This window comes from Triticum urartu, chromosome 5A (assembly GCF_056163025.1).
Source record: "Triticum urartu cultivar PI428250 chromosome 5A, HENAU_Tu73, whole genome shotgun sequence".
Classification (NCBI taxonomy): Eukaryota; Viridiplantae; Streptophyta; class Magnoliopsida; order Poales; family Poaceae; genus Triticum; species Triticum urartu.
Window position 1 is genome coordinate 259,878,846 of NC_141877.1, and position 72,089 is coordinate 259,950,934.

The 72,089-nt window shown below is 44.6% G+C and overlaps 1 protein-coding gene across 1 annotated transcript; it reads right to left on the reverse strand.

The window, feature by feature from the left end:
* Positions 1 to 33,469: 33,469 nt before the first annotated feature.
* On the reverse strand, positions 33,470 to 39,969 carry LOC125528745 (long chain acyl-CoA synthetase 9, chloroplastic). The gene is made up of 12 exons (XM_048693184.2): positions 39,817 to 39,969; positions 38,520 to 39,051; positions 37,509 to 37,589; positions 36,994 to 37,266; positions 36,504 to 36,635; positions 36,249 to 36,422; positions 35,939 to 36,168; positions 35,688 to 35,805; positions 34,980 to 35,111; positions 34,727 to 34,861; positions 34,450 to 34,656; positions 33,470 to 33,947 (listed from the first exon to the last, which is right to left on the reverse strand). The coding sequence occupies exons 2-12, from the start codon at positions 38,967 to 38,969 to the stop codon at positions 33,783 to 33,785; spliced, it is 2,097 nt and encodes a 698-aa protein (XP_048549141.1). The 5' UTR covers positions 38,970 to 39,051; positions 39,817 to 39,969; the 3' UTR covers positions 33,470 to 33,782.
* Positions 39,970 to 72,089: the final 32,120 nt, after the last annotated feature.

Sequence of the window (72,089 nt, forward strand, 5' to 3'; positions counted from 1 at the left end):
TACGAGAGAGAGAGAGAGAGAGAGAGAGAGGGAGCAATGGAGATTTTTTTTCTGGAGGTAGGTGATGATGTGGTATGAAGAGATAAGTGAGGTGGCCCACGTGAGGACCACAACCCACCAGGGCGCTCCTGGGGGTCCTGGCATGCCTAGGTGGGTTGTGCCCACCTGGTGCACCTCCCTCTGATGTTATTTGCACCAGAAATTCTTAAATATTCAGAAAAAATCCTATTAAATTTCCAGGGCATTCTGAGAACTTTTATTTTTGGGTCAATTTTTTATTGCACGGAAAATTCAGAAAACAGATAAAACATGGCATTTTATTTTATTCAACTAATAAAAACAGAAAATAAAAGGTAGGGACAGAAGATAGTGCTCACTAAATTCATCAACCTCATACCTTTCAAAAAATGATCCATTAATATAGTTGATCAAGTCTTATTAACAACCATTTTCGATTAGCATGAAACCAAAGAACTTTCGTAAATCACTAAGTTACCTCAACGGGGATATGAATCTCCCCAACAATAAGCATTTCATATTTCTTTTTAACAGTAGGTAGAGGTAGTTGACAACTTCCAGTAGTGATTGTCGGAGATTTTTCAATGACATTAATACCATTCACTTGGAATTGTTTTTTCAGAAAGTGCATCATATGCTCATTACCATTGATACGAAAAGTGACCTTGCTTTTATTGCAATCAATAACAGCCCCTGCAGTATTCAAGAAGGGTCTACCAAGGATAATCGACATGTCATCCTCGGGCATCTCAAGTATAACAAAGTCAGTCAAAATAGTAACATTGGCAACAACAACGGGCACATCCTCACAAATACCGATAGGTATGGTAGTAGACTTGTCAGCCATTTGCAAAGATATTTCAGTATGTGTGAGTTTATTCAAATCAAGTCTTTTATATAAAGAGAATGGCATAACACTAACACCAGCTCCCAAATCACATAAAGCAGTTTTCACATAATTACTTTTGATGGAGCAAGGTATAGTTGGTATTCCTGGATCTCCAAGTTTCTTAGGTACTCCATCCTTAAAAGTATAATTAGCAAGCATAGTGGAGATTTTAGCTTCCAATATTTTTCTCTTATTGGTGATGATGTCTTTCATATACTTTGCATAAGGAGGCATTTTAAGGATATCAGTCAAGCGAGCACGCAAAAAGACTGGCCTTAGCATTTCAGCAAATCGTTCAAATTCTTCATCATCTTTCTTTTTAGTTGACTTAGGTGAAAAGGGCATAAGTTTTTGAACCCATGGTTCTCTTTCCTTACCGTGTTTTCTAGCAACAATGTCTCTTTTATCATATCTTTTATTTCTAGGTTGTGGGTTATCAAGATCAACTGCAGGTTCTATCTCAACATCATTGTCTGGTTCTTCATTATTGGCTTGACTATCTTCATGAACCTCATTATTAACTTTTTCATTATCAGAAGGTGAGTGTTCACTACCAGGTTGAGTTTCAGCATCAGAGATAGAGACTTCATTATCAGGAGGTTTTTCTACTTCAGGTTCACTAGGGGCATGCAAAGTCCTATCATTTTTCTTCTTCCTTTTCTTTTTAGAAGGACTATGTGCATCAGTGTTAGCTCTTTGAGATTCTTGTTCAATTCTTTTTGGGTGCCCCTCAGGATAAAGTGGTTCCTAGGTCATTTTACCTCCTCTAGTTACTACTCTAATAGCAAAATCATGTATGTTATTCATTTCATCTAGCAACTCTCTTTGAGATTTAGCAACTTGTTCTAACTGGGTTTGAACCATAGAAGCATGTTTTCCCACACCTCTAACATCATTTGAGATTCTAAATAACAAGTCACTCGAGCGAGCAATCATATCAGAATTGTATTTCAATTGTTTCATAACATTTGCATTGAAGTGATCTTGCTTCCTAATTTAATTTTCAAACTCATAAAGTCATTGGCTAGGGTGCATATTGTGATGATTATCATTATCATTCAATTTCATTAGAGAATTTACCTCTACCACCTTAGGAGGTGGCGGTGTATCAAGCCCGTGTATTTCTTCAATATGAGGTAAATTTTTGACATCCTCAGCTTTAATACCTTTTACCTTCATAGATTTCTTTGCCTCTTGCATATCCTCGGGACTAAGATATAAGATAACCCTCTTCTTCGGAGTGGGTTTAGGCGGTGGTTCAGGAAGAGTCCAATCATCATAATTTTTCAATATGTTATTCAATAATTCTTCATCTTGCCCAATAGTTCGTTCCCTGAAAACACAACCAGCACAACTATCTAGGAAATCCCTAGAAGCATTGGTTAGTCCATTATAGAAGATATCAAATATTTCATTTTTCTTAAGAGGATGATCAGGCAAAGCATTAAGCAATTGGAGAAGCCTCCCCCAAGCTTGTGGGAGACTCTCTTCTTCAATTTGCACAAAGCTAAATATTTCCTGCAAGGCAGCTTGTTTCTTATGAGCGGGGAAATATTTTTCAGAGAAGTAATAAATCATATCTTGGGGACTACACACACAACCAGGAGCAAGAGTATTGTACCAAGCTTTAGCATCACCCTTTAATGAGAACGAAAATAATTTGAGAATATAGTAATAGTGAGTTTTCTCATCATGAGTAAAAAGGGTGGCTATGTCATTCAACTTAGTAAGATGTGCCACAATAGTTTAAGTTTCATAACCATGGAAAGGATCAGATTCAACCAAAGTAATTAACGCTGGGTCGACAGAGAATTCATAATCCTTATCATCAATAAAGATAGGTGAAGTATCAAACTTAGGATCATATTGCATTCTAGCATTCAAGGATTTTTCTTTATACTTGCATAATAATTTCTCTAGATCATCTCTATCTTTACAAGCAAGAATGTCTCTAGTTGTCTCTTCATTCATAACATAACCTTCCAGTACCTTTTGCAATTCATATCTGGGAGGGCTAGTTCTAGTAGGTGTTTCAAGATTTTTAGTTTCAAGATCATCATCAGTTTCAACAATATCATGATGTCTTACTTTAGCAATTTGTTCATCAAGAAATTCACCTAATGGCACATCATCATCAAGCAAGGTACTAGCATCATCATAAGTATCATTCATAGCAGAAGTAGCATCATCAATAATTTGCGACATGTCAGGATTAATAGCATGTGGTGGTGTTGCAAGTTTACTTATAATAGAAGGTGAATCTAAAGCAGAGCTAGATGGCAGTTCCTTACCTCCCCTCGTCTTAGAGGAAAATATCTTGGTCTTAGCATCCTTCAGATTCTTCATAGTGATAAATTGATAATAATCCCAAGTGACAAAAAAATATAGCTATGCTCCCTGGCAACGGCGCCAGAAAAAGGTCTTGATAACCCACAAGTATAGGGGATCGCAACAGTTTTCGAGGGTAGAGTATTCAACCCAAATTTATAGATTTGACACAAGGGGAGCCAAAGAATATTTGCAAGTATTACCAACTGAGTTGTCAATTCAGTCACACCATGGGATTAATTATCTGTAGCAAAGTGATCAGTAGCACAGTAATATGATAGTTTTGATAGTAGTGACAATGGCAATAGCAATGGTAACAATGATAGCAGAAATTTTGTAGCAAGTGCAATAGTAATGATAGCAGTAGTAACTTAGCAGAAACAATATGATCGAAATTTGTAGGTATTGGATCGGCAATTTGTTGGATGATATTCATCATGTGACAGTCATAACCTATGACGACATGGCACTAGCTCCAGTTCATAAATATAATGCAGGCATGTATTCCGTAAATAGTCATACGTGCTTATGGAAAGAACTTGCATGACATCTTTTGTCCTACCCTCCCATGGCAGCGGGGTCCAATTGGAAACTAAGGGATATTAAGGCCTCCTTTTAATAGAGAACCGGAACAAAGCATTAACACATGATGAATACATGAACTCCTCAAACTACGGTTATCACCGAGAGTGGTCCAGACTATTGTCGCTCCGAGGTTGCCGGATCATAACACGTAGTACGTGACTATAACTTGCAAGATCGGATCTATATCATGGATATAATGGTGATAACATAAATGGTTCAGATCTGAAATCATGGCACCCGGGCCCAAAGTGACAAGCATTAAGCATGGCAAAGTCATAGCAACATCAATCTCAGAATATAGTGGATACTAGGGATCAAGCCCTAACAAAACTAACTAGATTACATGATGAATCTCATCCAACTCCTCACCGACCATCGAGCCTACGAAGGAATTACTCACTCCCGGTGAGGAGCATCATGGAATTGGCGATGGAGAAGGGTTGGTGATGATGAAAAATGAAGATCCCCCTCTCCGGAGCCCCGAATGGACTCTGTATCTGGCCTCCCAATGAAGAACAGGAGGTGACAGCGGCCCCGTCTCGTGGAACGCGATAATTATTTATTCCTGATTTTTTTCTGGAAATATGGGATTTTATAGTGTCGGTTTCAGGGTCTGCGGGGCCACCAGGTGGGGACAACCCACCTGGGCATGCTTGGGGGGCCAGGCGCGCCCTGGTGGGTTGTGCCCAGCCAGGTGTCCCCTCTGGTGGTTCTTGGCTCCAGAAATTCTCTTTTATTGTATAAAAAATCCTCGCAAAGTTTCGCTCCATTCCGAGAACTTTTATTTCCGCACAAAAACAACACCATGGTAGTTCTGCTGAAAACAGCGTCAGTCTGGGGTTACTTTCATTCAAATCATGCAAATTAAAGTCCAAAAGAAGAGGAAAAGCATTAGGAAAAGTAGATACGTTGGAGATGTATCACCTTACATAAAACTATTATTATTTTTGTATCCCACAACAATCAATATGACGAGACACTTTTAGTACATGCAGTGTGATATTAGTTGCATCTTGCATATGATTTATAGCATGTGCTGCTTCTAATTTGTTGAAACGCCATTTATGATGGGATGCTTTTAACTTGGCAGAGTCATATTGGTTGCATCTTTCATGTGGTGTCTAGCTTGCATTTCTTCTTATTTGTTGAAATGGTTTCTGCTTAGTTTACACAAATAGTTGTGAATATGCCATGTCGTCCTGTTTTTCGTACATATTCCATCCTGGTATCATGTATTTGCCTTACATCAAAGTAGTGATTGTCAGTATCATGCACAAATGAGTTTTGACGAGTGAATTTTATTGCTTTTTGTTGTCAGATTTACTTGACAATTCAAAATCAATCAAGCGGAAGAAAATTAGCAAGGAAGTGGATAAAGGTGCTCCTTCCAAACGGAGGGCCTCTACAGATTCTACTCCGCCACCCCCCCTCCAAGAAGATTTGCAAGACAACACATGCATAGACACTCAACGTAGCTGTGTTGATGATGAGCATGTCTTCCCTAGTGCACCATCACAGGTGCTCCCTCTAACTTGGCACTGTTATATGTGGTTGCATGTTATGTATGATGTCTAGCTTGTATTGCTTCTAATTTTGTTGAATTCCATCTGCTTACTTTACACATTATACTTGTGAGTAAGACACGTGTTCCTATTTCTAGAACATACAATATCTGTCTATCACACCATGTTCTTACATCAAAGTACTACTGTTGTGTAACCTGCAACAATCACTTATCATAAGACACGTTTGACTTGGGAGTGTGATATAGGTTACATCTCGCATTCTTCTCTAGCTTGTACTACTTCTAATTTGTTGAAATGGCACTTATGACGAGACATTTTTAACTTGGTAGAGTGATATTCATTGCATCTTTCATATGGTGTCTAGCTTTCATTGCTTCTAATTTTTTTGAAATGCATTCTGCTTAGTTTACACATCATAGCTGTGAATATGCAATGCTGTCCTTTTTTCTTACACATTCAATTGTCCTATCATACGGTCGTCTTACATTAAAGTAGTGCTCGTCAGCACCTACATCAATGAGTTCTGAAAAGCGAATTTTTATTCATTTTTATTATGGGTTTGACTTGACAAGGCAATACAATTAATAAATGGGAAAATAAGGCAGGGACTGATGGCGGTCTTCCGGCGAAACCGGCATCCCAGGTGCTTTCTCTAGCTTGGCAGTGTGATATTGTCTTGCATGTTGCATACATTGTCTCACTTGTATTGCTTGTAATTTGATTAAATTACTTCTATTTAGTTTACACAAATAGTTGTGAATATGTCATGCCTCCTTTTTTTCGTATATATTTCATCCTCGTATCATGTGTTTGCCTTACATCAAGGTAGTGATTGTCAGTATCATGCATGCATGAGTTTTGAAGAGTGAATTTTATTGCTTTTTCTTGTCAATTTTACTTGACAATGTAAAATCAGTAAAGCAGAAGGAAATTAGCAAGGCAGTGGATAAAGGTGCTTCTTCCAAATCGAGGCCCTCTCCACATTCTACTCGGCCACCGCCCCCCCCCCCCCAACAAGATTTGGAAGACAACACATGCATAGACACTCAAAGTAGTCGTGTTGATGATGAGCATGTCCACCCTTGTCCACCATCACAGGTGCTCCCTCTAAAATGGCACTGTTATATGTGGTTGCATGTTATGTATGATGTCTAGCTTGTATTGCTTCTAATTTTATTGAATTACATCGCTTACTTTACACATTATACTTGTGAATAAGACACGTGTTCCTGTTTCTAGAACATACAATATCTGTCTATCACACCATGTTCTTACATCAAAGTACTACTGTTGTGTAACCTGCAACAATCACTTTTCACAAGACACGTTTAACTTGGGAGTCTAATATAGTTTACATCTCGCATTATTTTCTAGCTTGTACTACTAATTTGTTGAAATGGCACTAATGACGAGACAGTTTTAACTTGGTAGAGTGATATTCGTTGCGTCTTACATATGGTGTCTAGCTTTCATTGCTTCTAATTTGTTGAAATGCCTTCTGCTTAGTTACACATCATAAGTTTTGAATATGCAATGTTGTGAATATGCAATGGCACTAATGACGAGAGACCTTTAACTTGGTAGTGTGATGTTGTTTGCATCTTGCATATGATTTATTTCTTGTACTGCATCACATTTGTTTAAACGTCGGTTTATAATGAGACACTGTTAACTTGGCACAGAGATATTTGTAGCATCTTTCATATGTTTTCTACCTTCCATTGTATTGCTTCTAATTTATTGAAATGCATTCTGCATAGTTTACACATCATAGTTCTGATTATCTCATGACGTCATGTTTTTCATACATATTACATCCTCCTATCATGTGGTTGTCTAACATTAAAGTTCAGTTCATCTGTATCACGCATCAATTTGTTCTGAAGAACTAATTTTTTATTCCTTTTTCTTGTCGGCTTGACTTAACATGGCACAGAGAAAGAGGAAGGAACACAGAATGACAGGGGATGGTGTTAGTACTAAGGACACACGGAAACCGAAGGGGAAGAATTATGCAAATTCTGCTGGTACTAATGGTGACATAGAAGGTCAAAGTCCAGCGGAAAATTGTACAAACGTGGTATCCCGTGCTACATGAGCTGCAAAACAAGCCAAACAGAAACAAATAGTAGCCACCAAACAAGCAGAGACAGCCCTAGTTGTTGCAACACCTTCCACAGTACCACCCCAGCTGCACGAGTTACTCATTTGTCAACTCATCTAGCAGCATGTTCCGAAGCTCCCTTGCCACCTGACACTACTTCCGAAGCACTCTTGACACAAGACAAGTTGGCAAGATCGGATGAACCTTGTGAGCTTCAACAGCAAGAAGGTAGTTGCTAGAGTCAAGTTACAGTTGCATGCTTCTTTATATGTAGTCTCACAGTTTGATGTACACTAACACTTCCTATGTTCGTTGTTGGACTAGCACCTAGGCGCAAGAGGAAACAAACATCAGGGATAATGCTCGATAGGTTAACTAAATCTAGAGGAGGAAGAACGGCGATCCGTTTTGAGGTAGGTTTAAAAAGGCCACGTGATGCTACAGAGTCGGCCAAGTTAGTATCCGAGGCAACGGTTGCCGTTAGGTGTCATGCATGTATCCTCCCAGCATGGATTCAGTACCGAAATGACAAAGACGAAACCGAGTTCAACACCTTCCTCGACCATTTATCTGTAAGTATGGTTATGTATGGAAACTAGTAATATCGTCTTGCTCTGTCCCATACTTTCTAGGTTCCTGATAATGAGACTCCCATAATTTTCAACAGATGGGGTTCAAGTTGGATAGCCAAGATGATGCAACCAGACAAGCTTGCACCCATGTTTTCAAGTCTGCTTTGCGACAGTATTGGTATAACTTGAGGAAAACTCACTTTTAAGGCAAGGCTAACAGTGAACTTGCCCAAACATCTCCAGTGGAAAATATATCGGATGAAGACTAGAAAGGCCTCGTTAAACACTGGTCTAATCCAAAGTATTAGGTACGTTATTGTAGGTGAATTCCTATTTACGCATGTTGAACTCATGTTGAACTCCTATTTACGCATGTCCTCACAAATCTATCTTCTTGTAGGTGAATTGTTCAAAAAACAAAGCCAACCATACGAAAGTGAAATTCCAATAGACGACAGGATCTCATAGCTATATTGCACACTGTGAGGCTCTTGTAATTAGATGTTGTTTCACTCTTTTCGTTGTGCCATATTATCATATCTATATTGACTTGTTCCAAATGCAGAGGAAAGCCCGCAAGGACCAAAAAGTACCTGAACCAAATGTTGTGGAAATCTTCAAGGACTGTCACACCAGCAAGACGAAGGGCATGACTGTTGGGGAACGTAGCAGAATTTTAAAATTTTCTACGCATCACCAAGATCAATCTATGGAGTCATCTAGCAAAGAGGGAGAGAGGAGTGCATCTACATACCCTTGTAGATCGCGCGCGGAAGCTTTCAAGAGAACGGGGTTGATGGAGTCGTACTCGACGTGATCCAAATCACCGATGACCAAGTGCCGAACAGACGGCACCTCCGCGTTCAACACACGTACGGTTGGGAAGACGTCTCCTCCAACTTGATCCAGCAAGGGGGAAGGAGAGGTTGATGAAGATCCAGTAGCATGACGACGTGGTGGTGGAAGCAACGGTGATCTCGGCAGGGCTTCGCCAAGCGCAGGGAGACGGAGGAGTGTCACGGGAGGGAGAGGAAGAGGCCAGGGGCTTAGGTGCGGCTGCCCTCCCTCCCCCCCCACTATATATAGGGTGCCTAGGGGGGCTCCGGCCCTAGGAGATCCAATCTCCTAGGGGGGGTGGCGGCCAAGGGGGTGCCTTGCCCCCCAAGGCAAGGGTGGCGCCCCCCACCCCTAGGGTTTCCAACCCTAGGCGCAGGGGGAGGCCCAAGGGGGGTGCACCAGCCCACTAGGGGCTGGTTCCCCTCCCACTTCAGCCCATGGGGCCCTCCGGGATAGGTGGCCCCACCCAGTGGACCCCCGGGACCCTTCCGGTGGTCCCGGTACAATACCGATTACCCCTGAAACTTTCCCGATGGCCGAAACTTGACTTCCTATATATAAATCTTCACCTCCGGACCATTCCGGAACTCCTCGTGACGTCCGGGATCTCATCCGGGACTCCGAACAACTTTCGGGTTACCGTATGCTAATATATCTACAACCCTAGCGTCACCGAACCTTAAGTGTGTAGACCCTACGGGTTCGGGAGACATGCAGACATGACCAAGACGCCTCTCTGGTCAATAGCCAACAGCAGGATCTGGATACCCATGTTGGCTCCCACATGCTCCACGATGATCTCATCAGATGAACCACGATGTCAAGGATTCAATCAATCCGTATACAATTCCCTTTGTCAATCGGTACGTTACTTGCCCGAGATTCGATCGTCAGTATCCCAATACCTAGTTCAATCTCGTTACCGGCAAGTCACTTTACTCGTGCCGTAATGCATGATCCCATGATCAACCACTTGGTCACATTGAGCTCATTATGATGATGCATTACCGAGTGGGCCCAGAGATACCTCTCCATCATACGGAGTGACAAATCCCAATCTCGATTCGTGCCAACCTAACAGACACTTTCGGAGATACCTGTAATGTACCTTTATAGTCACCCAGTTACGTTGTGACGTTTGGCACACCCAAGGCACTCCTACGGTATCCGGGAGTTGCACAATCTCATGGTCTAAGGAAATGATACTTGACATTCAGAAAAGCTACAGCAAACGAACTACATGATCTTTGAGCTAAGCTTAGGATTGGGTCTTGTCCATCACATCATTCTCCTAATGATGTGATCCCGTTATCAATGACATCCAATGTCCATAGTCAGGAAACCATGACTATCCTTTGATCAATGAGCTAATCAACTAGAGGCTCACTAGGGACGTGTTGTGATCTATGTATTCACACATGTATTACGATTTCCGGATAACACAATTATAGCATGAACAATAGACAATTATCATGAACAAAGAAATATAATAAGAACCATTTTATTATTGCCTCTAGGGCATATTTCCAACAGTCTCCCACTTGCACTAGAGTCAATAGTCTAGTTACATTGTGATGAATCAAACACCCATGCAGTTCTGGTGTTGATAATGTTTTGCTCTAGGGAGAGGTTTAGTCAATGGATCTGCCACATTCAGGTCCGTATGTACTTTACAAATCTCTATGTCTCCATTTTGAACACTTTCACGAATGGAGTTGAAGCGACGCTTGATATGCCTGGTCTTCCTGTGAAACCTGGGCTCCTTGGTAAGGGCAATAGCTCCAGTGTTGTCACAGAAGAGAGTCATCGGGCCCGATGCATTGGGTATGACTCCTAGGTCGGTAATGAACTCCTTCACCCAGACCGCTTCTTGTGCTACCTCCGAGGCTGCCATGTACTCCGCTTCACATGTAGATCCCGCCACAACGCTTTGCTTGCAACTGCACCAGCTTACTGCCCCACCATTCAAAATATACACATATCCGGTTTGTGACTTAGAGTCATCCAGATCTGTGTCGAAGCTAGCATCGACGTAACCCTTTACGACGAGCTCTTCGTCACCTCCATATACGAGAAACATGTCCTTAGTCCTTTTCAGGTACTTCAGGATATTCTTGACCGCTGTCCAGTGTTCCATGCCGGGATTACTTTGGTACCTTCCTACCAAACTTACGGCAAGGTTTACATCAGGTCTGGTACACAGCATAGCATACATGATAGACCCTATGGCCGAGGCATAAGGGACGACACTCATCTTTTCTCTATCTTCTGCCGTGGTCGGGCATTGAGCCGTGCTCAATCTCGTACCTTGCAATACAGGCAAGAACCCCTTCTTTGACTGATCCATTTTGAACTTCTTCAATATCTTGTCAAGGTACGTACTCTGTGAAAGACCAATGAGGCGTCTCGATCTATCTCTATAGATCTTGATGCCTAATATATAAGCAGCTTCTCCAAGGTCCTTCATTGAAAAACACTTGTTCAAGTAGGCCTTTATGCTTTCCAAGAATTCTATATCATTTCCCATCAACAGTATGTCATCCACATACAATATGAGAAATGCTACAGTGCTCCCACTCACTTTCTTGTAAATGCAGGCTTCTCCATAAGTCTGCGTAAACCCAAACGCTTTGATCATCTCATCAAAACGAATGTTCCAACTCCGAGATGCTTGCACCAGCCCATAAATCGAGCGTTGGAGCTTGCACACCTTGTCAGCATTCTTAGGATCGACAAAACCTTCCGGCTGCATCATATACAATTCTTCCTTAAGGAAACCATTAAGGAAAGCCGTTTTGATGTCCATTTGCCATATCTCATAATCATAGAATGCGGCAACTGCTAACATGATTCGGACAGACTTCAGCTTCGCTACGGGTGAGAAAGTCTCATCGTAGTCAACCCCTTGAACTTGTCGATAACCCTTAGCGACAAGCCGAGCTTTATAGATGGTCACATTACCATCCGCATCTGTCTTCTTCTTAAAGATCCATTTATTTTCTATGGCTCGCCGATCATCGGGCAAGTCAGTCAAAGTCCATACTTCATTTTCATACATGGATCCTATCTCGGATTTCATGGCTTCTAGCCATTTGTCGGAATCCGGGCCCGCCATCGCTTCTTCATAGTTCGAAGGTTCGCCGTTGTCTAACAACATGATTTCCAAGACATGGTTGCCGTACCACTCTGGTGCGGAACGTGTCCTCGTGGACCTAGAAGTTCGGTAGTAACTTGATCTGAAGTTTCATGATCATCATCATTAACTTCCTCTCTAGTCGGTGCAGGCACCTCAGGAACATTTTCTTGAGCTGCGCCACTTGCCGGTTCAAGAGGTAATACTTCATCAAGTTCTACTTTCCTCCCACTTATTTCTTTCGAGAGAAACTCTTTCTCTAGAAAGGACCCATTCTTGGCAACAAAGATCTTGCCTTCGGATCTGAGGTAGAAGGTATACCGAACAGTTTCTTTAGGGTATCCTATGAAGACGCATTTTTCCGACTTGGGTTCGAGCTTTTCAGGTTGAAGTTTCTTGACATAAGCATCGCATCCCCAAACTTTTAGAAACGACAGCTTAGGTTTCTTCCCAAACCATAATTCATACAGTGTCGTCTCAACGGATTTCGACGGAGCCCTATTTAAAGTGAATGCGGCAGTCTCTAAAGCATAGCCCCAAAATGACAGTGGTAAATCGGTAAGAGACATCATAGATCGCACCATATCCAATAGAGTGCGATTACGATGTTCGGACACAGAGGTGTTCCAAGCGACGTGAGTTGTGAAACTATTCCACATTTTCTTAAGTGTGTGCCAAATTCATGACTCAAGTATTCTCCCCCACGATCTAATCGCAAGAACTTGATTTTCTTGTCACGTTGATTCTCAACCTCACTCTGAAATTCCTTGAACTTTTCAAAGGTCTCAGACTTGTGTTTCATTAAGTAGACATACCCATATCTACTCAAGTCATCAGTGAGGGTGAGAACATAATGATAGCCACCGCGAGCCTCAACACTCTTTGGACCGCACACATCAGTATGTATGATTTCCAATAAGTTGGTTGCTCGCTCCATTGTTCCTGAGAACGGAGTCTTGGTCATTTTACCCATGAGGCATGGTTCGCACGTGTCAAATGATTCATAATCAAGAGACTCCAAAAGTCCATCTGCATGGAGCTTCTTCATGCGTTTGACACCTATGTGACCAAGGCGGCAGTGCCACAATTATGTGGGACTATCATTATCAACTTTACATCTTTTGGTATTCACACTATGAATATGTGTAACATTACGCTCGAGATTCATTAAGAATGAACCATTCACCATTGGAGCATGACCATAAAACATATCTCTCCTATAAATAGAACAACCATTATTCTCGGATTTAAATGAGTAGCCATCTCGAATTAAACGAGATCCTGATACAATGTTCATGCTCAAAGCTGGCACTAAATAACAATTATTGAGGTTTAAAACTAATCCCGTAGGTAAATGTAGAGGCAGCATGCCGACGGCGATCACATCGACCTTGGAACCATTCCTGACGTGCATCGTCACCTCGTCCTTCGCCAGTCTCTGCTTATTCCGTAGCTCCTGCTTTGAGTTACAAATGTGAGCAACCGCACCGGTATCAAATACCCAGGAGCTGCTACGAGTACTGGTAAGGTACACATCAATTACATGTATATCACATATACCTTTAGTGTTGCCGGCCTTCTTGTCCGCTAAGTATTTGGGGCAGTTCCGCTTCTAGTGACCACTTCCCTTGCAATAAAAACACTCAGTCTCAGGCTTGGGTCCATTCTTTGGCTTCTTCCCGGCAGCTTGCTTACCGGGCGCGGCAACTCCCTTGCCGTCCTTCTTGAAGTTCTTTTTACCCTTGCCTTTCTTGAACTTAGTGGTTTTATTCACCATCAACACTTGATGTTCCTTTTTGATTTCTACCTCCGCTGATTTCAACATTGAATATACCTCAGGAATGGTCTTTTCCATCCCCTGCATATTGAAGTTCATCACAAAGCTCTTGTAGCTGGGTGGAAGCGACTGAAGGATTCTGTCAATGACCGCGTCATCCGGGAGATTAACTCCCAGCTGAGTCAAGCGGTTATGCAACCCAGACATTTTGAGTATGTGCTTACTGACAGAACTATTTTCCTCCATCTTACAGCTGAAGAACTTGTCGGAGACTTCATATCTCTCGACTCGGGCATGAGCTTGGAAAACCATTTTCAGCTCTTCGAACATCTCATATGCTCCGTGTCTCTCAAAACGCTTTTGGAGCCCCGGTTCTAAGCTGTAAAGCATGCCACACTGAACGAGAGAGTAATCATCGGCACGTGACTGCCAAGCATTCATAACGTCTTGGTTCTCTGGGACAGGTGCGTTACCTAGCGGTGCTTCTAGGACATAATATTTCTTGTCAGCTATGAGGATGATCCTCAGGTTCCGGACCCAGTCCGTATAGTTGCTGCCATCATCTTTCAGGTTGGTTTTCTCTAGGAACGCGTTGAGGTTGAGGACAACATGGGCCATTTGATCTACAAGACATATTGTAAAGATTTTAGACTAAGTTCATGATAATTAAGTTCATCTAATCAAATTACTCAATGAACTCCCACTCAGATAGACATCCCTCCAGTCATCTAAGTGAAACATGATCCGAGTTAACTAGGCCGTGTCCGATCATCACGTGAGACAGACTAGCCAACATCGGTGAACATCTTCATGTTGATCGTATCTTCTATACGACTCATGCTCGACCTTTCGGTCTTCCGTGTTCTGAGGCCATGTCTGTACATGCTAGGCTTGTCAAGTCAACCTAAGTGTATTGCGTGTGTAAATCTGGATTACACCCGTTGTATTCGAACGTTAGAATCTATCACACTCGATCATCACGTGGTGCTTCAAAACAACGAACCTTCGCAACGGTGCACAGTTAGGGGGAACACTTTCTTGAAATTATTACGAGGGATCATCTTATTTAAGCTATCGTCGTTCTAAGCAAATAAGATGTAAAACATGATAAACATCACATGCAATCAAATAGTGACATGATATGGCCAATATCATTTGCTCCTTTTGATCTCCATCTTCGGGGCTCCATGATCATCGTTGTCACCGGCATGACACCATGATCTCCATCATCGTGTCTTCTTGAAGTTGTCTCGTCATCTATTACTTCTACTACTATGGCTAACGCTTTAGCAATAAAGTAAAGTAATTACATGACGTTTATGTTGACACGCAGGTCATAAATAAATAAAGACAACTCCTATGGCTCCTTCCGGTTGTCATACTCATCGACATGCAAGTCGTGATTCCTATTACAAGAACATGATCATCTCATACATCACATATATCATTCATCACATCCTTTGGCCATATCACATCACAAAACACTTGCTGCAAAAACAAGTTAGACGAACTCTAATTGTTGTTGCAAGTTTTTACGTGGCTGCTATAGGTTTCTAGCAAGAACGTTTATTACCTACGCCAAAACCACAACGTGAATTGCCAATTTCTATTTATCCTTCATAAGGACCCTATTCATCGAATCCGGTCCGACTAAACTGGGAGAGACAGACACCCGCCAGCCACCTTATGCAACTAGTGCATGTCAGTCGGTGGAACCAGTCTCACGTAAGCGTACGTGTAAGGTCGGTCCGGGCCGCTTCATCCCACGATGCCGCCGAATCAAGATAAGACTAGTAACGGCAAGCAAATTGACAATATCGACGCCCACAACTGCTTTGTGTTCTACTCGTGCATAGTAACTACGCATAGACCTAGCTCATGATGCCACTGTTGGGGAACGTAGCAGAATTTTAAAATTTTCTACGCATCACCAAGATCAATCTATGGAGTCATCTAGCAACGAGGGAGAGAGGAGTGCATACATACCTTGTAGATCGCGCGCGGAAGCGTTCAAGAGAACGGGGTTGATGGAGTCGTACTCGACGTGATCCAAATCACCGATGACCAAGTGCCGAACGGACGGCACCTCCGCGTTCAACACACGTACGGTTGGGAAGACGTCTCCTCCAACTTGATCCAGCAAGGAGAAGATCCAGCAGCACGACGGCGTGGTGGTGGAAGCAACGGTGATCTCGGCAGGGCTTCGCCAAGCGCAGGGAGACGGAGGAGTGTCACGGGAGGGAGAGGGAGAGGCCAGGGGCTTGGGTGCGGCTGCCCTCCCTCCCCCCCACTATATATAGGGTGCCTAGGGGGGCACCGGCCCTAGGAGATCCAATCTCCTAGGGGGGCGGCGGCCAAGGGGGTGCCTTGCCCCCAAAGGCAAGGGTGGCGCCCCCCACCCCTAGGGTTTCCAACCCTAGGCGCAGGGGGAGGCCCAAGGGGGTGCACCAGCCCACTAGGGGCTGGTTCCCTTCCTACTTCAGCCCATGGGGCCCTCCAGGATAGGTGGCCCCACCCGATGGACCCCCGGGACCCTTCCGGTGGTCCTGATACAATACCGATTACCCCCGAAACATTCCCGATGGCCGAAACTTGACTTCCTATATATAAATCTTCACCTACGGACCATTCCAGAACTCCTCGTGACGTACGGGATCTCATCCGGGACTCCGAACAACTTTCGGGTTACCGTATGCTAATATCTCTACAACCCTAGTGTCACCGAACCTTAAGTGTGTAGACCCTACGGGTTCGGGAGACATGCAGACATGACCGAGATGCCTCTCTGGTCAATAACCAACAGTGGGATCTGGATACCCATGTTGGCTCCCACATGCTCCACGATGATCTCATTGGATGAACCACGATGTCAAGGATTCAATCAATCCGTATACAATTCCCTTTGTCAATCAGTACGTTACTTGCCCGAGACTCGATCGTCGGTATCCCAATACCTAGTTCAATCTCGTTACCGTCAAGTCACTTTACTCGTGCCGTAATGCATGATCCCGTGATCAACCACTTGGTCACATTGAGCTCATTATGATGATGCATTACCGAGTGGGCCCAGAGATACCTCTCCATCATACAGAGTGACAAATCCCAGTCTCGATTCATGCCAACCCAACAGACACTTTCGGAGATACCTGTAATGCACCTTTATAGTCACCCAGTTACGTTGTGACGTTTGGCACACCCAAGGCACTCCTACGGTATCCGGGAGTTGCACAATCTCATGGTCTAAGGAAATGATACTTGACATTCAGAAAAGCTACAGCAAACGAACTACACGATCTTTGAGCTAAGCTTAGGATTGGGTCTTGTCCATCACATCATTCTCCTAATGATTTGATCTCGTTATCAATGACATCCAATGTCCATAGTCAGGAAACCATGACTATCCTTTGATCAACGAGCTAGTCAACTAGAGGCTCACTAGGGACGTGTTGTGGTCTATGTATTCACACATGTATTACGATTTCCGGATAACACAATTATAGCATGAACAATAGACAATTATCATGAACAAAGAAATATAATAAGAACCATTTTATTATTGCCTCTAGGGCATATTTCCAACAATGACTACACCAGTCAAAGCCGTTGTTGTACGTCCTTAATCCTCATGCCTTTTAACTACTACTTACTCTGACTCGTGCATTGAACTGCATGGTTTGCAGCCAATGTCTATTACTCTTTTCATTTTATACACAATTCTCTTAGCATATCATTGCATCTTACAAGGTTTAAAAGAGAGGATGATGTTCCTTTGATCTTGATCTGTAATCTAGTTCCATGCTGTACTTGTCCAAACAAAGTTACAATTGCATGTTTGTCTGTTCTCAGTTGATTTATGATATGAATGATGTCATACTATGCTTACTGTATTATAAACTTTGTCTATATATCCTTAGCTATCAATACAATATGAAGAAATAGACAATACATTATCCATGATACATGGTCATATGTTTGGAGCCTAGTTTTATTATGTACTTTGCAGTAAAATACAACTAATATTTTACACGGGTTCACCAGAATAAGTTTTGTATATAGATCAAAGCTATTTTGTTTGGTTTTGTTGCCTCCTTAATATCTTATGTTCTGGTACTACTAATGTAAAAAACTCAACTTTTCAGCAAGCTATGGAAAAAATGGTGGAACCGCCACCTTCTGAAGGTGACGAGGCAACTATAACCGCAATGTCACCTTTTGCTGCAGTGGCTCAGTACCTGTCCACTAACGGTGCCAAAAGCACGTTCCTGCGTAATACTAGATTGGTTGTTAAGGCAATCTTGTCCAAACTGCCTCATGATCAAGATATGTAAGCTCAAAACAATGTTATATCTGCGCTCCAGACACAAGTCCATTCCCTAACAGAGACCCTTTGTGAAACAAGGGCAGTCATTGTTTGATGTCTTCAAGATATGCATGGTTTTGAAACCAGACTATCAGACATCTGCTATATTGTTCAGGAGCCTAGGAGAAATGAAGGCGGAGGTTATGGTGCTCCATCGAACAATACATGAAAACATAACAGTCAGGTCAAATGAACTAAGCTTGTGAACTTCTGGTGGTACATTTATCTGCCAGACTGTTAACTTTTATGCCAACCTTCCTTTTGTTTTATGGTTGTAATTTGTTTTGTCGCGATACAAAATTTGTTCTTCACGTGCAGCCATCGGCTGAAGAAAACAGCAAGCCATTTTTGTATAGTGTAGGGTGTTCCCTATATTTGCACTGGTGACGAACTTTGATGCCCTGTGGATGTAATCTCTGCAATCGCCTTAATAGCCTAGCGTTAGTTTTGGGCTTATTTATTTCCTAGTCTTCTTTTTCCCTGGTTTGCTAGTGGCCGCAACAACCATGGGCCATATACGGACCGTGGTAACCTTGACCCTGCTACAGGTCGTACGATCCATGGGCCTCCTACGGGCCGTTCGACAAATGAGCCTCCTATGGGCCATTAGACAAATGGGCCTCCAACAGGCCATAGAATCGGTGGGCCTCAGGCCGTCGGACAAATGGGTTGACATGGGACATAAACGGGCGTAATTGGTATCGTGCCAGCACGGGAACGGGCCGTTAACAGGCCGGAAGACAGCAAAGGCTTAATTTTGTCACAGGCATGACGGGTCATTAATGGGCCAGAATATAGGATGGGCTGGAAACGGCGCAACGAGTTAACAGGCCACAAACGGGCCGATTCTAACCACGGGCCAAATTTGGCCCATTAGGGGAACAGGTCAGTATGGGCCAGAAGTAATCGGGGGCCGGGAAGGAGCCCAAGAACGTATGGGCCGTCAGTAGGCCGAAAGCTAACACGGGCTGGAAACGGCCCATGTGAATCATGGGTCGTTAATGGGTACAAAGAAATTTACTGTTCATTATGGGCTAGAGTCACCGTGGGCCACTAAAGGGCCTAAAGATACGAAAGGCCTCATATGGGCCGAAAGACGTCGTGGGCTATACATGGACCGAAAATGAAATGGGCTGGTGTTATATTCGACGGCTCACATGACGCTGTTGGGCCGATTTTGGGAAGGCCCTAACGGGTCGTGAGTTACCGGGTCGTAAAATGGGTTATATGCAAACAGACCGTTAATAGGCTTTTCATGGGCCAGCCCGCTAACTTTTGACCAAGTCAAACGGGTTGGCCTTTGTAAGCTAAATGGGCCAGTGTTGGGCCGTCACATGTGTCGACATATCATAGGCACCTATCTGACCCAATGATGAGCTGACACGTGTTTCCTTCGGCCAATGAGAATTTTACACGTGGAAAATCCCCATTGGTCCAGGCTGTTAATGGGTTATCGGATCCAAAACCAGACCCGATAGCTTAACGGTGACCCGTTATGGTGGATGTCATGTGTCGGTTACCCTTGACGAAAGCACTCCCATGACGCGTCATTTATCGTCATGGAAGTGAACACTTCCGTGATGATAATTTTGGTATTGTCATGGAACACTTCTACGATAGCACAGGTATGACTATCTTGATTCTGTCATAAAATCGTCATGGATATACATACATGACAGAAAACGTGACCTACTATGACAAACACGTATCATCACGAAAGTGTATTTTTTTCTATGAGAGACCGATGCAATAGATAGTGTGGAAAAAAAAACATGAAATAGTTCACATATATATTGTTTAACTAAAAAGTATAGCATGACATAATTTCACGTATATAATGTCTAGAGATTCATTGGGGACGTGACGCTTGCACGGGGTATCGTGGCGGCGGTGCAGTCGGCGGGCCTAATAGTGTAGGCGGGCGCTAGAGTTGCGGCGGGTACAGGTGTGTGTCAGGCTCGTGGTGATGGGGTGGGTCCTTGGCCAATCTGGCGTGGTCACGGCACCACTGCTCGGGCATCTCCGGGTAGCGGCGGGTGATAATCCTAAAGTGCAAGGACTAGTTGCATAGCCTTTCAAAATGAATTGGAAGTATTGAGTGTTGTACCCATGGGAGCTAAAGGCGGGTTTCCTATTCTTTTAAATAATGTGTGTCACTCACAAAACTATCTTCGTCCTTTTAGTGTCTACCTTACTAAGTAATAATGATTGATTGGTGTAGGTTGCAGCATAGTAACACAGAGTAGCAAATACGTAGCAGTTACCAAGTATCAAATATTCTTAAAGAGAGCAAGCAGTGATGAAAAGTGTAGGCATAGGAGTGGATATTGCCCGGATGGAATAAATCATTACATTGTGTGTTGATGTAACATGACTTCTGAATTATGTCAAAAAATGTGCATGCATTCCTTATGATGAGAGACGTGCTTAAAAGAACTTGACTCTCATCTACAGTTCTATCCTCCAATATCAGGGGTCCTAAAGAAAACTAAGGATAATTAAGGTGAAATTAGAACAATGCATTAACACTCCATCAATACATGTATATCCTCAAGATCATAGCTATTCCCTTCAATGTCCCAATTTTGTCACTTTCGGTCTCCAGTTCAAAACTACAATCAGTGTACATGACTTGCAGGTACGATCATGAACAAATTGGCATGAATGACATAAAAGTTCAGATTTGAAATCATATTAGTCGGGCCCTAGTAATAAGTATTAGACACAACATGGTCATGGCAACAATAATCCTGAACACCACAGGTCAATACTACATCAATCTAAACACTATTACATAATTTTCCATCGCCCAGTTCGGATCCACCCCATGTGCCTACAAGGAGTTACTCACACATGCAGGAGAGGATCATGACGGTGATGATGAAGGGGATGTTGATGGCCATGGTAATGATGGAGGTGTTAATGGAGATGATGATGGTGATGACGGTTCCCCCGGTGGCACTCCCGCACCACCGAAAGAGAGGGGGAGATAGACCCCCTCCTTCTTCCTTGGCCTTCCCCCCTAGGTGGGAGAAGGGATTCCCCTCTAGTATTTGGTGGCCATGGATGTGGAGGATGAGAGCCTCCCCTCAGATGGGATCTGACTTTTTGAGGGGAGTTGTTTTTGGATGTTGAAACCTAAGTCCCCTCACCAATTTTAACATTCTCGGAGATTCGAAACACCGAAAAATTTGGAACTTTTAGGGAAGTTCCGAAATTCTTAGGACCACCTTGCGCGGTAAAAGGAGATCTCCAGAAGGTTGTTGGAGCCTCTAGGCACCCCCTCCCCCTCCCGGCGCCTTGGGGCTAGGGGCGCCTAGAGCCTCAAGGTACCTCCAAGTGTGGTCTCGGCCCCCCCTAGACGCTTCCCGATGCATAACCTCATAATATAATTTTTCTGGATGTTTCTCGAAGTTTAAAATAATTTTCCCGTGAAATATACACCAAAAACTAAAACTCGCACTGGTCACTTGATTAATAAGCCAGGCCAATAAAAAATGATAAAAAACATGGACGAAGTGTTTAAAAGTGGTAGCAATATAGCATGAATCATATAAAAAAATATCGATATGTTTGACACGTGTCAGATGGGTGTCCTGCCACTCTCTCGCCATAGTGAGGTCCATGACATCGACTCGCAGTCGTGGCCCATTGTGCTCATGCCAACAACGAGTGTCGTGGATCTAGTCTGTCGTGGTGGACGATATCTATTGACATGCAAGTTCAGGGGACGACCTTGTTGGAGCCGGGGTAGGCCTTTGGGTTGTTGTTCCCATGCCTTTTGCTTGTTGGAGGCGTCGGTCCGACAAGGGCCTCCAAATCCTAGCCAGATCTACGGGGGTCACTGCCGTGGGCCTGGCCACCTCGCATGTTCTTGCTGACACCAAGGAGTGTGGATCTGCAGATCTGCCGCCAGGTGGGCCGTGGATCCATCCCCTCTCCAGATTGTAGGGGGCTAAGGCTCCGGTGTAGTTACTTTGGGGTTGCCAAACATCATATTCAAGATTGAGATTTACTCCTCTGATGATAGAGATACTCTCTAGGCCCACTTGGTATTACGTTATTATTATTGTAGCGATCCGACCTCAAACGGTCAAATCTCTGTGCATAAGTGTCATCCCTGGATCGGTAATGCTGACACACATAGTACTTGAAGGATTTATAACAGAGTGGCAATCACACACTTATTACATCAATAGTCTCAAAAGAGAACTTAATACAATAAATATGGCTTAAGGCCATCTAAATAAGATAACAGCGGAAGGCTTGGAAGATAAAGTGAGTCCATCAACTCCAACGGCATAGCTGAGTGCACGACAAATGACCTAGCGCACCTTACTCTTCGTCTGAAAAGTCTGCAACGTGATAGGTTGCAGCCCGAAACGGGTCAGCACATGGAATATGTTGGCAATATAACACAGTAGAGCAATGAACAGAATAAATGCTATCACTACATGCATATATGGCTGGTGGAGGCTCTATGGTTATAATGTTTTGTGAAAAGCCAATTTTTCCCTACATCAAAGGAATATATTTTATTTAACTATCATGGTAGTCGATAAACATTGAGAATGGTAAATCCCCATCTCAATCCCAATTAAAAGTAATTAACATCCCAACAGATTAATTTAGAGTGAAGAGATCCACAGGATAATCCAAGAGCCAGATACTCAAGATGTCCATAACCAGGGACACGGCTAACCATGCTTAGTTTATACACTCTGCAGAGGTTTGCGCACTTTTCCCCACAAGACTTGATCTCCTCCATTGGATTTATCGCACTACATGGTGTTTGAGAAACGGATGACCGAGACACAGTCTTTCAGAAGCATTAACTCTTTACTCTGGGTGGACAGTTACACCTACTTTCCCCTACATCTGCTAGCCCATCACTAAAAGAGGTCATGCAACATACTCAACTATGCTAGAGCCCATAATAGCTTGTGGCTGCACATGGAAGTTTCTAGCATGAATAATCTTATGATCCCTTAGAACCTGGGTGGCGAACCAAAAAGGACAGCACTGGTATATCCCCAGGTGCCCGCAACCAATCCACCCAGATGTGTATTTAAGTAGCCACCTTAAGTTAACCATTAATTAACAATCTCACATCTGTCATGGATACAATCAAACCCAATCCACGTCTACGAGCATAGCATGTCAATATAAGCATAATGTAGAAGTAACTCCCAAGGGTTTGATAGTAAAAGGGCAATAGGTTCTACCTCATCATCTACTTCCCAAAACCCACATGTTAAAAGATCCTACTCATGCAATGTTTGAGGATTGTAGATAATGCATAAAAAATGGGTAGTAAAGGGGTATGATCAATGTGTTACTTGCCTTGCTGATGATCCGCAAAACCTAGAGACTCGTAGTAGCACGCTGTGCACTCCGGGAATTCTATCACAAACAAACAATAGCATACATAAGCACTCAAGCATAGATGCAACGGGAAAGCTTCAAATAAGAAGATCCAATCTGAAAGTTCAACTGAAGAGGTTCAATTTGCAAAAAGAATCAATCGAAACGGAGCTACGAGAACTGAAACTACGCTCAAAAGAACTTCGAATTCAAATCTGCTTGAAACCAAATTGTAAATTGTCAAAACCATGTTCAAGTTGATTAAACAGAAAAAGGGGCTCGAACGAAGATTTTGGCGTTGGTTTCACTGGATTTGGACGAACGGTTAAAAAGTTGCGAGGGTTTGAAAATTAGGGGCTAATCTGCGATAAAAGTAATCGCGGATAGGTCCCTGGCAGAAAAAGAAAATAAAAAGAAAAAACTACGGCGCGAGCGTTCGTTAACAGGGACGAACGGACGAATTCTTTCGTTAAAACGAACGAAAGAACGTTCGCAAACGAAACTAAACCGGGAAAAACTGAATCCCGTCTAAAGAAAAAATAAAAAAACAATCTAGGGTTTTCTAAAAAACTAGAACGGACCGGAAAACCCGGTGGCGACTGGCGGGATCCAAACGGCGGTGGCGTGGGCGACGGTGGCGCGACGCGGGCAGCGAGGCACGGCGGGATCCGGCTGCGGCGGCGCAACGCGGGCGCCGGAGCAGCGGCGGCGGCGGCTTGCGACGTGGCGGAGCTCAGCGGCGGGGTGCAGGCGGCTACGGCGGGGCGAGGAGAGGCGGCGGGGTGGGTGGTATTTAAGAGGGGGATGGCGCGGCGACTTGGGGAAGGGGGAGCCGGGTTGGACCGGGAGTCGTGCCCCGGCCGGACTCGGGCGGCGGCGGCGGCTCGGTCTCCGCAAGGGAGATGGCGGCGGCGCGGGCGCTGGGCCGGCTAGGCTTCGGCCTAGTAGGTCCGAAGATTTTTTTTTTAAATAAATTCCGCCGAAACGAAAAAATCCTAAATAAATAGAAATAAAAATCTAAAAATGCCAAAACAATTTTCACCATCTAAATAAAATATTTAGAACATGCTGAACATTATCTTGGCCTAAAATGCAATTTTGAAAATGCATATTTTTCTAATTCAAATAAAATAGCAATAAAATCCCAATAAAATTATTTATTTGATTTTAACATTTTTCCTCCAATATTTCTTTTATTTTGGAGAAGTCATATTATCTCCTCTCATTTATTTTTATATTGGAAATATTATTTGGAGAGAAAAATAATTAAAACCAAATTGATCCTCTTTTCAATATTTGAGAAAAAAATCAAATATGAAAATAAATGAAATCCCCAACTCTCTCCGTGGGTCCTTGAGTTGCTTAGAATTTCTAGGATCAAAACCAAAATGCAAACAAAATATGATATGCAAGTGATGACCTATGTATAACATTCCAAATTGAAAATTTGAGATGTTACAAACCTACCCCCCTTAAGGTGAATCTCGCCCTCAAGATTCGGGTTGGCTAGAAAATAGGTGTGGGTGGTCTTTCCGTAGGTCATACTCTCGTTCCCAGGTGGCTTCATCCTCAGTATGGTGGCTCCACTGAATTTTGCAAAACTTGATAACCTTGCTGCGGGTAACTCGGCTGGCAAACTCGAGAATCTTGACTGGTTTCTCGTCGTAGGTCTGATCACTATCCATCTGAATTGCTTCCAGGGGCACTGTATCTCTCAGAGGAATATCGGCCATCTCAGCATGACACTTCTTCAACTGGGAAATGTGGAACACATCATGAACTCCTGACAGTCCTTCGGGTAACTCCAACTTGTAGGCCACTTCTCCCATACGTTCCAAAACTCGGTATGATCCTACAAATATCGGGGCTAACTTTCCCTTAACTCCAAAATGTTTAACTCCTCGGAGAGGTGACACACGAAGATACGATCTATCTCCGATCTCATAGACTACCTCCTTGCGTTGTGAGTCTGCATAACTCTTCTGTCTGGACTGAGCTACCTTCAGTCTATCTCGAATCAACTTAACTTTCTCTTCTGACTCTTTGATCAAATCCAGTCCAAACAACTGACGGTCTCCAACTTCATCCCACATCAACGGTGTCCTGCACCTTCGTCCGTACAAAGCTTCGAAAGGTTCCATCTTCAAACTGGCCTGGTAGCTGTTGTTGTATGAGAACTCTGTGTAAGACAAATTATCATCCCAACTAGATCCATAATCTAGCGCACAAGCTCTCAACATGTCCTCCAGAGTCTGATTGACTCTCTCTGTCTGCCCATCTGTCTACGGATGAAAAGTTGTACTAAACTCTAGCCTGGTACCCAAAGTCTGGTGCAGTTGATGCCAAAACTTTGAAGTAACCTGGTTCCCTCTATCTGATACGATGGTCCTCAGAACTCCATGCAGACATATAATCCTGGTCATATATATCTTGGCCAACTTTGCACTTGTATAGGTAGTTTTCACTGGGATAAAGTGAGCCACTTTGATCAAATGATCCACTACTACCCAGATAGAATCATATCCCGATCAGGTCCTGGGTAATCCGGTGATGAAATCCATGCCAAGCTTGTCCCACTTCCATTCGGGTATCGGCATAGGCTGTAGTAATCCTGCTGGCTTCTGATGTTCTGCCTTCACTCTCTGACATACATCACATACGGCTATATACTCGGCAATATCCTTCTTCATACCAATCCACCAGAAATGCTCCTTCAAATCCAAATACATCTTGGTGTTTCTGGGGTGTATCGAATATGGCGAGTCATGAGCTTCCTGAAGTATCAACTTCCTGATCTCTGCATTATTGGGCACATAAACACTGTCCTCAAACCACAAGGTGTCGTGTTCATCCTAACGAAAACCTTTGGCTTTTCCTTTGCTCATCTTCTCCTTTATCTCAGCAATCTCCTTATCATCCTTCTGAGCTTCTCGAATCTTTCCCAATAATGTTGACTGAATTTCTAATGCTGCAACAAAACCTCTAGGGACTATCTCCAAACGTAGCTCCCTAAGATCTTCAGCCAACTCCTTTGGTAATCCTCCGCTTACGAGGGTATTGGCATAACTTTTCCGGCTCAAAGCATCTACTACGACATTGGACTTGCCTAGATGATAGTGCAACTTCATATCATAATCCTTTATAAGCTCCAACCATCTCCTTTGCCTGAGATTCAGCTCCTTCTGTGTGAAAATATACTTCAAACTCTTATGATCTGTGTACACATCACAATGATTTCCAATAAGAAAATGTCTCCGGGTCTTGAGTGCATGCACTACAGCTGCTAACTCCAAATCATGCATGGCATAATTCAACTCATGCGGTCGAAGCTGACGTGAGGCATATGAAACAACTCTTCCGTCCTGCATAAGTACACCTCCAAGTCCTAAGCGAGATGCGTCGCAGTACACTTGGAAATCCTTGTGTATATCCAGCAGAATCAGCACTGGGGCTGTAACCAAACGTTTCTTGAGCTCCTGAAAACTTGCCTCACATTCATCTGTCCATTTGAACTTGGTGTCCTTCTTTAACAACTCCGTCATGGGCTTCGCAATCTTAGAGAAATTTTCAATGAATCTCCGGTAGTATCTCGCGAGTCCAAGAAAACTGCAGATCTCTCCTACTGAGGTTGGTGCTAGCCAATCAGTGACAGACTGGACCTTGGTAGGGTCTACTGCTATACCTTCTCCAGATATAACATGTCCAAGAAATCCAACTTCCTTCAACCAAAACTCACACTTGCTGAACTTGGCGTATAACTGATGTTCCCTGAGCTTCTCGAGAACTAATCGCAAATGCTCCTTGTGCTCCTCTTCATTCTTCGAGTATACCAAGATATCATCAATGAACACCACGACAAACTTATCCAAGAACTCCATGAACACCTTATTCATCATACTCATGAAATAGGCAGGGGCATTAGTCAATCCAAATGACATAACCGTGTACTTATATAGCCCGTACCTTCTGGTGAAGGTTATCTTAGGTATATCCTGTTCTCGGATCTTCAACTGGTGGTATCCTGATCGTAGATCGATCTTGGAGAATACTTTAGCTCCTTGCAGCTGGTCAAACAAATCATTAATCATCGACAATGGGTACTTGTTCTTGATCGTCACTTCATTCAATGCATGATAATCAACAACCATTCTTAAAGATCCATCCTTCTTCTCAACCAAGAGCACCGGGGCTCCCCATGGTGACGAACTTCGTCGAATGTAACCTTTCTCCAATAACTCCTTGATATGTTTCTTAATCTCTTCCAGATCATTTGCGGGCATCCGGTATGGCCTCTTCAATATTGGTCCGGTGCCTGGCAATAGCTCTATCAAAAACTCAATGTCTCGATCCGGCGGCATGCCTGGTAATTCCTCTGGAAATACATCCGGGTAATCCTTCACTACAAGCACTTCCTCCTGAACAACTCCTGAGAGGGAATTTACTTGGGTTCTCCTTGGCGCATGCCTGGATACATACTTGATCCTTTTTCCCTGCGGTGTAGTGAGCAAAATTTTCTTACTGGCGCAATCAATGTTTCCCCCATACATCGATAGCCAATCCATTCCTAGTATCACATCCAATCCTTGTGACTCCAAAATTATTAAGTCTGAGGGGAAAACATGCCTACCTATGGTCAATGGCATCTGAAAACATCCTTGGCTTGCCATGTACTCCGCTCCTGGCGAGCTTACTAACATAGGGGTCCTAGGAACTTTGGTGGAAATTTATACTTATCCACAAATCCCCTTGATATGTATGAATGCGATGCACCAGTATCGAAAAGAACGATTGCAGTAAATGACTTAACCAAAAACTTACCGATAAATGCATCTAGCTGCTCTTCAACCTCCACCACGTTCACGTGGTTTACTTGTCCCCTGTTGAAAGGGTTGGGCTTCTTCCCAGAGCTTCCATTGCCATTTCCATTCTTGAGTTCAGGACACTCATTGGCATAGTGTCCAGTCTTCCCGCACTTGAAACAGGTAATGTGGCTTTGATCCTTCTTGGTGGGTGTGGCTGGGTTAGAGTGGTTCTGGTTGCTGCCTGCTCCATTCCCATTTCCATTCTTGGGGCCACTTTGGTTATGCGAACCTCCTCCATTGTGAGTATGGCCTCCATGGTTATGGGTATATCCTCCCGAGTTCGGGGTAAAACGAGGCTTTTACTGAGCTCCTGAATTGTACTTCCCTTGTCCATACTTCCTTTTGCGGCTCTCAATTTGCTGCTGCTTCCCTTCAATCATTAGAGCCTTGTCTACCAACTCATCGTAATTATTAAATGTTACCACCATTAACTGCATACTCACCTCATCATTCAACCCTTCCATAAACTTCTCCTGCTTCGCGGCATCTGTGGTCACATCATCTGGGGCATAGCGAGCTAACTTGCTGAATTCATCCACGTACTGCCCCACAGTACCGTTCCCCTAGCGTAAGTTGCGAAACTCACGCTTCTTCATGCTCATAGCTCCAGTTGAGACATGAGCAGTGAGGAATGCTTGCTGAAACTGCTCCCAAGTAACATTGGCTATCGGGAAAGTGGCTGTGTAATTCTCCCGCCATGAAGCTGCAGGTCCATCCAATTGGTGTGCGGCAAAACGCACCTTCTCTGCATCTGTGCAACCTGCGATGGTCGACTCCCTTCCAATCCTGCGTAGCCAGTCATCAGCAACTATCGGCTTGGTGCTACTGGAAAACACCGGCGGCTGCAACCTTAGAAAACGTGCTAAATTATCAACTGAAGGTGGTGGCGGTGGGTTGTTGTTGTTGTTGTTGTTGCCTTGGTTCTGGACTAGCAACTGCATCAGGGTATTCTGCTGTTGGATCAACTGAGTGAGCTCCGGTGGGAAGGCAAATCCGGGGTCACGTCTCGGAGGCATCTGATGGGTTTAGAGGGGAGAGATTAGAATAGAATGAGGTCTAGTGAGAAAACACTACCCATATGCACATGAGACAAACACATTCATATCACACCAAAATCAATTCAAGCAAGGGCATACAATCGATCTAACTATCATTACAGTGCTTGGAGTACTATTATATACATGGGGGAATACTACTAATAATATGGTGGTCTACTAGAAATTTTGATCAGTGGAAGACTCCATGATATCCGCTCCAGCTTCGTCTTCGTAATCATCATTACTATTGTCGGGGTCAGAGTCGGTGTCGTCGATGATGATGTAGTCCTTGGGATGGTCGTCATCTCCTCCTGGCGCGGGATCTCCCATAAATACTCCTGGATTCCTTGTCAGGTCGTCATTCCTCTCCACTAGTATTGTGATTTACTCCTCATATCCGTCGTGTGTATACTTGAGTTCCTCTTCAAGCTCCATGTTCCTAGTCATCAACTTCTTCAGATCTATCATGCTCGCGCACATCTGGTTCTCCTGGCGACGAATGTGCTGGTTTAACTCCTGGATGAAGGCTGCAATGGACCTGTCCTTCCTGGTGCTGATCATCTCCCATTGCTCATCTCGGCTCCCACATATCTGGTAGATGGTGTCCTTAAGATCCTTGTGATAAATTTCGCTGATGCGTCCTATGGTGATGTGGGCTGCCATGCTCTTTCCTAGACTCCAGGTTGGTGCATCAAAGGAAAACTATATGGGCTCACTGACTGGCGTGGATGTCCTTCCTGGAACTTGAACTCGAATCATCCATCGCTCCTCTTCTGGTAAAGTGGCGGTGTAGGTCCCGGTGAAGCTTGGTATTCCGATGTTCAGGTACCTGGTGACTTCCTTCAAGTGTCTCCCGAAAGGTGTGTCTTCATCCGGTTGTGAAAACTTGTTCCTTGAGTCCGCCATCTTATAGAGTAGAAAATGGAGAGGAGTCGAAAATGAGTAGAGAAGAGTGACCTATGGTTCATCTTAGTGGTTGTGTCCTACAATCAGCGTGTGCTCTGATACCATCTTGTAGCGATCTGACCTCAGACGGTCAAATCTCTGTGCATAAGTGTCATCCCTGGATCGGTAATGCTGACACACACAGTACTTGAAGGATTTATAACAGAGTGGCAATCACACACTTATTACATCGATAGCCTCAAAAGAGAACCTAATACAATAAATATGGCTTAAGGCCATCTAAATAAGATAACAGTGGAAGTCTTGGAAGATAAAGTGAGTCCATCAACTACAACGGCATAGCTGAGTGCACGACAAACGACCTAGCGCACCTTACTCTTCGTCTGAAAAGTCTGCAACATGATAGGTTGCAGCCCGAAACGGGACAGCACATGGAATATGCTGGCAATATAACACAGTAGAGCAATGAACAGAATAAATGCTATCACTACATGCATATATGGCTGGTGGAGGCTCTATGGTTATAATGTTTTGCGAAAAGCCAATTTTTTCCTACATCAAAGGAATATTTTTATTTAACTATCATGGTAGTTGATAAACATTGAGAATGGTAAATCCCCATCTCAATCCCAATTAAAAGTAATTAACATCCCAACAAATTAATTTAGAGTGACGAGATCCATAGGATAATCCAAGAACTAGATACTCAAGATGTCCATAACCGGGGACATGGCTAACCATGATTAGTTTATACACTCTGCAGAGGTTTGCGCAAATTTTCCCACAAGACTCGATCTCCTCCGTTGGATTTCTCGCACTACATGGTGTTTGAGAAACGGATGACCGAGACACAGTCTTTCAGAAGCATTAACTCTTTACTCTGGGTGGACAGTTACACCTACTTTCCCCTACATCTGCTAGCCCACCACTGAAAGAGGTCATGCAACATACTCAACTATGCTAGATCCCATAATAGCTTGTGGCTGCACACGGAAGTTTCTAGCATGAATAATCTTATGATCCCTTAGAGCCTGGGTGGCGAACAAAAAAGGACATCACTGGTATATCCCCAGGTGTCCGCAACCAATCCACCCAGATGTGTATTTAAGTAGCCACCTTAAGTTAACCATTAATTAACAATCTCACATCTGTCATGAATACACTCAAACCCAATCCACGTCTACGAGCATAGCATGGCAATATAAGCATAACGTAGAAGTAACTCCCAAGGGTTTGATAATGAAAGGGCAATAGGTTCTACCTCATCATCTACTTCCCAAAACCCACATGTTAAAAGATCCTACTCATGCAATGTTTGAGGATTGTAGCTAATGCATAAAAATTGGGTAATAAAGGGGTATGATCAATGTGTTACTTGCCTTGCTGATGATCCGCAAAACCTAGAGACTCGTAGTAGCACGCTGCGCACTCCAGGAATTCTATCGCAAACAAACAATAGCATACATAAGCACTCAAGCATAGATGCAAGGGGAAAGCTTCAAATAAGAAGATCCAATCTGAAAGTTCAACTGAAGAGGTTCAATTTGCAAAAAGAATCAATCGAAACGGAGCTACGGAACTGAAACTACGCTCAAAAAAACTTTGAATTCAAATCTGCTTGAAAACAAATTTTAAATTTTCAAAACCATGTTCAAGTTGATTAAACAGAACGAGGGGCTCGAGACGAAGATTTTGGCGTTGGTTTCACTGGATTTGGACGAACGGTTAAAAAGTTGCAAGGGTTTGAAGATCAGGGGCTAATCTGCGATAAAAGTAATCGCGGATAGGTCCCTGGCAAAAAATAAAATAAAAAGAAAAAACTACGGCGCAAGCGTTCGTTAACAGAGACGAACGGACGAATTCGTACGTTAAAACGAACAAACGAACGAACGTTCGCAAGCGAAACTAAACCGAGAAAAACCGAACCGGTCTAAAGAAAAAATAAAAAACCAATCTAGGGTTTTCTAAAAAAACCGGAACGGACCGGAAAAACAAGCGGCGACGGGCGGGATCCGAACAGCGGCGGCGTGGGCGACGACGGCGTGGCGCGGGCGGCGAGGCAGCGCGGCACGGCGGGATCCGACGGCGGCAGCGCGGGGCGGCGACAAAGCAGCGCGGCGGCGGCGGCGCGGGGCGGCGGCAAAGCAGCGCGGCGGAGCTCGGCGGCGGGGTGCAGGCGGCTGCGGCGGGACGAGGAGAGGCGGCGGGATGGGTGGTATTTAAGAGGGGGTGGCGCGGCGACTTGGGGAAGGGGGCGCCGGGTTGGACCGGGAGTCGTGCCCCGGCCGGACTCGGGCGGGGGCGGCGGCTCGGTCTCCGCGAGGGAGACGGCGGCGGCGCGGGCGCTGGGCCGGCTGGGCTTCGGCCCAGCCGATCCGAAGATTTTTTTTCTTAAATAAATTCCGCCAAAACGAAAAAATCCTAAATAAATAAAAATAAAATTATAAAAATGCCAAAACAATTTTCACCATCTAAATAAAATATCTAGAACATGGTGAACATTTTCTTGGCCTAAAAATGCAATTTTGAAAAACGCATATTTTTCTAATTCAAATAAAATAGCAATAAAATCCAAATAAAATTATTTATTTGATTTTAACATTTTTCCTCCAATATTTATTTTATTTTGGAGAAGTCATATTATCTCCTCTTATTTATTTTTATTTTGGGAATATTATTTGGAGAGAAAAATAATTAAAACCAAATTGATCCGCTTTTCAATATTTGAGAAAAAATTCAAATATGAAAATAAATGAAATCCCCAACTCTCTCCATGGGTCCTTGAGTTGCTTAGAATTTCTAGGATCAAAACCAAAATGCAAACAAAATATGATATGCAAGTGATGACCTATGTATAACATTCCAAATTGAAAATTTGAGACGTTATAATTATCGTTTGTCAGATACATGTGATTGAGATCACATTGATACCGAAATACGGATACAAATGTAGAGGACAAAACCAGTAACAAGGACAATCAATAGTGATCAAAGAGTTGATCACAGGGGTATAATATCTCACCTTGGGTTTGTAATGTGTAGTTAACGCCTAGTCGCTGCAAACATAATAACTTCAGTTCTTTTTCCTCGGCATCACTACTCCTAAAATACAAGAGTTCTAAGACAAAAAGAACAAGGTACTTCAAGAATAGACAGACAGGAAGAACAGAGTGAACTGCCAACTCGAATCTTTATAAGTAGAAGAGATAGAAAAGATTCCGGATCTAGAAGATGATAACATCTATCTTTCGATCAGAGATTACAATGCCATCAAAATTCGGTGCAATTATGATAGATTCATTGGTAGTAAGTGTACAACTCCGCAAACACAAAATTGCTTCTAAGAGTAAGACAAGACACTCCAAAATTCCAGGACTCCCTCAATGATCCAATCTACCCCGACATCAAAATATATCAATGTAGTATGTTTTGACATAAGAGCCTTGTCCTATGTCATCTCAGGGTATCAGTCAGAAGAGAACCATCAGGCGTACAACTGCGCCAGATCGTCTTCATATGTCTTCCTGATCACCTCCCTCTTGAGTTTGAGCGCAGCCGTGACGAGGCCCGACTCAGGGGTCCATGGATCTGGTATCAGCTTGACTTTGGCTGGTGTCTCGAACTTCTCCAGTCGTGCTTGCTTCGCAGCCTGGAGTACAGAAAATGGATGTCAGTACTGGAAAGTGTTGTCCCAACAGGATGCAGGATTTGCCTGACTGCAACTCTCAACTTGCTCTTGGACTAGAGGATGCAATTATCTTTGATGGAAGGGTGTGTGCATGTATGGTCAATGTTTATAGGGAAGTTGCAACCACAAATGCCTTCACTACTCTTTACAATAGTAAAGATCTAAGTGCTTCTGAAAGACATGCTCGATGATGTATGATGGCTTTATTGGGAAGAAACTGTAACAAAGCAAATTACATATAAAGTCATGTACTATATCCTCAAAATATATATACTCTTGTTTCTCTTCTTTTCTTTCAAAGACTAATAAGATGAACTTAGAAACAATGCTAAGGTATGTCATGGATGGTAAATATGTATGTTTGCTAGTTTGCATTTAAATACACTGGGAGAAGTACTGAGTCAAGTATGATCTATGTGTAATGGAAACCCAAAAGCTAACTAAGGTCAACACAGAAACAAACCTTTGTTAAAGATTCAAGCACTTCTACAACAGCCTCTTGCTTCTGGCACAAATCAGCAAAATCGGTGTATGCAAGTCCTTGCTGCAATGCCCATCTTTCAAGCTCATTCTGTGCTGCTACCACAAGTGCAACACAGTAACTGTGAAAAGGATCGGCATGGATCATGATGTTCTCAACATATGGGCTCATAGCCAACGCAGCTTCCACCTGTGTCATCCAATCAGTTAATATAAGTGCTACCAGAAACTTATCTCACCAGAGCAAGAATATTTCTTACCTTCCCAAGAGATACGTATTCACCATGTTGAAGCTTCACGATATCTTTCTTGCGGTCAATGATTTCAAGGCAGCCATCTGGATGGAAACGCCCTATGTCTCCAGAATAGAACCATCGTAGACCTCTTTCATCATCCTACACAAGATATATGAGGCGTGTGTTAGATCAATTATTATTGTGAAAGAGAAGTCGTTACTCATTAGTGATGATGTATGATTTGGTGTGTGAGATCAGTAACAAGTTGACAACATACCTTATAGACTTCACTTGTTTTAGCTTCATTCTTGAAATAGCCTTTAGTTACATTGGGACCTCCGATGACTATCTCCCCCCGAGGCATTGGTGAATCCGTTGTTAAGTATCCCCCTTCAGCCCAGTCAATCAACTGGAAGGTACAGTTGACATTGTGTCAAGAATTGTGAGGTAATAGGTCAGATATCCCATTAAGTAACAGGTCAAGGAAGAAATGCCAAAGCATAAACTATTGTATCACAAAGAAGAAAATTAACAACTTAATTCCTCTCGTTAAGAAATATCTTCAATATATTGGACTTGTCAGTATCAAAATTTGGATACATTGGCCTTGTCAGATATCAAAATTTGGATACATTGGCCTTGCCAGATATCAAAATTTGGATACATTGGCCTTGTCAGATATCAAAATTTGGATACACTGGCCTTGTCAGATGTCAAAATTTGGAAATAGTAACCATATACTTCCTCCGTTCCTAAATATAAGTCTTTTTAGAGATTTAAATACAAACTACATACAGATGTATATAGACATACTTTAGAGTGTTGATTCACTAATTTTGCTCCGTATGTAGTCCATGTTGGAATCTCTAAAAAGACTTATATTTAGGAGCAGAGGGAGTAAGTTGTAGGAGTGGGAAGAACAGCTTTGATGTCAAAAATGGGTCCACCTCAAATGCTGAAAAAATGAGCAAAATTGTTATCTAACCTTAATATATGAACAAGGTAGTGGAGCACCAACACGGCCAACAGATGTATCATCATACTCAGAAAACGTTCCTCCAGCACAAGTTTCAGTCAGACCATACCCTTGGCCTATTGGAGCCCTGAAATTGAATAAGCCTATCAAAATACGGGACTTAAACATGCTGAAACAAACAAACATACAGTATTGTCATTGTAACTAGGGTAGTTGGAAAGTTTCCAGTAACAGCATGAATGATGGTTACATAATCTTACCCAAGGCATATATTGATAAATCTCTGAGTGTCTCCGGACAGAGGTGCTCCACCTGAGAGTACAAAGCGAATATTTCCTCCCAATATTGCACGCACCTTCGTGAAGACAAGCCTGTCCCACAACAGTTTCTCTACTCCCCATGCACCAAGCCAACTTCCATTGATAGCAGCAAGTCGGCGGCTATATCCAATGTCAAATAATTTCTTCGCTACACCACCCTTTGCATCCACCTAAAACCATCTCGGTGTAAAGGCTAGTAGTCAGTAAAACAAATGAGAGTACAAGATCCAGATAGCGTAGTGGGAAATACCTTTTTTCTCACACCATCACGGACACGATCAAGTATAGCAGGTACAGCAGTCATCAGTGTCGGCCTCAGTGCAGAAGCATCGCCTAGGGTCCCCTTCTTTATTTTGCTTGATGTATCAGTCAGGGTCAAAGCTGATCCATATCCAATGGAGGCCCCAACAGCAGCCATAAGTGTCTATAAATCATAATATTTGCAGACAGAGAATTAAATAATGAACAAAAATATTAATATATTGAAATGATATCCAACAGTTACCTCAGCTGCCAACTCAAGAATGTGCGCCAGTGGGAGGTAGGCCATGTATATATCCTTTTTGCCAAGTTCAGGCACAATGGTCATAACTGCTGAAAGTGTAGCCAGGACATTGCGGTGGGTCATCATAACTCCCTGCAACACCATATGAGGTATATATTACTCCCTCCGTTCACAAATATAAGATGTTCTAGATATTTCAATATGGACTACATATGGACTGAAATGAGTAAACAAACACACTAAGATGCGGCTATATACATCCGAATCAGAAATAAGTGAATATCTTATACTCCCTCCGTCCCAAAATAAGTGTCTCAAGCTTAGTACAACTTTGTACTAAGTTAGTACAAAGTTGAGACACTTATTTTGGGACAGAGGGAGTATTTGTGAACGAAGGGAGTAGTTCATAGCTGAAGATATGGTTAAACAAGAATAGAAAGGGCCTTTTGAGTCATGCAGAGAAAAACATATTTGCAGAATAATGTCGAACCTTGGGCAATCCAGTGCTACCACTTGTGTACATTATCACCGCAACATCAGATGGGAGAGGCATGTTTGCATCAACAGGTGCTTCAGCTCCCAATTTACCTACTTCCTCAAATGACTTAACTGACCAGCTAGTGCTGTTTTGAGCTATAGAAACTTCAGCCGAGATGCCTTCCTCATTGATGTAGATCACACGCTTGACAGTGTCAAGTTGCCAACCTATATCAATCAACTTCTTTAATTCCTTCCGGCCACATATTACAGTAGTGACCTCAGTCTGTAGAGCAAAAGAGGGGAAATAAATAAATGTAAATCAAACAAAGAGTTAATTACATGCAGCAATAATCTTGGGAGTGTGCTAGCAATTGCTGAAAAGTATTTGTTGCATATCTACAACGAAAATGCTACAAGAGGTCTATACTCTATAATTGCTGTCTATATAAGCAGACAACATGAATGAAGAAAAACTTAACTAGGAGTAATTGTACAACATACTGAACACAAAGTGACAGTACTAACCTCATTTAGTGAGTGGCATAGTGCTTCCTCCCCCAATGAGGAATAGATGGTGACAACTGTTATGTTTTGTCTGAAGCATGCCTTGCAAATACAAAAATAGTAACTTCGAAATTGAGTACAATGACCAGAGTTCAACATACAATGAATAGCTACCAGAATGAATGTTTGTGCAGACGAACCAACTTCGAATTGGTATAGAAGTTAAGTAACACAATCCAACCAATAACTTAAAAGCACATATAAAAAAACTCTCTATGCCTACTTGTATTACTGGAGAGGTTAATGTCCTAGAATCTCATTTAAAAGGGTTGAGCATGGACATTTCTCATTATTATTTTCTCAAAATTAAAATTTCGTTGGTCTGTGCACATGCTGGCTTGGGAACAGTTATAGTGAAACAGAGATAGTACTATGAATATATTTATTATCATTTGGTGTATATACTCTCTCTTTTAAATAAAAGAGGTACGACCTGTATCCCAAGTCTCATGCATCACATGAAATCTGCCACCACAACTACCATTATCATCCGGTCATGCATCATAATAATGAAACATTGGGCTAGCCATTGATAAATATGAAATTTCTATCCATGCATAATAATAATGAAACATTGGGCCAGCCATTGATATCTATGAAATTTCGGTCCTCACTTTACATGAGAATGCAAAAGCAAAGAACATATGGTGACAGGATATCCTTTTTGTAGTTGATACTGCTTATAGAGAAATTTTGGCAGTGAGCAGCACTTGGACTCACTGCGTAGCTAGAGAGGAAAAGATGCCTCGAGAATTCATTTTGGATTCGCAGTCCGTGTATAATTCACTTTGCTATGCAGGAACCCTGACTAATTTATGATTTTTTTGCACACAGATGTGTTCACGATATAAAGTGGACCAGTGACCACAATTTACGTAACCAAAAGTAAGAACCTCATGTAGTACCGCATGAAGAAACCAAAATGCATGGATTGATCTATCTATTGCTTGAAGGAAAAAGAAAAGGGATTACCTGCAGTGCAATCTGCCACTCAGCCTGTGTCTCGGCAAAAATAGCAACACGCTCATTGTCCTGGCGACCTAAATTGACCAATCCTGAAGAAAAGTTGCAAACACTCTTGAAGGCCTCAGCGTAACATTTCCACTCGTACTCCCCCAGATGAAGCTTCTCAAAGGACCTCCCATCAGGTGATGATTCTATTTCCCTTGAAATGAGCTTCCTTGTGCCAAGGAGGGGCATGTAGAGATACTCTTTGCAAGCATGCTCAAACAGCTCAGCAAGTGTGTTGACCCCTTCCCAGTGTGTTTCAACAGGGCGTTCAAACCGATGGTTGCGGATCGCATAGCCAGGCTCTCCACCAACATCAACTGGCACACCCCTCTTATTTTCAACCTTTCTCCTTTTCTGGAGCAGAAGAGAGACCGCAATGGGCACAAGAAGGCCAACAAAATAAGGATTCATACTTGTTCAAGGGCGACCTGACAGCTATATACTAGCTTATGGGAGGAAGGCTACAGATTAAAGATGCCTTGAAGAGAGAACCCTGAAAAATATAATTTCAGGCTGTAAACAAAAACTGAAAATCCAGTACGGATTGTATATAATGCAGATTCTTTGCATACAAGGAGCTAATTGCATGTTAGATTGTTAGCCTTATTTATCTGTTCAGGTCCATTGTATAACCAATCCAATAACAAATGGAATATCAACTGGCAAAGTATGAAGCATTTAAGCAGTCTGGTAAAGTAAGATCATTCATAAAGATGGCCACCTGAAATGCAAAGCTTTTGCATGTTCTCTAAAAGCGCTGGTATGCGCACTTGCATAGTAGCATACAAAGCATGCATCAAAATTAGGTGTAAAAAATTGTGTATGCTCCTTTTTCCTTCTGCTAATCAGTAAGCAATCAAATCTCCTGATTGGTTTCCAAACAACATATATATGAGAGCTGTGACGTAGAGCAAGAAATACAACTAATTCTGCAGTCATCAAAAGTACCATCTGATAGAGTAAGAAATTAAAACCTAGTAGAATCTGGCCGCGCAACTGCACGGATGTACTCCGCTAGTTTGGGGCAGAACTGAAAAGGGATACACTAATATTTGTAGTATTGTATGTCTTCAACGCGAGGTGATAATAATGCTGTATACGGCGTAACAATGCGATGCAATGCGATGCGATGCGATGCACAAGGAACCCATTCCCATGAGGCGCTGAAACCTACGAAATCTAACAAAAGTGTGCTCGGATTCTCTAGATTCCACGACCACGAGCGTTCGTTGCGATGTGCGGAACGGAGGGTGCGTACCTTCTGGAGGGGTGGGGGGTGGGGCGCAATGGCGCGTGGAAGCTTCTGGAAGGGAGGGGGCGAAGGCGTGACGTCAGGCGGAGGAGGATCGATCGGCGCGGCGGGGAGAGGAGGGAGGGGGTGGAGCTGCTCTGCCTCTTCTCCAAGTCTTCAGCCGCTAAATTCGCTTGAGGCCGGTGTGTGCTCTGGCCCCACCAATCTCCTCACTTCTCCGCTATCCAACGAGGCCCAAGGCCCCATCGGTCTATCGGATGCTGGAATGGCCCAACATTGTCTTCTCAAAAAACAAAAATGCCCAACATTGGACCTTGCCGTCTACTCCGTTTGTTCCCAAATATATATTTTCTTTGAAATACTAGCACATATGTGGGAGCCACTAATTAACGAGCACTCCTTCAAAACCCTTGCAACGATCAGCGTCACTTGGCGCGCTCTTAGCCATTCGCCACGTGTCACGCTCTGGGTGTTCCTTCCGGATTTTGTTTTTTTATTTTTCCGCACGCGTTTTCGGCTATTTAAACGGTTTTTTCCGGGCTTTTTCGACGCTTTGGTTTTCCACCGGTCTTTCTTATCTTTTCGACAAAAAAATTCAAAAAAATATTTTTTGCGCGAAAAAACGCATTTTCTTTTTTTCCCTTTCGCGAGAGTCACGGTTTTCCTTACACTAGAGGCACGGTTTTGCTTTCGCAAGAGTCACGGCCGTGCCTTTCGGGAAACGAAAAAAGGCGTGTTTTCTGTTTTTTTTCTTTCGCGAGAGTCACGATTTTGCTTCCGCGAGAGGCACGGGTGTGCTTTCGCGAGAGTCACGGCCGTGCCTCTCGGAAACGGAAAAATAATGTGTTTTCTGGTTTTTTTTTCTTTCGCGAGAGTCACGATTTTGCTTCCGTAAGAAGTATGGTTGTGCTTTCGCGAGAGTCACGGTCATGCCTCTCGAAAACGGAAAAAACGTATTTTTTGTTTTTTTTTTCTTTCGGGAGAGTCACGGTTTTGCTTCCGCGAGAGGCACGGGTGTGCTTTCGCGAAAGTCACGGCCGTGCCTCCTCGGAAACGAAAAAAACGCGTTTTCTCTTCTTTTTTTCCACGAGAGTCACGATTTTGCTTCCGTGAGAGGCACGATTGTGATTTCGTGAGAGGCACGGGCGTGCCTTTTTTGGAAAGGGAAAAAACCCGTGCTCTCGGTACAGTTTTTTCGGCCGTTTTTTCTTGAAAAAAATCGTCAAAATCTATTAACATTGGATCTAGTTTTGAAGATCTCGACGCAAGGAATCCAATGATGAAAACGGTTTGAGATTTGGACGTACGGTTTGAGAGATAAAAAGTTTTGAATAAACGGATTTACGAAAAAAAGGAAAACCCCCAGATTGCGACAAATGGCGTGCTGCATGTGCACCACTTGTCGCAACCTGGAGAGTTGGAGTGATCTTTGCAACGAGTACTTCTCAACTAGTGATTTCGCACATATGTCGATTCTCAAAAAGAAACTAGCACATATGACGTGTGTTACACGCTGCGATGTAAAAAACAATTGTCATTAAACAAGTTTATCAAATTGAAGATAAGTTTGATGATGAATAAATGATGAATCAATTGACAACCCCATTATTTATATTATTTGTTTATATGTTGAGCATGCATTCGTACATGTTAGTGCTGAAATATAGGATGGGCTTTAGGCCCATCTAGCAATTTTTAAAAATCTCTAAGGATCCATGTGGATTATATTGCACTAGAGTGGGAAGTTTAGTCCCATCCCGCTAGTGGAGAAAGAGTTGGACCTCTTTATAAGAGTTTCTCTTCTACATGCTATTGGAGCTTGAAAAGAGAAGAGGCCCCCGCGCACTCCTCCTCCGTTGCCGCCGCCTCGCAACAGCGCGGTGCGGCACGCGGGAATGAGCCGAGCCGAGCTCACACCTACGCATTTATTTTTGTCAGTCAGTAACGAAGAGTTTTTCTGACAACTGGGCCACGACCTGAGACGTCGGATCGTAGGCTGTCACGGACTCGGACGTGGGTCGAGCCCACGTCTCTCCACGCGGCTGCGTCTATAATATAAGTGTGAAGTGTCTTCTAACCCTAGTCGCCACGAACAGATCACATCTGCTACACGCGCACGCCCACCGTCGTTCCTTTGTTGCTGCCGCCGGTGACTCCATCACGTCTGCCGCATACACGGTCGACAGGGGAACAGGTCTCCAAAACCCCGCCTCTCCGGATCTTGTACGGGAGAGGGGCGAATAGGTTTTTGGGCAACGACTACGCGACTACTCGCCTCCGATCCGCTACTTCCGCGTCGTCTTCATCATCACCATGTCGTAGTCCGACGCCAACCGTCTCGCCACCGAGAAGCTCGAGGCCGACAAGAAGGCCGCCGAGGATGCTGCTGCCGCCACCGCCGCCGTGACTTCTGTGGTATAACACGTTTATCCTGCTCCTATTTATTTTTGTATTAGCAGTACTACCAGTATGTGTAGATGTGTCTACTGTTTGCATAGTACGTGCTTGTTTAGATCAGTATCAATGTGTCATAAATTCAGTCAATGCCATGCTAGTGATTTATCTATGGATTAAATTAGTCGAAAAAATACCTATTTACTCAACAGTTAGTTGCTATCATAAATTTTGATAAGTGTATCAAAAGGAATATGCAAGGGACTACATCGAAGAGCATGATAATTACATTTTCTAAAACATGATAGCTATATCAAAAAAATCTCACAGATGGTAGCTACGACAAATAACCTATTTTTTTTCTTTCTTAAACAACCTGGTAAGATAAAGGAGGCGCTAGGGTACAATCAGCAACACATGCTCATTAGTTAACGTGCAAGCTAGTGGCCGACGGGCGATGGAAAAGAAGGTAGCAGAACATAAATTAGTTGAACAAGCTAATGTCAACAATCGGCAATCAGGTCACATGACGGGGAAAGAGCATTAGAGATCAGATTAACTTGTGGCTCAGTAACATGAATATTTAAGATGAGGCTAACAAAGTGACACCGAATGTTGGCATTGAAACATCATTCCCATGATCATGTTGAGGTGTGAAGGAAATATGCTCTAGAGCCAATAATAAAATTGTTATTTATATTTCCTTATATCATGATAAATGTTTATTATTCATGCTATAATTGTATTAACCGGAAAATTGATACATGTGTGGATACATAGACAAAACACAGTATCCCTAGTAAGCCTGGCTCTACTAGACTAGCTCGTTAATCAAAGATGGTTAAGTTTCCTAACCATAGACATGTGTTTGTGATTTGATGAATAGGGTCACATCATTAGAAGAATGATTTGATGGACAAGACCCATCCATTAGCTTAGCATAATGATCATTAAGTTTTATTGTTATTGCTCTCTTCATGACTTATACATATTCCTTTGACTGTGAGATTATGCAACTCCCGAATACCGTAGGAACACCTTGTGTGTTATCAAACGTCACAACATAACTTGGTGATTATAAAGATGCTCTATAGGTGTCTCCGAAGGTGTTTATTGGGTTGACATAGATCGAGATTAGGGTTTGTCACTCCGAATATCAATGAGGTATCTTTGGGCCATCTTGGTAATGCACATCATGATAAGCTTTGCAAGCAATGTGACTAATGAGTTAATTGCGGGATGATGCATTACGGAACGCGTAAAGAGACTTGCCGGTAACAAGATTGAACTAGGTATGCAGATACCGACGATCGAATCTCGAGCAAGTAACATACCGATGACAAAGGGAATAACGTATGTTGTCATTACGGTTTGACCGATAAAGATCTTCATAGAATATGTAGGAACCAATATGAGCATCCAGGTTTCTCTATTGGTTATTGACCGGAGAGGTGTCTCGGTCATGTCTACATAGTTCTCGAACCCGTAGAGTCCGCACGCTTAACATTCGATGACAATTTTGTATTATATGAGTTATGTGATTTGGTGACCGGATGTTGTTCGGAGTCCCGGATGATTTCACGGACATGACGAGGAGTCTTGAAATGGTTGAGAGGTAAAGATTCATATATAGGACAATAGTATTCAGACATCAGAAGTGTTTTGATGGTACTGAGTACGTATCGGGTCACCGGAAGGGGTTCCGGGCAACCCCCGGCAAAGCTATATGGGCCTAATGGGCCAAGAGGGAAAACACACCAGCCACTAAAGCGCTGGTATGCCCCCCCCCCATATGGGCTAGCCAAATTAGAGTAGAAAAGGGGAAGGAGAAAAGGAAAAAGGGAATAGGATTCCCCCTTCCCCCTCTTCCCTTCCTACTCCCAAGCCCTTTCCTATTCCTATTCGGAGTAGGAAGGGAAGAGGGGGAAGGGGGAATCCTATTCCCTTTTTCCTTTCCTCCTTCCCCTTTTCTACTCCAATTTGGCTATCCCATATGGGGGGGTGCACCGGCCCCTTAGTGGCTGGTGTGTTTCCCCTCTTGGCCAATTAGGCCCATATAGCTTGCCGGGGGTTGCCCGGAACCCCTTTCGGTGACCCGATACATACCTGGTACCCCCAGAACACTTCCGGTGTCCGAATACTATTATCCTATATATGAATTTTTACCTCTTGATTATTTCAAGATTCCTCGTCATGTCCGTGATCTCATCCGGGACTTCGAACAACATTCAGTCACCAAATCACATAACTCATTGATACAAAAGCATCATCGAACGTTAAGCGTGCGGGCCCTATGGGTTCAAGAACTATGTAGACATGATCGAGACACCTCTCCGATCAATAACCAATAGCGGAACCTGGATGCTCATATTGGTTCCTACATATTCTGAAGATCTTTATCGGTCAAACCGTAATGACAACAAACGTTATTCACTTTGTCATCGGTATGTTACTTGCCCGAGGTTCGATCGTCAGTATCTTCATACCTAGTTAAATCTTGTTACCGGCAAGTCTCTTTACTCGTTCCGTAATGCATCATCCCGCAACTAACTCATTAGTCACATTTCTTGCAAGGCTTATCATGATGTGCATTACCGAGAGGGCCCAGAGATACCTCACCGATACTCGGAGTGACAAATCCTAATCTCGATCTATGCCAACCCAACAAACACCTTCGAAGACACCTGTAGAGCATCTTTATAATCACCCAGTTACGTTGTGACGTTTGATAGCACACAAGGTGTTCCTCCGGTATTCGGGAGTTGCATAATCTCATAGTTAAAGGAATATGTATAAGTCATGAAGAAAGCGATAGCAATAAAACTTAACGATCATTATGCTAAGCTAAGTGTGGGTCTTGTCCATCACATAATTCTCCTAATGATGTGATCCCATTCATCAAATGACAACACACGTCTATGGTTAGGAAACTTAACCATCTTTGATTAACGAGCTAGTCTAGTAGAGGCTTACTAGGGACACTGTGTTTTGTCTATGTATCCACACATGTATCAAGTTTCCGGTAATACAATTCTAGCATGAATAATAAACATTTATCATGATATAAGGAAATATAAATAACAACTTTATTATTGCCTCTAGGAACCTGAAACTAGTGATAATGCTAATAATAATATTCGTGATGATGCTCAACCTAGTAATGATAATGACGTAGAAATTGAACCTGATGTTGATCTTGATAACCCACAATCAAAGAATTAACGTTATGATAAGAAAGACTTTGTTGCTAGGAAACATGGTAAAGAAAGAGAGCCTTGGGTTCAGAAACCCATGCCTTTTCCTCCCAAACCATCCAAGAAAAAGGATGATGAGGATTTTGAGCGCTTTGCTGAAATGATTAGACCTATCTTTTTGCGCATGCGATTAACTAATATGCTCAAAACCAATCCTTATGCTAAGTACATGAAAGATATAATTACAAATAAAAGAAAGATACCAAAAGCTGAGATTTCCACCATGCTTGCTAATTACACTTTTAAGGGTGGAATACCAAAGAAACTTGGAGATCCCGGTGTACCAACTATACCATGCTCCATTAAAAGAAACTATATTAAAACTGCTTTATGTGATCTTGGAGCCGGTGTCAGTGTTATGCCTCTCTCTTTATATCGTAGACTTGATTTGAATAAGTTAACACATACTGAAATATCTTTGCAAATGGCTGATAAATCAACTGCTATACCTGTCGGTATTTGTGAGGATGTGCCTGTTGTAGTTGCAAACTTTACTATTTTAACGGACTTTGTTATTCTTGATATTCCCGAGGACGATAGTATGTCTATTATTCTTGGAAGACCCTTTTTGAATAATGCAGGGGCTGTTATTGATTGCACTAAAGGCAATGTCACTTTTCATGTTAATGGTAATGAGCATACGGTACACTTTCCGAGGAAACAACCTCAAGTTCATAGTATGAACTCTATTGGAAAAATTTCATCGATTATATTTGGAGGTTTTGAATTTCCTCTTCCTACTGTCAAGAAGAAATATGATATTCTTATTATTGGGGATGTGCATATCCCCGTTGAGGTAACATAGTGTTATTCGAAATTTCTCCGGTTCCATGTTATTCAGAATGAGTTCGTTAACAAGACTTGATCAACCTTGTTAGTGGATTCCTTTTGATGATCATGAGGTGGATGAAACTAGAAGGCACAACCTTCTGTACCCAACCTTTACTTTCAGTTATTTATATTAAATAAAATAAAAATAAATATTTTTCTGTCTGTTATCTGATTATCCATGCAATATAAAAATACCTCAAAAATAAAAGTTCTCCAAATGCCCTGAAATTTAAATATGATTTTTTCTAGAATATTTGAGAATATTTGGCACTGAGAACACAGCAGGGGGGTCAACCACCTGCCCACGAGGGTGGAGGGCGCTCCCTACCCCCTGGGTGCGCCCCCTGCCTCATGGGCCCATGGTGGCCCTCCTCCACTTATTCCTGCACCCACACACTTCATCTTCCTCCCACAAACACGAATATCCAGCTCAAGCACGAGTTCTAGCTCATCTTGATGCCATTTTCGATCTCCTTGCTCAAAGCACCTCTCACAAAACTGCTTGGGGAGATTATTCCTTGGTATGTGACTCCTCCATTGGTCCAATTAGTTTTTGTTCTAGTGCTTTATTCATTGCAAATTTTTGCTACTTAGGTGACCCTGTTCTTGAGCTTGCATGCCAAATTTATATGGTTCCAAGTAGTTTTGATGCATGATATAGGCCCTAGGCACTTGTAGGAGTAGTTGCTACCAATATTATTGAGTTTGGTTTACTTTTATTTTGAAGTTAATAAAAATTTCAGAATTTTTCACAAAATGATGAGGAGACTTTTGAGGGGCTCATCGAGCCAAAGCTCGAAGGAAAAGGCACCGAAGCCTAAGTATAATCTGCCTCACACCGCGGAGGTTCGGGCGTGTGAATGGCCTTCCGAGGATTTCTTGAGAGCAGCCGGGATTTATGAAGATTTTCATGAATTGGCTCATAATGCAGGCCTCACCGCTTTCTTCCACGACCAATGCGATCAGTATCTCTTACTCACAAATACCTTCGTGCAAAGCTTTCATTTTCATTCTAGGAACTCACCACCTACGGTGGAGTTTCATTTATATGATGAGCATAAGGAGATGTCACTTTATGATTTTTGTCGGATTTGTTTAGTCCCTTTTGAGGGCAAGACAGAAGAACCACATCGTGATGATGTGGAGGGGTTTATTGATACTATCACTATAGGGGAAACAAGGAAGGTTTCCGATGCACGAATCACTAGCATACATTTCCCTGTTTTACGCTACTTTGCATTACTTGCTAGTCGTTGCTTAATTGGTCGCGGAAACTGTGGAAACCTTAGTATCCCTGATATTATTATTTTGCTCCAAGGTTTATATGGTGATGACACTTTTAGTATGGGCGGCATTATTGCTAAATGGTTAAGTCTGAACCGTACAAAGGGCCCCATCTTTGGAGGCATCTATGCTTCACTCCTAGCTGCACATTTTAACATACCTATTAGGCATTCTGAGAAGGAAGAAAAAGTGCTGCCTCGTGTTTATCTAGATTATAAAAGTATGGTGGCACATGATTTTATTGTTAAGAATAGGGAAGGAGAGCTTAAATATCAATTGTTCTTTAACAAACTTCATCCTGAGACTATTACCCTGCCTGCTCCTTCCTTGTTTGATTTGTCTGTAGGCACGTACCTTGTTCCGTTGAAGGCTATTCACGCCTACCGGAACCCTGCACCAGCTGAGGAGCCAGAGCCGGAACCACAAATTGATCCTTCACGACAGTCTAATTACCAGTGGGATCCGGAGATGATTGTTAGCCAGTGGCAAGTGGAGTCTTCCTCTTCTTTCTCTCAGTACGACCCCAACTATTATTATGGATATCCGCCAGGCCAGCCGTGGCCATAGACCAACTTAGGCCAAAATCCTAAGCTTGGGGGAGTACGTATTTCCCACCGACATTACATTTATGCCCACACACTCATTGCTAGATGTCGGTGCTCATACTTTTTCATTGTATCATCCATGCTAGTTTATTTTCCTTTTTATGCTTTCTTCTTGTGTGTTTAATAAACCTTAAGAAAAACCAAAAAATTAGTTGTAGCTTTTAGTCAGTTTAATTTCCATGCTTGTAGTAGTAATTAAAAAGAAAACCCAAAAAGATTTCCTGTTCTTCTTTTGCTTGTTGGGAGCTTTCCCGTGTAAATAGTTTTATTTATTTTCTTTTCTTTGGGGGTCGATAGGAGAAGACCATAATTAAATTGTTGAAGTGGCTCTTATATGCATTATTGTTTATCTGACAAAAGAGCCCATATTGCCTTGTCTTCTCTTGTTTATTGAATGCTTGCAGATTCCAGCTTAGTCCAATGCACGTGCACTATTATTATTATTCACATCGTTCGGCCGTGCAAGTGAAAGGCAATTATGATATTATATGATGGACTGGCTGAGATGAGAAAAACTGGTACGAACTCGACCTCTTTTGTTTTTGTAAATATGATTAGTTCATCGTTCCTGATTCAGCCTATTATGAATAAACATGTTTGCAATGACAATTAGAGATCATAGTTTTTTGTGCCATGCTTGATTAGCTATCAGTTATAATGGTTTACCTTGCGTGCCAACATGATATTAAAATGGTTATGATGTGGTATGATAGGGTGGTATCCTCCTCTGAATGATTTAAGTGACTTGACTTCGCACATGTTCACGCATGTAGTTGAAACAAAATCAACATAGCCTTCACGATATTTATGTTCATGGTGGATTATATCCTACTCATGCTTGCATTCGGTGTTGATTAATTTTAATGCATGTTCATGACTGTTGTCGCTCTCTACCTGGTCGCTTCCCAGTCTTTTGCTAGCCTTCACCTGTAATAAGCGGGAATACTGCTTGTGCATCCAATCCCTTAAACCCCAAAGTTATTCCACATGAGTCCACTATACCTACCTATATACGGTATCTACCTGCCGTTCCAAGTAAATTTGCATGTGCCAAACTCTAAACCTTCAAATAAATATCATGTTTTGTATGCTCGAATAGCTCATGTATCAACTAGGGCTGTCTGTATCTTCAATGTTAGGTGGGTTATTCTCAAGAGGAGTGGACTCCGCTCCTCACTCACGTGATAAATGGTTGGTCACCGGGATGCCCAGTCCCATGCTTTATGCAAACTAAATCAAAATGATTGCAAACAAAACTCCCCCTGGGACTCTTGTTAGTTGGAGGCATTCGTTGTTTCGAGCAAGCCATGGATTGATGCTTGTTGGTGGAAGGGGGAGTATAAACTTTACCATTCTGTTTGGGAACCGCCTATAATGTGTGTAGCATGGAAGATATCGCCATCTCTTGGTTGTTATGTTGACAATGAAAGTATACTACTCAAAATATTATTCACCTCTGTTTCAAAACCGAGCTCTGGCACCTCTACAAATCCCTGCTTCCCTCTGCGAAGGGCCTATCTATTTACCTTTATGCTGAGTCATCATCCTCTTATTTGAAAAGCACCAGTTGGAGAGCACCGCTGTCATTTGTGTTCATTACTGTTAGTTTACATTGAGTATGACTTGACTGGATCTCTTTTACCATGAATTACAATGTCTAGTCAGTCCTTGGTCTTTAAAGGTGCTCTGCATTTATGTTTTGCGGTCTCAGAAAGGGCTAGCGAGATACCATCTTGTTATATCATATTATGATTGTTTTGAGAAAGTGTTGTCATCCGAGATTTATTATTATGGCTCGCTAGTTGATTATGCTATTGATATGAGTAAACTTGAGACCATTGCGTTATTGCGAATGTGGTTACTTATAATCTTTGCTGAAAACTTGAATGCTGGCTTTACATATTTACAACAACAAGAGCAAACAGAGTTTATAAAAGTTTTTCTTTATCACTTTTAGTTTGTCAACTGAATTGCTTGAGGACAAGCAAAGGTTTAAGCTTGGGGGAGTTGATACGTCTCCAACGTATCTACTTTTACAAACACTTTTGCCCTTGTTTTGGACTCTAACTTGCATGATTTGAATGGAACTAACCCGGACTGACGATGTTTTTAGCATAATTACCATGGTGTTATTTATGTGCAGGAGCAAACGTTCTCGGAATGACCTGAAACTTCACGGAGCCACTTTTCACAAAATAAGAAAAATACATGCCAAAGATGAAGGCCAGGGGGCCCACCGTCTCTCCACGAGGGTGGGGGCGCGCCCCCTTCCTCGTGGGCCCCCTGTTGCCTCTCCGACTCCAACTCCACCTCCATATATTGAGTTTCGGGGAGAAAAAAATCATAGAGAAGAAATCATCGCGTTTTACGATACGGAGCCGCCGCCAAGCCCTAAAACCTCTCGGGAGGGCTGATCTGGAGTCCGTTCGGGGCTCCGAAGAGGGGAATCCGTCGCCATCGTCATTGTCGGTGTCAAAACCAGCGGATCTCGGGTAGGGGGTCCCGAACTGTGCGTCTAGGCGGATGGTAACAGGAGACGGGGGACACGATGTTTTTACCCAGGTTCGGGCCCTCTCAATGGAGGTAAAACCCTACTCCTTCTTGATTGATCTTGATGATATGAGTATTACAAGAGTTGATTACCACGAGATCGAAGAGGCTAAACCCTAGAAGCTAGCCTATGGTATGATTGTTGTTCTTGGTCCTACGGACTAAACCCTCCGGTTTATATAGACACCGGAGAGGGCTAGGGTTACATAGAGTCGGTTACAAGGAAGGGGATCTATATATATCCGTATTGCCAAGATTGCCTTCCACGCCAAGGAGAGTCCCATCCGGACACGGGACAAAGTCTTCAATCTTGTATCTTCATAGTCCAACAGTCCAGCCAAAGGATATAATCCGGCTGTCCGGATACCCCCTAATCCAGGACTCCCTCAGTAGCCCCTGAACCAGGCTTCAATGACGATGAGTCCGGCGCGCAGATTGTCTTCGGCATTGCAAGGCGGGTTCCTCCTCCGAATACTTCATAGAAGATTTTGAACACGAGGATCGTGTCCGACTCTGCAAAACAAGTTCCACATACAACCGTAGAGAGAATAATATTTTCACAAATCTAATCTGCCGACGCATTCCGCAGTGTGACATCACACCACAGCCAGGTCACCATTCGAATCATTTTTCACAACCAACCTCAGCGTGTTTCACGAGGCGGTTTCCTTGGCACGTCTTGTCGAAGCAGAGATCGTGTCCCCTTATTACGGGATTCCCATCAATACGGACGTGGGTAACCCAACCACGCCATCAATTACGGCGCTTGGGGGATAAGCGAGTTTTACCTGGCTGGTGGGGGCGCATAGTTTCGTCTGCCCTTATAAAGGGATAAGGGTTCACCTTTTTCTACCCACGCCTTCCTCCTCCTTGCTCATCCATTCTCGCGCACTCGAGCTCCAGCGCCCAAGTCCACATCCTTCTCCTCAACCCTCTCCAAACATGTCCGGAGCGGGAGGCAAGTGGATGCTCTCCTCCGTTACGGAGGGAGACATCAAAAAGTTGCGCGGGGCCGAATACTTAGCCGCGGATATTGCGCACCGGCTGCCAGCCGCGGGGCAGATCATCCCTACCCCGGAACCTTACGAAAGGGTGGTTTTCCTCACCCACTTCGCCCGCGGACTGGGGTTTCCCCTCCATCCATTCGTCTGCGGCCTTATGTTCTATTATGGGCTGGACTTCCATGATCTAGCTTTGAATTTCATCCTCAACATCTCGGCGTTCATCGTCGTGTGCGAGGCTTTCCTCCGCGTCCGGCCCCACTTCGGCCTGTGGCTGAAGACCTTCAATGTCAAACCGAAGGTTGTAGGCGGCCAACAATCGGAATGCGGCGGAGCCATGGTGGGAAAAATGCCCAATGTTACATGGCTCAAGGGCTCCCACGTGGAGACCATAAAGGGTGGCAATCGGGGTGGTTCTACATCACTGAGCCACGCGACACCAACTGGGTGGCGGCCCCCGAGTTTCGACCCGGAATCCCCACGCGGCTCACTTCCTGGAAGGAGAAGGTCCTGTCCTGGAGCTCATCGGTGGAGCTGGACGGACTCCATAAGTGTATCCGGAACATGATAGGCAAGAAACTCAAGCTTGTCAACATAGTCCAGGTCATGCTCTTCCGCCGGATCCTCCCGTGTCAACGACGGGCTTTCAACTTATGGGAGTTCGACCCGGCCCAGCACCAGACTCTATGCGAGCTCTTCGACACGACGCATAAGGACATCTAGAAGGTGTTGTTCAAGGGCGCCGAGGTCCCCCTCCCCTTACCGAGGACCGCGGGCTAAGCGCGACGCGCCCTGCGAATCCGGTAAGTTTTGTACACCTCGTAGGGTATTTATTTTCCATAGTTTAACCATGTGCGGGGTCTGAGCTCCCATGCCTTTGACAGGACTGGGCGGAGACATCGGAGCATATTGACTGTCCGGCCCATCTGCCCGAAGACCCTGCAGACGCTCTCCTGACGGAGATGCGGACTCCGGCTCCTTATGAGGTGCCGGAGAAGAAGATCAAGAAGAAGTCCACGGGAACCCGAAAGAGTTCCCGGCGCCAGGTGTTATCGGACTCATCGTCCGATAACTCCGAGACACACTCCTCCCATGAAAACGAGGATGAGGAAGATGACGGTTCTCCCCCTCTAGCCGGGGGAGACAGGAAAAGGAAGGTCGCCCCAACCGGGGAGGCCGGAGGGTCCAAGAAGGGAAGGACTCTCCTTCCGGACTGTTCCACCACCGCCGCCGACAGCGAAGACGAGTGGTTACTCAAGGCCAAGCCCCTGGCGAAGTCGTAAGTATTCGGATACCAGAGTAACTCATAGCATACTTTTATTGCACTGCTTCTCCTAACGTCAAATATGATCATGCAATCCGCCCGGAGCCCGCATCGACGTATCCTCGTCGGACGGTTCCTTGGACTCGTCGGATATGAATAGCGAGTCACTTCCAACCGCCTCCTCTCCTCGCCCTACAGACACTGTTGAGGTATTGTCTCAAGGGGCACCGAACTGAGGGGACGTAGTCCTGGAGGCGCCTCAAGGCGACCTTCCGGACTCCAGGTGCAAAGGGAGCAAGACTCCCAAGGGCTCCAAGTTCGGCCCTCGGCCGAACACCGCGCCAGAACCTCCAGTGGTTCCGGACTCCGGCAGGCGGCCCCCTGCCAAGAGGGGCAAGCCGCCCGTGCCGGTGACCTCTGTCTATCCAGAGGCACCGGACAACCTGCTGGGAGCGCTTCGCGGCGCTTCCATCGACGAAGAGCACCGCACTATTATGAGTGCGGTGATCAAGAAGGTTTAGTCCGCCAAGAGCGGACTGACTGAAGCCTGTGCCAGCCTTCTAACAGGCTTTGAGGTAAGTATTTAAAGTATAGGAAAATATTACCGCATAGACAGTAGCCCCTGATGCTCTGTTTGGTGTTCACAAAGAAAAGCCAAATAGAGGATCAAATAATATCTGCAGGAGTCTAATACAAGTATGTCTATATGCGTATGCAGGCTTCGCTGCTGACCTCTGCCGCACTGACTGCGGAGGTCGCCGCACTGAAGCAGAACCTCAAGCGGTCCGAGAAAGAACTCGGCCTTGCCAAGAGGCAGCTCGAGGAGAACAAAGGTAAGTAATACCTTGTATATATATATATATGTGTGTGTATATATAAGATGTGGTTGCAAAATGATAGGATCATCATGGATGTGCCAGGGGCCACGACCGAAGTGGCGACCCTGAAGCGAGCGCTGTCCGAGGCCGAAAACAAAGTGGCCGAGGAGCGCACCGAGCGGGAGAAACAAGAGGCACGGGTGGGCGAGATGCAACAAGATCTCCAGGCTCTCGTGAAGAAGCACGAGACTTTGGAGCTTGACTCGAAGACGCGAGAGTTCGAGCTTGCCGCGGCCCTCGAGAGCACAAAGCATGCCAAGGCTGAAGCCCAAAAGGCCCTCCAGGAAATTGAGGCGATGAGGAAGATAGCGGCGGGTAAGGCATTCATTATGCAAACCAAGCATGTGAAAGTAAATTACTTGTTACTTACCCGAGTCCGGAGCTCTCCAGGAGCATTCGCAAATTTGCCCGCAGCGTGTCGGATGGCGCAAAGTACTACCAGACCAAGGAGGGAAGCTCGACGGAGAAGTTGTTCTGGTCTCAGTATACTGGGACCGAACACCCGATGCCTGTGAGCGACCAGCTGAAGCAACTGGTCGAGCTGCACAAGGCGGCCGAACAGGCCATGAGGGGCCTTATAGTCCGGATGTGGCCTGGCGACTCCCTTCCCAACAACTACTTCGGCTTGGTGAGGCGGCTTGTGGATGCCTGCCCACGGCTGGTAGTCATAAAGCGGTCCGTCTGCATCGAAGGTGCACGCCGAGCTTTTGCCCGTGCGAAGGTGCACTGGGCCAATATGGACGACGAGAAGCTGGTGAAGGAGGGGCAGCCGCAGGGTAAGGAGCATCGCCACCCTGAAATGTATTATGAGGGTGTCCTGAAGGGTGCCCGTCTTGTGGCGGACGAGTGTGCGAAGGATGTAATTTTTGAATGAACTTGCTCGTGTGATCCTGTATTATGAAAACTTGTTCATGTGCGCTATGCAACGCTTGTTTGAATTTAAAATATTACCTTCTGTGCGGCTGTTTATCAAATCTGAGAGATGGCCAGTCGTCGGCTTCTGCCCCCATGCCACGAGTGCTGGGGTGTTCGGGATAAATCTGAGCACTCTTTTTCCCATTGTTGGGTCCTTCGAGGGAGGTGCTCAGCACAACGAACAAGGCAATCGGACTATAATGCTTTATCACTCTCACTTAGCCATAGAAGTCTACAATTTTAAATTTTGGCGAAGCCCCTAGTATTTGGAAGGCCGGATTCGGGGCGCTATACACGCCTAAGCCGGACAAAGCCGACTCCTCGCCCTAAGCGGCATAAGTCTTTAGGGACTCGAGACCTCTCGAACAACGACCAACTCTCGCCTTATCATGACAGTCAGTTTTAGCTTTCTCTACTGAGGTGCTTGCCCAGATGAACCAAGGCACAATCGCAGTAGTTCTCCCAGTGCTACCTTAGCCGATATAGCGGAACGTAAGGTACCAAAACATGGGAGCCGGGCAAACCCAACTATTGACCCAAGACATGATTCGGAGCTGATGCATATAATGCTATAAGTTCGGGGTGCCGCACTGTCAAAAGTGTTCGGACTTCTCACGCCGTATTATGGGGTACGCTTAAGCCCCTGGCGTATTGGCCGTACCAGAGAGTACGGGTGCTGAATGTCATGAATGAACATATATATATATATATAAGAATAGAGAATGCGGTAATAGTCTAGTGCTATGCATTGTTTATTCAAAAAGGTGCGTCAAAGCAGAATGATACAAGTAGTGCGATAAGCAAAAAGTAGGACTATTTGACATGTCCCCTCCAAGGGCAAGCTGAGGAATGGTATTTAAAGCAGGTATTTCACTCGTTATCAGAGACCACCTGGGAGTTCCATGGTGGGACGTAGCTTTCTGCCTCCTTGGTTGTTGTATTGTGTGTCCGGCAATCGTACTGCCGGACGGGGTTTCCAGAGAGTAAAGTCCTAAAAGAGAGAAAAAATAACAAAGCAGGAAGCCCCTAGTGCGGTTGAGCCGCGTTTTGGGGCATGCCGTAGTCGTGCCCCCCACCTATGCCCATGGTATTTTCAATGCGTAATTATGTATGTGTGGCACAGATTTCGCCATTTGGTTGGGACTAGGGTGGGGGCCGCATTGCTATGCGAGCTCGGAACATGCCAGGCGGTCTTGTTGCAGATTACTCCAGGCATGCTTGACGGTGTCCGGGTGTTTAATCACCGAACTGGTGGATTGCCTGAAGAGGCTGCTTTGTGCTTCTGCTGCGAGGGCCGTAGTGTGCTCCTCCGTGCGGAGAGAGCGCTCTGTGTGTTCCATTGACTGTGATGACCCCCCGAGGTCCTGGCATCTTGAGCTTGAGGTATGCATAATGCGGTACCACATTGAATCTTGCAAATGCGGTTCGCCCGAGCAGTGCATGATAGCCACTGCGAAACGGGACTAAATTGAAGATTAACTCCTCGCTTCAGAAGTTATCCGGGGATCCGAAGACCACTTCCAGTGTGACTGAGCCTGTGCAATGGGCTTCTACACCTGGTATGACGCCTTTGAAGGTTGTTTTTGTGGGTTTGATCCTTGAGGGGTCTATACCCATTTTGCGCACTGTGTCCTAATAAAGCAGGTTCAGGCTGCTGCCGCCGTCCATAAGGACTCGAGTGAGGTGAAATCCGTCAATGATTGGGTCTAGGACCAGTGCGGCGAATCCGCCATGACAGATACTAGTGGGGTGGTCCCTGCGATCGAAGGTGATCGGACAGGAGGACCATGGGTTGAACTTTGGGGCGACTGGCTCCAACGCATATACGTCCCTTAGCGCACGCTTCCGCTCCCTCTTGGGGATGTGGGTTGCGTATATCATGTTCACCGTCCGCACTTGTCGGGGGAACCTCTTCTGTCCTCCGGTGTTTGGCGGCCGGGGCTCCTCCTCGTCATTGCTATGTAACCCCTTATCTTTGTTTTCGGCATTTAACTTGTCGGCCTGCTTGAACACCCAACATTCCCTGTTGGTGTGGCTGGCTGGCTTGTCGGGGGTGTCGTGTATTTGACACGAGCGATCGAGTATACGGTCCAAACTGGACGGGCCCAGAGTGCTTCTTTTGAATGGATTTTTCCGCTGACCGGGTTTAGAGCCTCTGAATCCGGCATTGACTGTCGTATCCTCGGTATTGTCATTGTTGATGTGGCGCTTGTGTTTGTTGCGACGTGACCTGCCATTGCTATCCTTGGTATCCGAAGTACCATGGTTCTTTGATATGTTATTGCTTCGAGCCAGCAAGCTGCCCTCTCCCGCGCAAAAGCGGGTCATGAGTGTCGTGAGGGCTGCCATAGATTTCGGCTTTTCCTGGCCAAGGTGCCGGGCGAGCCACTCGTCACAGATGTTGTGCTTAAAATCTGCTAGGGCCTCTGCATCTGGACAGTCGACGATTTGATTTTTCTTTGTCAGGAACCGTGTCCAGAATTGCCTGGCCGATTCCTTTGGCTGCTGAATTATGTGGCTCAAGTCATCGGCATCTGGTGGTCGCACATAAGTGCCCTGGAAGTTGTCGAGGAATGCGGCTTCCAGATCTTCCCAACAGCCAATGGATTCTGCTGGCAGGCTGTTGAGCCAATGTCGAGCTGGTCCTTTGAGTTTGAGTGGGAGGTATTTGATGGCGTGTAGATTGTCACCGTGGGCCATGTGGATGTGCAGGAGGAAGTCCTCGATCCATACCACAGGATCTGTTGTACCATCGTATAATTCGATATTTATATGTTTGAAACCCTCTGGGATTTGGTGATCCATTACTTCGTCTGTGAAGCATAGGGGGTGTGCGGCGCCTCTGTACTGGGCTATACCGCGACGCAGCTCAAATGAGTCTTGTCCGCTGTGTTCGGCCCGGCCGGATTTACTTTTACTGTGTCCGGCGTGATGGTTATCGTCTCGCATAGTGGCGCGCCCTCGTGATCCGTAGATCGATCTTGCGTGTTTTGCTTTGTCCTCCAATACGTCTCGCAGGTCTAGCGTGTTTCCCCGTGCTTTGACATTTTTATTTGAGTGGCGTCGGTGTGCGGGCTGAGCTTTTTGCTGAAATGCCTCTCTGTCGCGGCCACGAGGTGGCCGATCAGCCGCGTCATACGCTGGAGATGTAGGTTTTAATGCTTCCTCCTCCAGTCGGGGTAGCAACCTGCGCTTTGGGTAACTCTTGGAGGGGTGTTCGAGTTCATATTCCTCAGCCGCAAGGACTTCAGTCCATCTGTCAGCTAGCAAATCTTGATCAACTCGAAGCTGTTGTTGCTTTTTCTTAGGCTATTTGCCGTGGCTATAAGCCGGCGCTTGAAGCGCTCTTGCTCGACGGGATCCTCAGGCAAGACAAATTCGTCATCGTCGAGGCTTGCCTCATCTTCGGAGGGAGGCATGTAATTATCATCCTCCGCCTCTCCATCTGCCGCTCTCTCGGGAGGGCTGGCTTCTCCATCCTCCTGCTCTAAATCTTGCTGGAGGGGATTGTCGTCATCTTCGGCACTGTGCAGAGTGCTATTATCTCCTATGCCGGTATCACCGCTTTTGCCTTGGCGAGACTTAGAGCGGCGCCGCTGACGTCGGTGCTTGGGTTGCTTCTTGGAGGGGTCATCCTCCGCTGTCCCATCGCCATTGCCTTCTTTGGGTGTGTCCACCATATATATATATCATATGATGAGGTGGCTGTCCAGTGCCCTGTGGGCAGTGGTTCTTGTTCGTCTCCTGCATCATCGTCCATACCGTCGATGTCTTCAGAGTCGAAGTCGAGAATGTCAGTCAAATTGTCGACAGTGGCTACTAAGTGGGTGGTGGGTGGGCGGCGAATTTCTTCGTCATCCGCATCCCAATCCTGCTGAACATAGTTCGGCCAGGACTCTCCTGACAAGGAGAGAGACCTTAATGAGTTCATTATGTCACCGAAGGGCGAGTGCTGAAAGATATCTGCAGAGGTGAACTCCATGATCGGCGCCCAGTCGGATTCGATAGGCACGGGCGCAGGCGGTTCGGAGTCCGTGGCCGGGGAAGAATCCGGCAGTTTGGCGTCACGGCTCTCGTGAAGGGTAAGGTCGATACTCGGCTCGATCGCCGCTGAGAATGCGGCCTTCATGGCGGGGTCTATCCACCCATCCATGGATGGCGCAATTGGCTCCAAATTGAGGGTCGGAGCGGTTGACGGTGCGGTCTCCTGAACATTGTCCGATGGTAGAGCTAAATCATGCTCATTGTGACCGTGCGGCGCACTCGGCAGGGGCTCGAATCCATCGAAGATCAAGTCTTCGTGGATGTCGGCCGTGTAGTTTAAGCTTCCAAACCTGACCTGGTGGCCAGGGGCGTAACTCTCGATCTGCTCCAGATGGCCAAGCAAGTTGGCCCGCAGTGCGAAGCCGCCGAATACGAAGATCTATCCGGGGAGAAAAGTCTCACCCTGCACTGCGTTGCTATCGATTATCGAAGGAGCCATCAAGCTTGACGATGACGACACAGAGGAACTCTCAATGAAAGCACCAATGTCGGTGTCAAAACCGGCGGATCTCGGGTAGGGGGTCCCGAACTGTGCGTCTAGGCGGATGGTAACAGGAGACGGGGGACACGATGTTTTTACCCAGGTTTGGGCCCTCTCGATGGAGGTAAAACCCTACTCCTGCTTGATTGATCTTGATGATATGAGTATTACAAGAGTTGATCTACCACAAGATCGAATAGGCTAAACCCTAGAAGCTAGCCTATGGTATGATTGTTGTTCTTGGTCCTACGGACTAAACCCTTCGGTTTATATAGACACCGGAGGGGGCTAGGGTTACACAGAGTCGGTTACAAGGAAGGAGATCTATATATATATCCGTATTGCCAAGCTTGCCTTCCACGCCAAGGAGAGTCCCATCCGGACACGGGACGAAGTGTTCAATCTTGTATCTTCATAGTCCAACAGTCCGGCCAAAGGATATAATCCGGCTGTCCGGATACCCCCTAATCCAGGACTCCCTCAATCATCATCAACCATCCTCCATCACCAATTTCATGATGCTCACCGCCGTGCGTGAGTAATTCCATCGTAGGCTTACTGGACGGTGATGGGTTGGATGGGATCTATCATGTAATCGAGTTAGTTTTGTTAGGGTTTGATCCCTAGTGTCCACTATGTTCTGAGATTGATGTTGCTATGACTTTGCTATGCTTAATGCTTGTCACTAGGGCCCGAGTGCCATGATTTCAGATCTGAACCTATTATGTTTTCATCAATATATGAGTGTTCTTGATCCTATCTTGCAAGTCTATAGTCACCAATTGTGTGTTATGATCCGTTAACCCCGAAGTGACAATAATCGGGATACTTACTGATACGTCTCCAACGTATCTATAATTTTTGATTGCTCCATGCTATATTATCTACTGTTTTGGGCAATATTGGGCTTTATTATCCACTTTTATATTATTTTTGGGACTAACCTATTAACCGGAGGCCCAGCCCAGATTTGCTGTTTTAGGCCTATTTCAGTGTTTTGAAGAAAAGGAATATCAGACGGAGTCGAAACGGAACGAAATCAACTAGAGAAGTTATTTTTGGAAGGAAACACACCTGATGGATTTGGACGCCATGTCAGAAGATACGGGAGCTGCCCACGAGGGTGGGGGCGTGCCCACCCCCCTAGGGCGCGCCCCCTGCCTCGTGGGGCCCCCGTGGCTCCCCTGACATACTTCTTCCGCCTATATAACTCCGCGTACCCTAAAACTTCCAAAACAGAGATTAGATCGGGAGTTCCACCGCCAGAAGCCTCCGTAGCCACCAAAAACCAATCTAGACCTGTTCCGGCACCCTGCCGGAGGGGGTAATCCTTCTCCGGTGGCCATCTTCATCATCCCAGCGCTCTCCATGACGAGGAGGGAGTAGTTCTCCCTCGGGGCTGAGGGTATGTACCAGTAGCTATGTGTTTGATCTCCCTCTCTCGTGTTCTTGAGATGATACGATCTTGATGTATCGCGAGTTTTGCTATCATAGTTGGACCCTATGTTTCTCCTCCCCCTCTTCTGTCTTGTAATGAATTGAGTTTTCCCTTTGGAGTTATCTAATCGGATTGAGTCTTTAAAGACTTGAGAACACTTGATGTATGTCTTGGTGATCAACTTGCGGGTTTCATGACATTGGGAACCTATGCATAGGGTTTGGCACACGTTTTCGTCGTGATTCTCCGGTAGAAACTTTGGGGCACTCTTTGAGGTCCTTTGTGTTGGTTGAATAGATGAATCTGAGATTGTGTGATGCATATCATATAATCATGCCCACGGATACTTGAGGTGACATTGGAGTATCTAGGTGACATTAGGGTTTTGGTTGATTTGTGTCTTAAGGTGTTATTCTAGTACGATCTCTAGGGCTGTTTGTGACACCTATAGGAATAGCCCAACGGATTGATTGGAAAGAATAACTTTGAGGTGGTTTTGTACCCTACCATAATCTCTTCATTCGTTCTCCACTATTAGTGACTTTGGAGTGACTCTTTGTTGCATGTTGAGGGATAGTTATGTGATCCAATTATGTTAGTATTGTTGGGGGAACTTACACTAGCGAAAGTATGAACCCTAAGCCTTATTTCCACGCATTGCAATACCGTTTACGCTCACTTTTATCACTAGTTACCTTGCTGTTTTTATTATTTCAGATTACAAAAACTATTATCTACTATCCATATACCACTTGTATCACCATCTCTTCGCTGAACTAGTGCACCTATACAATTTACCATTATATTGGGTGTGTTGGGGACACAAGAGACTCTTTGTTATTTGGTTGCAGGGTTGCTTGAGAGAGACCATCTTCATCCTACGTCTCCTATGGATAGATAAACCTTAGGTCATCCACTTGATGTAGCGACCAGACCTCAAACGGTCCAATCTCTGTGCTCCGGTGTCATCCCTAGATCAGTAATGCTGACACCACACAGTACTCGGAGGATTTATAACAGAGTAGCAATCACACACTTATTACATCGAGTGTCTCAATAGAGATCTTATTACAATAAACATGGCTTAAGGCCATCTAATAACGATAATAGCGGAAGGCTTGGAAGATAAGCGAGTCCATCAACTCCAATGGCACCACGACCTAAAAACTCCTTAATCGTCGTCTGAAAAGTCTGCAACATTAACGTTGCAGCCCGAAAACGGGTCAGCACATGGAATATGCTGGCAATGTAACACATAGAGAGTAATGGAATGGAACAGCTATTCTATATGCATATTTGGCTGGTGGAAAGCTCTATGGTTACAGTTTTTACGTAAAGCCAATTTTTCCCTACTACAAAGGAATAAAATTTATTTAACTACCATGGTAGTTGTTAAACATTGAGAATGGTTGACAGCATTCTCAATCCCAATTAAACATCATTAAACAAAACCCAACCAAATTAAATTAGGGTAACATGTTGAGATTCACACGATAATCCAAGTACTAGATACTCAAGATGTCCATAACCGGGGACACGGCTAACCATGATTAGTTTATACACTCTGCAGAGGTTTGCCCACTTTTCCCCACAAGACTCGATCGCCTCCGTTTGGTTTCTCGCACTACATGGTGTTTGAGAAGACGGATGACCGAGACATAGTCTTTCAGAAGCGCTAGCACCTTACGATTAGGTAGACCGTACCACCTACATCCCCTACATCTGCTAGTCTACCACTGTAAGAGTTCGCACGACTTAGTCAACTATGCTAGAGCCCATAATAGCTTGTGGCTGCACATGGAAATTCCTAGCATGAATAATCTCATGATCCCTTTGAGCCTGGGTAGCGGTCCAAAAGAAAACAGGCAAATCCTGGATTACCCAGGTGCCTCAATCCACCCAGATGTGTGTTTAGGTTGCCACCTTAGATAAACCATTAATTAACAAACTCACATCTGTCATGGATATCACTCACCCAATCCACGTCTACTAGCATAGCATAGCAATAATAAGCAAACATAGAAGTAACTCCCAAAGGTTTGATAATAAACAGGTAATAGGTACTACCTCAACTACTTCCCATCCCACAATTTAATTAGATCCTAATCATGCAATGTTTGAGGATTTGATCTAATGCAATAAAACTGGGTAGTAGGAAAGGTATGATCAAGTGTTACTTGCCTTGCTGATGATCCGCGAAAGCTAGAGATTCGAAGTAACAGACGGCGCACTCCGGGTATTCTATCGCAGACAAACAACAAGCATACAATAAGTACTCATCTAATGCACAGGTAAAACTCAAGTAAGAGATCTAACCAGAAAGTTCAACTTAAGAACTCCGGTTTGCAAAAAGAATCAAATCGAACGAAGCAAGGAAAGTCAAACGGCGAAAGAAAACAACTTCGTTCTGCTAATCTGGATCTAAGTCAAATTTTACAGTAGCAAAAATTTGTTTAAGTTTGTTAGACGGATAGAGGGTTTCGAGACGAAACTCCAGGCACTTGAATCGCCTGATTCCGATAAATGAGCGAAAAGATATACTAAAACGAAAATCGGATCAGAAATCATGATCAGAAAATAATCGCGGAAAATCCGAGAAAAAGAAAAACGACGAACGGATTAACGAATGAACGTTCATTAACCGGATCTAAACGACGAATACGTTCGTTAAAATGAACGAACGAGTGAATGCTCGCTATTTAACCTAAACCGAAAAAAAACCGACGGAAAACCGACGGAAAAACCAAACATTTTTTTTCGAGAAAAACGGCGGCGCGGAAATCGAGGCACCTCGGCGGCGGGTCGGCGGCGGCGGGGTCCGGCGAGGCGTCGGCGGCGGCGTCGGCGGCGGGCGGCGGCGCGGGGCTCGAGGGCGGGCGGGGCTGGCGGCTAGGGTTTGGCCCGGGGCTGGGCTGCGGCTTATAAAGCCTGCCGGGCCAGGAGTCCTAGTCGGACACGGCCCGGTTAGGTCGGTGCGTGTTTTTTTAAAATAATTACGCGTAGAAGAAAATAAAAAGAAATACTAAACGGACTCCAAAAATCCCGAAATAAATTTTCCTGGGCTTTTAAAATCAAGCCGCACAAGGTGAACATTTATTTGGGGCCTAAATGCAATTTTGAAAAACGCACATTTTTCCTAAATTCAAATAAAATACCGAAAAACTCCAAAATAAAACCTTACTTGATTTTATTATTAGATCCTCAATATTTCTTTATTTTGGGAAAGTCATTTTATTCTCTCTCTCATATTTTTGTAATAGAAATAATTGATGATAAATAATTAAAATTAAATGATCCTATTCTCAATTTTTGAGAAAACTCAAATATGAAAATAACGAAATCCCCAACTCTCTCCGTGGGTCCTTGAGTTGCGTAGAATTTCTAGGATCAAAACCAAAAGCAAATAAAATATGATATGCAATGATGATCTAATGTATAACATTTCAAATTGAAAATTTGGGATGTTACAAACCTACCCCCCTTAAGATGAATCTCGCCCTCGAGATTCGGGTTGGCTAGAAAATAGGTGAGGGTGGTCCTTGAGCAAATCTTCCTCTCGTTCCCAGGTGGCTTCGTCCTCCGTGTGGTGGCTCCACTGAACCTTACAAAACTTGATAACCTTGTTGCGAGTGACTCGACTGGCAAACTCGAGAATCTTAACTGGTTTCTCCTCATAGGTCAAATTGTTATCCAACTGGATTGCTTCCAATGGCACTGTATCCCTCAACGGTATGTCAGCCATCTCCGCATGGCACTTCTTCAACTGAGAAACGTGGAACACATCATGAACTCCTTACAATCCTTCGGGCAATTCCAACTTGTAGGCCACTTCTCCCATACGCTCCAAAACTCGGTATGGTCCTACAAATCGTCGTGCTAACTTTCCCTTAACTCCAAAACGCTTTGTTCCCCGAAGTGGTGATACTCGAAGATAAGCTCTATATCCAACTTCGTAAACTGTCTCCTTGCGTTTAGAATCTGCATAACTCTTCTGTCTGGACTGGGCTATCTCGAGCCTATCGCGAATCAACTTCACGTTCTGTTCAGACTCTTTAATCAAGTCAGGTCCAAACAACTGGTGGTCTCCAACTTCGTCCCATGACAATGGTGTCCTGCACCTCCTTCCGTACAAGGCTTCGAAAGGGGCCATCTTCAAACTGGTTTGGTAGCTATTGTTATAAGAGAACTCTGCATATGTGTCACACCCCGGATATGACTTACCCAATATGTACTCCAACTCTTGCCGTTTCCGGCGTTAAGTTATTTTATTTTCTCGGGTTCGGGTCTTTGTAAAGGTGTGTTGTTCTCGTTGTCATGCATCTCATATCATGTCATCATGTGCATTGCATTTGCATATGTGTTCATCTCATTCATCCGAGCTTTTTCCCCGTTGTCCGCTTTGCATTCTGGCGCTCCGTTCTCCTCTGGTGGTCATTTCTACCTTTCTTTCGTGTGTGGGGATTAAACATTTCCGGATTGGACCGAGACTTGCCAAGCGGCCTTGGTTTACTACCGGTAGACCGCCTGTCAGGTTTCGTATCATTTGGACTTCGTTCGATACTCCAACAATTAACCGAGGGACCGAAAAGGCCTCGTGTGTGTTGCAGCCCAACACCCTTCCAATTTGGCCCAAAACCCGCTCCATCATCTAGAGCGTTCGATCACGATCGCGTGGCCGAAAACCGCACCTCATTTGGACTCTCCTAGCTCCCTCTATGCCTATTTATATCCCCTGCTCGAAATTCCGGATCCAAACCACCCTAACCCTAGCTCCGCTCCTCATCTGCGCGCCGGACACGTCCGTCCGCGCGCCGGACATCACCGCCGTCCACTCCGCGCCTGCCACGTGGCATCGCCGGCCTCCTCCGCCGCCAGGCCCGCGCGGCCCAGCGCCGGCCCTCCCGGCCCGCGCGCCTGAGCCGCCGCCCGTCTGCTTGTTCCCCGCCGCCGATCCGCTCCGCCCGCCGCCCGGCTCCCTCGCCGCGCCGCCCGCGCCGGCTGCCGCCTCCGCCGCGACGCGCCTCGTCGCCGACGCCGTGCTCCACCGCCGCCCGGCCACCGCCGCCGCACCAGCTCGCTGACCGCGCCTCCCCGCCTCGCCAAGCCGCCGCGCCCGCCGCCCTCGTCGCTCCGGCGACCCGCGCCGGCCGGAACCCACTCCGGCAGCCCCTTCTCCATTTCCAGCGAAGACCAAGCTGCTACAGTACCGCCGGATCCGATCCAGATCTGGATCTAAAAATATCTCAGGGTTGACTTTCTACTCCCGAAACCCTAATAATATGCCATTGTTCATCGGGCCGTAACTCCTCATCCGTAGCTCCGTTTTGGGCATATAGCATATCAAAATGTTCGTCTCAGAGAGTACATCATTTCATTCCAGTGCATCATTTTCATTTGAGTTCATCTTGATGCCCGAAATTATGTTAGAAGAGTGCTACTTTAGATAATTGTCAGATCTGCTACTCCATTTAGATATTTGTCATTTTTGCCATGATTATTGTGTGCATGATATGCCCATGAGCTCTACATATGTTTCGTTAAGGGTTTTGCCATCTTTCCAGAGGTGCAACCCACGTATTTTTGTGATGTGTGTGGTGACTAGCACAAGCTTGCAAAGTGAGGCACTTGGTAATGCTGATTTCAGGGACTTAGCATTTCCACCAAGTCCTTGACCTATTTATCTCATGTTGCCATATGTTCATGTCGTTTCCTAGTGATCCGTGCCTCTTTTGAGGATGATCAGTAAGGATGTTTTATTAATCTTGTAATGCTCTATCCATCCATGTCTTTGTTTGCAATTATGGAGCACCCTAGCTTGAGTCAATCGAGCTCTACTTTTGCTATTTCGTGAATCTGGGCAGATTGTCTACTTGTTAGCGATTTTGCCGAGGATGTTGTAGTTGAACCGTGCATGCTATGCTATTGTTCTTGCCATGTCTATCTTGCATTTTGTGTATTCTTGATGGGTGTATGCTTAGCTTGTCATGACTTGCTCCGTAGTGAGTGCATCGAGCTCGTAAACATGCCTACTTGATATCTGTTTTCAGCATGCTCCAGTTTTCACTAAGTCTGTGATCTGGTTATGTTTTTGCCATGTTCACATGCTTGCAAATGTATTTTCTGATCCCTTTTGGCGTCACTAAGGGACTTTTGTTAATCTTTTTGAGTAGCTCCATGCCATGTTTTACTTTGCCATGTTCAGGTCCTGTAGCATGTAGTTTTGTTGCTCCAAAGAGTGCTATCTGATCTGAAATTCCAGACAAGTGTTAATTTCACTAAGTCTGAAATCTGTTTACCATATGCATTTTTTGCCGTGCTTGTTTGAACCTGTTAATGGATGAATTGGCCGTAGCTCAGTGCTAGACTTTTGTTAAGCATCAAGAATGGATCCCTGCCATGTATTTTGATGCCATGTTTGGGTGCTGTAGCATGTTCTTCTTGTTGCATTTAGATGACTACTTGCTGTAAATCGCAGAACGTGGTCATATTTGAATCGCTTGCCATTTCAAAACCGTATCTCCGATTCCGGCGTTCTTTATATCGTTTTCAAGCTATTTAATCTCATCTTTCCAGTGGCACACTTGGATTTCCAAGTTGAGGCCAGGTTCATGCATCCCTTGTCAAATCTTGCATATGCATCCCGCATAGCATACCATCCTTGCATCATATTGTTTGATCCTTGCACGTGGTTGATTGTGTCCTTGTTGCTTGTTTGTCTTGTTTGGGTAGAGCCGGGAGACGAGTTCGCTGACGAGGAGCCCGTTGAGTTTGCTTTCGAGGATCCAGTCAACTCTGACAACTTTGCAGGCAAGATGAACATACCCTCGAAATCACTGCTATCTTTGCTATGCTAGATTGCTCGCTCCTTTGCTATGCCAATGCTACGATGCCTACCACTTGCTTTCAAGACTCCCAAATTTCCATGTCAAACCTCTAACCCACCATGTCCTAGCAAACCGTTGATTGGCTATGTTACCGCTTTGCTCAGCCCCTCTTATAGCGTTGCTAGTTGCAGGTGAAGATTGGAGACCGTTCCTTGTTGGAACATGATTTTACTTGTTGGGATATCATTATATTGCCATGTTATCTTAATGCATCTATATACTTGGTAAAGGGTGGAAGGCTCGGCCTCTCGCCTAGTGTTTTGTTCCACTCTTGCCGCCCTAGTTTCCGTCATATCGGTGTTATGTTCCCGGATTTTGCGTTCCTTACGCGGTTGGGTTATAATGGAAACCCCTTGATAGTTCGCCTTGATTAAAGCTTTTCCAGAAATGCCCAACCTTGGTTTCACCATTTGCCACCTAGCCTCTTTTTCCCTTGGGTTTCCGGAGCCCGAGGGTCATCTTATTTTAGCCCCCCTGGGCCAGTGCTCCTCTGAGTGTTGGTCCAAACTAGAGTCCTGTGCAGCGCCCCCTCGGGGAAACTCGAGGTTTGGTTTTAGTTGTATGGAGCGCTCATCTGAGTGTGCCCTGAGAACGAGATATGTGCAGCTCCTATCGGGATTTGTCGGCACATTCGGGCGGTGTTGCTGGTCTTGTTTTAACCTGTCGAAGTGTCTTGAAGAACCGAGGTACCGAGTCTGATCGGAACGTCTCAGGAGGAGGTCTATTCCTTCGTTGACTGTGAGAGCTTGTCATGGGCTAAGTTGGGACTCCCCTGCAGGGATTTGAACTTTCGAAAGCCGTGCCCGCGGTTATGGGCAGATGGGAATTTGTTAATGTCCGGTTGTAGATAACTTGAACCTTAACTTAATTAAAATGAATCAACTGAGTGTGTTACCGTGATGGTCTCTTCTCGGCGGAGTCCGGGAAGTGGACACGGTGTTGGAGTAATGTTTGCGCAGGTTGTCCTCTAGTTTCTCGCTCGCGCTTTGCCTCCTCTTGTCGCTCTCTTTTGCGAACAGGATAGCCACTATATATGCTAGTCGCTTGCTGCAGCTCCACATATTTACCTTGCCTTACCCTTAAGCTTAAATAGTCTTGATCGCGAGGGTGCGAGATTGCTAAGTCCCTGTGGCTCACAGATTACTATTACACCAGATGCAGGGCCTGATGATTCCGCTCCAGGTGACGCGCTCGAGCTCAAGTGGGAGTTCGACGAGGACTCTCAACGATACTACGTGTCTTTCCCTGATGATCAGTAGTGGTGCCCAGTTGGGGGTGATCGGGACCGTGTCGCATGTTGGGTTATCTTTTATTTTGGCGCCGTAGTCGGGCCATGAGTGTTTGGATGATGTAATGCTATTTTATGTACTTGATTGACGTGGCGAGTGTAAGCCAACTATGTTATCTCCCCTTTTATTAATTATATTACATGGGATGTTTTGAAGATTGCCTAACTTGCGACATTGCCTTCAATGCGATTATGCCTCTAAGTCGTGCCTCGACACGTGGGAGCTATAGTCGCATGGAGGGTGTGACAAGTTGGTATCAGAGCCTTCCCCGACCTTAGGAGCCCCATTGCTTGATCGTTTTTAGCGGCCGAGTTGAGTCTAGAAAAATGTTTTGAGTCATTTAGGAATTATATATCGGAGAGTTTAGGAATTCTTTTTAGTTCCCAGTCTCCTCATCGCTCTGGTAAGGCATCCTGACGTAGAGTTTTGACTCTTCTCTTCTCAAATTTCACTAAAAAAATTTTAGGATCACGCGGGTATCTTGGAATCGTTCCGATGGTTTTATGACGAGAACATTGTCTTGGTGCCTCCTGTCAGGGGTTTTGTGGAAGTGACCCGGGGAGTTGAGCTCTGAGGTGTTGTCGTCATAATTTTATCGTTGCAGTTCTGGAATACCTGAGTTTAGTACGCCGACATCGAAAATCTCTTTTATGCAGTTCGTTGGTGAGATAACCTCGACGCCACCCAGTACTAGGGCGGGAGTTCGGGAGTATCGCCATAACTTGTATAACGGATGCTTTTCGAAGGTTGAGGTAGATGGTTTCTGAAGTTTTTCTCGGTTATGTGTTGAAGGATGGATACAACTGGATGTAGGATTTGCTAGATTTGGGTGAGATATTATGCTTCCCCTGTATCCCCAACACCTGATTGCATAACCGGAAAGGTTCAGGAGTTTCATAGGTGGGAATTCTCGTAGCTATAGTTCTTCTTCCACGGATATTTGGTTTGAGAATGGGATTTCTTACCGATTATTCGTTCTTGATCCGTACCTTGTTGATTTATTTCTCTACCTAAATTCTAAGTGGCTTCTCAATTTATGGATATGTGACCATTTCAAGAGGAATGCATTCATTCATTTTGTTCGGATGTGAAGACTATATGTTGCAATTTTCATTCCGTTGGATTCAGCTTCAATTTTTATCTGTCTATGTGCTAACGGTGGTCAACCTCTTCAGGATGGCTCCCGCTAAGAGCACCAATCAGAATCAGAATCAAGATCCGCCACCACCTCCACCTCCTCCGGAGGCATGGCAAGCTGTGATGGCCGCAACCAATGCAAACACACAGTTGATCATGCAAATTCTTCAAGAGCGCAATCAAGGCAACCAAGGGAACCAAGGCAACAATCAGAATCACTTTGCTACACTCAACCAGTTCCTTGCTAACGGGCCAAAGACTTTCAGCAATTGTGTTGAGGCAACTGATGCTGACGATTGGCTCGTGGATCCGTGCAAGCATTTCGAGTGCAGTAACGTCAGGCCTGAGGACTTTGTCAAGTTCGCTTCCTTCCAACTCAAAGATCAAGCTGCAGAATGGTTCCAGCAGTACAAGGATTCCAGAGGTGGACGTGTGATCACTTGGGATGAATTCTGTCAAGATTTCAGAGCTCCCCATATCCCTCAGAGCGTGGTTGAAAGCAAGCGTGAGGAATTCCGCAACCTGAAGCAAGGCTCTTTGTCTGTCTATGACTACAACAAGTTGTTTCAGAAGCTCGCCCGCTTTGCTAAGCAGGACGTCCCTGATGAGAAGAGCATGATATACCAGTTCAGGGGTGGTCTCAGAGAAGAAATTCAGCTAGCTCTTGTTCTCTTTGAGCCCTTGAGGTACGATGAGTTCTACAACATGGCACTGAAGCAAGAGGCCGCTCAACTGAGGTGTGATGCTTCCAAGAAGCGAGTCAGAGACACTACTCCTTCTTCCTCTACTCAAGTGGCCAAGCAGCAGAAGTATTGGCTTCCTCCTCCTCCGTTTCGTCAGCCGTATCAGAAGAGCAAAGGTGGCAGTGGTTCTTCCCACCCACCCAACCCTGGCTTTCAGAACAAGACTTCGTCCCAACCTCCAAGATCGAGTGCTCCGTATCACCGTCCGCTTTCAGAGGTCACGTGCAACAAGTGCCAACAGAAGGGTCACTATGCCAACAAGTGTCTCAATCAGAGGCGTCTTCCTCCTCCTCCTCCTGTGAGATCGGCAAGTACAGCTGTGGTCAAGCATAACCCCAATTACGCCAAGGTCAATATGGTGAATGCAGCTCAGGCAGAGGATTCGTCAGATGTCATCATGGGTAACCTTCCAGTTAACAATATCCCTGCAAAAGTTCTTTTTGACACTGGTGCATCGCATTGCTTCATTTCCAAACCTTTTGCATCAAAGTATGAGTGCGATTATGAGTATCTGCAAAGTTCCTTGCAAATTGTGTCACCGGGCAAGCAGATGACAGCTAACACCTGCGTCCCGGAGGTTACTATCACCTTGGGCGACTACAAGTTCCTTTCTTCCCCAATTGTTCTTGGTAACTCGGATATTGATCTTATTCTCGGGATGGATTGGCTTTCTAAGCACAAGGCGCATCTTGATTGTGCTGCCAGGCAGATTCAATTGACTCATTCGTCTGAGGATGTAATTGTCTTTGCCGCTCGGGATAATACCATCCGTCTGTTTTCTCTCAATGAGAAGGGTGAACTCGATGCTATCTCGCAAATTCCAGTCGTTTGCGAATATCAAGACGTCTTTCCAGAAGAGCTTCCAGGAATGCCTCCGCACCGGCCAGTTGAATTCGTCATCGATCTTGAGCCTGGCACGGAACCAGTGTGCAAGCGTCCTTACAAGCTCGGACCTGAAGAGTTGAAGGAGTTGAAGAAGCAACTCGATATTCAAGAAAGAATGGGTCTCATCCGGCCTAGTTCTTCTACGTGGGATTGTGGTGTTCTTTTTGTGAAGAAGCAGGATGGAACGGACCGACTTTGTGTTGATTACCGTCCATTGAACAAGAAGACCATCAAGAATAAATACCCACTTCCCAACATCAACGAGCTGTTCGAACAACTCAAAGGTGCCCAAGTATTATCCAAGCTTGATCTCCGTATGGGTTATCATCAGATTCGAATCCGTGAGCAAGATATTCCCAAGACGGCTTTTAGGACAAGCTATGGTTCATATGAGTACATTGT

What these genes read in the sequence shown, in the direction of transcription:
- LOC125528745 (XM_048693184.2), bottom strand. Translation starts at nt 38,969, where the DNA reads ATGAATCCTTATTTTGTTGGCCTTCTTGTGCCCATTGCGGTCTCTCTT. An exon ending in AGTGGCAGATTGCACTGCAG is followed by an intron (nt 37,590 to 38,519) that starts GTAATCCCTTTT and finishes TGTATTTGCAAG; the next exon opens with GCATGCTTCAGACAAAACAT. An exon ending in GTGATGGTGTGAGAAAAAAG is followed by an intron (nt 36,169 to 36,248) that starts GTATTTCCCACT and finishes AGATGGTTTTAG; the next exon opens with GTGGATGCAAAGGGTGGTGT.